Source organism: Chrysoperla carnea, chromosome 3 (assembly GCF_905475395.1).
Source record: "Chrysoperla carnea chromosome 3, inChrCarn1.1, whole genome shotgun sequence".
Taxonomy (NCBI): domain Eukaryota; kingdom Metazoa; phylum Arthropoda; class Insecta; order Neuroptera; family Chrysopidae; genus Chrysoperla; species Chrysoperla carnea.
Window position 1 is genome coordinate 4,253,423 of NC_058339.1, and position 53,347 is coordinate 4,306,769.

The 53,347-nt window shown below is 28.8% G+C and overlaps 8 protein-coding genes across 8 annotated transcripts; 2 read left to right on the top strand and 6 right to left on the bottom strand.

Moving 5' to 3' along the window:
• Nucleotides 1-15,745: 15,745 nt before the first annotated feature.
• Nucleotides 15,746-16,292, bottom strand: LOC123294962 (pickpocket protein 11-like). Its single transcript, XM_044876152.1, has 3 exons — nt 16,276-16,292; nt 16,043-16,131; nt 15,746-15,972 (listed from the first exon to the last, which is right to left on the bottom strand). The coding sequence occupies exons 1-3, from the start codon at nt 16,290-16,292 to the stop codon at nt 15,746-15,748; spliced, it is 333 nt and encodes a 110-aa protein (XP_044732087.1).
• Nucleotides 16,293-17,476: 1,184 nt separating this feature from the next.
• LOC123294963 (sodium channel protein Nach-like) lies at nt 17,477-18,382 on the bottom strand. The gene is made up of 3 exons (XM_044876153.1): nt 18,125-18,382; nt 17,886-18,050; nt 17,477-17,668 (listed from the first exon to the last, which is right to left on the bottom strand). The coding sequence occupies exons 1-3, from the start codon at nt 18,380-18,382 to the stop codon at nt 17,477-17,479; spliced, it is 615 nt and encodes a 204-aa protein (XP_044732088.1).
• An 8,025-nt stretch (nt 18,383-26,407) lies between these two features.
• Nucleotides 26,408-29,228, top strand: LOC123294965 (pickpocket protein 11-like). The gene is made up of 6 exons (XM_044876155.1): nt 26,408-26,724; nt 26,952-27,117; nt 27,811-27,958; nt 28,173-28,238; nt 28,527-28,664; nt 29,188-29,228. The coding sequence occupies exons 1-6, from the start codon at nt 26,408-26,410 to the stop codon at nt 29,226-29,228; spliced, it is 876 nt and encodes a 291-aa protein (XP_044732090.1).
• A 2,945-nt stretch (nt 29,229-32,173) lies between these two features.
• Nucleotides 32,174-33,070, bottom strand: LOC123295187 (leucine-rich repeat-containing protein 3-like; the record flags this gene model as incomplete). The annotated part of the gene is made up of 1 exon (XM_044876435.1): nt 32,174-33,070. A coding segment is annotated over one exon (507 nt), but the record flags the coding sequence as incomplete, so codon positions are not given.
• A 6-nt stretch (nt 33,071-33,076) lies between these two features.
• LOC123295186 (leucine-rich repeat-containing protein 15-like) lies at nt 33,077-35,004 on the bottom strand (the record flags this gene model as incomplete). The annotated part of the gene is made up of 2 exons (XM_044876433.1): nt 34,822-35,004; nt 33,077-34,498 (listed from the first exon to the last, which is right to left on the bottom strand). Coding segments are annotated over exons 1-2 (1,569 nt in total), but the record flags the coding sequence as incomplete, so codon positions are not given.
• A 1,070-nt stretch (nt 35,005-36,074) lies between these two features.
• LOC123295212 (facilitated trehalose transporter Tret1-like) lies at nt 36,075-39,435 on the bottom strand. The gene is made up of 4 exons (XM_044876465.1): nt 39,083-39,435; nt 38,636-38,952; nt 37,813-38,212; nt 36,075-37,120 (listed from the first exon to the last, which is right to left on the bottom strand). The coding sequence occupies exons 1-4, from the start codon at nt 39,177-39,179 to the stop codon at nt 36,483-36,485; spliced, it is 1,452 nt and encodes a 483-aa protein (XP_044732400.1). The 5' UTR covers nt 39,180-39,435; the 3' UTR covers nt 36,075-36,482.
• Nucleotides 39,436-43,445: 4,010 nt separating this feature from the next.
• Nucleotides 43,446-51,082, top strand: LOC123294967 (cytochrome P450 4C1-like). The gene is made up of 10 exons (XM_044876156.1): nt 43,446-43,637; nt 43,831-43,937; nt 46,694-46,778; nt 46,851-47,039; nt 48,923-48,992; nt 49,108-49,292; nt 49,790-49,968; nt 50,057-50,225; nt 50,614-50,793; nt 50,925-51,082. The coding sequence occupies exons 1-10, from the start codon at nt 43,475-43,477 to the stop codon at nt 51,080-51,082; spliced, it is 1,485 nt and encodes a 494-aa protein (XP_044732091.1). The 5' UTR covers nt 43,446-43,474.
• A 274-nt stretch (nt 51,083-51,356) lies between these two features.
• On the bottom strand, nt 51,357-52,273 carry LOC123294969 (chymotrypsin-1-like). The gene is made up of 2 exons (XM_044876158.1): nt 52,233-52,273; nt 51,357-51,695 (listed from the first exon to the last, which is right to left on the bottom strand). Exons 1-2 carry the CDS (start codon nt 52,263-52,265, stop codon nt 51,357-51,359), a joined length of 372 nt encoding a protein of 123 aa, XP_044732093.1. The 5' UTR covers nt 52,266-52,273.
• Between the last annotated feature and the right edge of the window lie 1,074 nt (nt 52,274-53,347).

The window sequence follows — 53,347 nt, forward strand, 5'->3', positions numbered from 1 at the left end:
ATTAGGAAACTCAGCACTAGGCAAATCCTGGGTTTCAGTACATCAGTTGGTTATAATAGCCACTGAAAAGCGTAGCGGGGATAGAGTACAAGGGTCTATTTGGCTAGGTGCTCTGAACCATTGCTTCGAGGCGCGATGCTCGAGCATGGCCCGCTAACCTCCAAACCATACCATTCCATACCATACCATTAAAATACCTGTTCATAATATTAGATAAATTTGGTGGGAGCGCAAATAAATACATATAACATAGTAATATGTGATATGATGCCTTTGTTATATGCGTTTCCACCATTTATTGCATTTAATATGTTTTTTTAATTTTCTGTTCAACTTTCTTTATTTTTTCTTTCAAACAAAGTTTCTCCAGACAATAATTAACAATACAAAAAAAGAATTAGCAAAATTGTTCTACCCACATTCATGCGTGATTGGAATACCTGAAAAAAATAGCGATTCATTTTTATATTTATATAAAGGCACAAGACAAACATTTTTTTTCCACTTTCTAGTGGTGAAAATTATAAACTGGAAAAAATTATATATAAGTGCATATCGATTGAAAATTTGAACTTTAAACCAGTTGAATAAAAATTAGGTATAAGTGACATTGCTGCACCCAAAACTTCACCTAATTTGATGGAAGTATTAATGATGTACCTAAAGGATTTTTAATGAGTAACCCTTTTACCTGCGGAAGGATATATTTAAGACTTTTTTAAATTTTATATTTATCTTTCTTACCATAACAGAGTGTATATATAAATATGTATATATATATATATATAATATTACGAGCATATTCGAAATGAAATCAATTGTAAACTTTTAATGATACGGAAATTAAAATATTTTCTATTATTGATAAAATATAGGACAATTATTGTTAATATTTGACGCTATTTTCAGATAGTGTAGGAAAGGATATTTTAATTCACGCTTTATATTAAGCTAGCGAGCCACTTCACGAATTTTCTACGGACTTTATTTGTGAAACTTCTTTTTTTAAGGCTTGATTACTATCAAAAACGTCAAAGTATCTACCTCAAAAATACAGCAAGTTGATCACTACCATGGGAAATTAAAGTCTCCCGACTTTCCATACTGAGAAACCGAGGCCACCCGGTAGGAATCCTTTCGTACCTTCGTACAATTTATTTATAAAATATTTTTCTAAATCTTTAAGGTATTAATTTTAGAAGTGAAATACTTGTTTAATTCATAGAATTTTCTACGGACTTTATTTGTGAAATTTCTTTTTTTGAGGCTTGATTACCATCAAATGTCAAAGTGGCTAGCTCAATATACAGCAAGTTGATCACTACCAAGGGAAATTAAAGTTTCTCTAGTTTTCTATACCGATAAACCGAGGCCACCCGATAGGAATCCTTTCGTAACTTCGTACATTTATTTATAAGATCTTTTTCTGAATCTTTAAGCTTTAATACATGGCATTTCATTTCATTTACGTTGATACAAATTACCTAGTTGACTACTTGATTAGTCTTGTGACGGCCGAACTACTTTAAGTGTGTTAGTCTTACTCTTTTTTGGCTACAGACTCCTAAAATCAATAAAATTATGTATTTATTGTTTATTTTTTTAAAACAAACAAACATATAAATATATAGAATCCATTCGTTCGTTAGTGAACGAACGGTTATGCTCTATAAATGTCGATAAAATATTCTCTATAATAAATTTCAAAACACAAAACGTATACAAAAAAAAACATATTTGAATAATAAAACAATTGAATTAATATATTCTAGAACTTAAATTGAATGTGTTAAAAACATTTAACATTTGTATTGTATTTATTAGAGCTAGATACAGATACCTATACTGTAAAGAGCTGTAAGGGTTGGGATGTAAAAGGGTTTTTATTTGAGGGTCGGTCGGGTCGATATCTTGAATATTTAAACAATATCATTTGTTATTATATAGCTGTTTGTTTAGAATGAAGTTTCGTATTGTTTATGCAAACAGCAAATTTCTTAAGAAACATTGTAAATAAAATTGTTATTAGCATTATTAAAAGAAAATTTAATCCAACTTGTATAAAATAAACACATTTATAGACCAGTAGCTGCTACATCGTGTTTTTGGGGGGAGGGGGGCGCACCTATTGGCAGGGAGTATTTGTTATCTTATACAGTGGAACCTAGTTAAGTGAGGCATACCTTGTGTCTCAGATATCCAGGTATACAAATATATCGGTCTAATTCACAGAGGATTCCATAAATGGAGGTTAGAATACAGGTTATGTCAGAATACAAAAATTATGAATACTGTGCCTTCGCGTGACATCTTGTTCCTTTATTTTAATCATCGATCTACTTATCGGAACGTTTTTATTACGAAATTACTTGACCCATGTTAGCAAACACTGTTCAACGTCTTTATATTCTGATAGACGTACACGATTTAGTTTTCCTTGTTCTTCAGAACATGACGATTGAATTTTATCTCTATTCTGATTTATTCTACAAAGAGTAGATATCAACTTCAGTTTTACACGTATTGATTGCGAATTGAGCCTTCGGTTCGACATTTTTCAAATAAACATCCGTATGATAGTAAAGCAAAACTTAAACTTAAGGTCATTGAGGCTCAAAAATACTCGGAATTTACGGGTAGAGTAAGTAAACAAACAAAACGATGTTAACTCAGTTCTCAGTTACAGAGGTTAATGCATATAAAATTCACTCGCTGTCTCTGTTATAGAGGTAGCTATGACGATAAAATCGAAAGAACGAATTTCAGATATAGAGGTTTGTTTTATCCCAATAACAGAGATAATTTATTGCCAAAATGTTGAGACCTCAGCATGAGTTCCAGTTATGGAGGTTTCTCACTTTTGCCGGTTCCACTTAACCAAGTTCCACTGTATTTACAATAAAACATTTACATGGAACAATTGAAAATTAATCATAATAGCGTCCTTTATTGCGAAAACTATTCACTGGAAGCGTTGACGTCGATCTGCTCGAATCAACAACACTACGTGCATTTTTTTGTGACATAGAGTGTATATTATTTATTGAGTGTTAAAAGGTACGTGGATGTATGTATAGTGGGTTGTCTATCATATTTTAGAAAGATGTTGTTGTGATTTGACCCTATTAGTGAGTGCTTTATGAATGTACTATTAAATACATTACATTATATTATATTATTAAATCAAATAGATTGTATAATGTTTTAATTGAAGTATCTATTTATCAATGGAAATATATAGAGTGTTCCAAAAAATAAAGTTTGCTATGTTTACGCTTTACTAAGCTTACAGAAGACATCTGAAGGACGTTGCAAATTTTTTGGCATATTCCGCGAATAGATCTGTACTTTGAAGAAAAACTCCAGTAGTTAGGAGATAGATCTGGCGAGTTGGTTGAGCCACTTGATGATCCCAAAACTAAAGCAGAAATCGAAAATCAAAGCGGATATTGAAAAATTTTAATTATTCTTATTTTTCATCTACCTTCATGAAGCCATAATCAAATTCATCATCAAAGATGAAAATAAGATAAAAATAATTGCAACCCTTAATCTAGCCTGTTCGTGTATCCCTTATATAGATGGAGACACTTGGTTTTTTTCATTTCTTTCATTGCTAATATGTTAACTTTTTATTTGTTTTCATTCGTTCGTAGTGAAAATTATAAAAAACTTTCAAAATATGACGATTTTTGAAATTTCTACATAAGTGCAATGTTCATATTATATCGACTTTCAACGATTTTTATCTGAAAAAAAGCTGAAATTTTAATCTTTGAGTAATAGTATATTTATAAAAATAATTTTGAGCCTTTAAATCAAACATTATTGTCATGCTCAAACATTCTTAAATATAGAAAAATATACCTAGAACTGTCATGGATCTTTTATTATATCAAACCCAAATATCGGTTACATTATTGGAAATAAAAATTGAGTAAATATATTATATTGACAATGAAGTATTTATAAAAAGAACACAATATTTCAATTAATTTATAAATACTGTTCTTAAGTACATTAGATAATACTATAATACAAAAAAAAAAAGTATAATCGCTAAAAATGTTTTATCAAACTTTTAAAATTACAAATATAAATTATTCAAATGTCATTTACAGTAGTAGAATATTCTTTTGTTAAAAAATGTTATTCACACGATGAGATGGAGATGTTATTCGCTCCGTGCATGAGTTTTATTTCACGGAGTTACCATAGTAACGACACATTAATAATAGATTTCTATAGATGGATATATAATTTTTATTGCATATTTTATAATGAAAATTTAATACTATTTTCTCACAAATTTCAGGTATTATGAGCGCCAGGGCAAGTTTAGACTTGTGTTTAAAATAATTATACCTTATTTTCAATGTAGACTAAAAATGCAAATAAAATTTTTCGATATCTGCCTTGGTTTGAAAATATATCTTTTATGATTTGAAATTTGTATCCTCACTACCATTTATTTATTTTAATAATCGGGGAACCCCCCCCCTAAAATTTTCAGAATTGATTTAGACTTGAATAAGTAATTATGTTAATTTACATTTAAAAACTATTATTTATGCAATTTCGTTTCTCATTTTCACAATTTCTCATCCAACAAGTTTAATTAGTCGTTAAATCGTTAAATTTCAAAAATTTTATTTTGTCATTCACTTTACCACATTTATAATTCATATTTTACATAAAACGCATGATTTATTCATAATTTTATAAGATAGCAGCGCTGCGACTGATTTAACTGTCTCCTTCGTGTACTCTGCGCTCTGCCAATAGGAATAGCTCAAACAATAATACTATGAACATAAAATATCGGATTAAAAAAATCACGTACAATCGAATTTAATTTTTATGAAAGCTTATTATATTTACCCGTCCGAAAATATATATCTGATATAAATTCTAGATTGAATAAAATATAAAATATAAAATGTGCATTGGAGTGAATCTGATGGTTAACTACTTGTATAAATATATTTAATATTAGGATACAAGCGTACTTGGATATCGAAATAATCAACGGGAGCCATTTTAATCTAAACACGTTTTGCAGTTAACCAATCAAAAAAAATAACTTAAACAAAGAGTTTGATGGAGGCCTTGTTCTTCGGGTTGCTTTAATAGCCAACTTTGATCCTTATCGTTAAGAGCACTTTAAATTAAAAAGTCCTGTATATGTATAAAAGGTGTCCTGTCAATGAGTACTTTTAAATATGTTTTTACCATTTACATAAAAAACTTTTATCAATATTCCTCAAATTTTAAGCTTTAAAATCATATCAAAATTAAGAACTATGCATACAAATTAAAAAACTTACTTTTGGTGACTTTGATAGTTAAACCATACAAAGAATCGATATAAATTTTTCACAAAAGACGAATAAACAGATGATTAATTGATAAATAATAATACAAATCTTTGGTATCATTTTCAATTTACAGTATCGACCCTTAAACAGTTGAGAGTGATAACAAAAATTAAAAAATTTAAAATAGGCCTTTTGTGAGAAATTCATATTGATTCTCTGAACAGTTTATGGGAAATAAGCTCTTTTTTTTGAAAATGGAAATAAAATTGTCATTAATAATTAATTTTTCCTAAACCGTTCAGAGAATCAATATGAATTTTTCACGAAGTACGTATAACAGGATGAATAATTGATAAATAAAATTAAATGTGATCTGAAGCTATGTTCATCGAGTCACGGGAAACCCATTATTTCATAAAAAAAACTTTTAACAAAAAGAAAACCGACTTCAAAAGAAAAACTTTTTCAAAATAAATTAATATGCACTAAAAAATAACGATAATATAATGTAGTTAAAATTATCGTTATTTTTGGAGTCGGTGTCAGCCAAGGAAACAACTCTGACAGAACAGTTTGCTACTTTAGCTTGGCTGACAAAGACTCCAAAAATAACGATAATTTTAACTACATTATATTATCGTTATTTTTTAATTTTTTAGTGCATATTAATTTATTTTGAAAAAGTTGTTCTTTTGAAGTTGGTTTTCTTTTTGTTAAAAGTTTTTTTTATTTTGTGATTTTTAGTGAATCTGAAGTACACTAACTAATTTTTCACTAAAAAAAGAATCGTCGAAATCGGTTGGCGTGATATTGAGTTATTCGTCCTCTTGTCGTGCATACTTGCAGCAAATTTAAGACTTTTATGGTTTTTTCATGGAGGCCTTGTCAGAACTGGACTAAAATGGAATGGGACCACACGGGAAGCACCAGCTTTCACACAGATAAAGAATTATCAAAATCGGTTCACCCAGTCAAAAGTTCTGAGGTAACAAACATAAAAAAAAAAAATAGAGTCGAATTAAGAACCTCCTCCGTTTTTGTTTGAAGTCGGTTAAAAATTGTATTGCACTATTTCAGTTGCGTGTTCTCTAGCTCAAAACAAGTATAAAAGTTCATATAAACATATGTAAAAGTATTATATACATATTTAAAATATGTAGATACTAAAGGTGCTATCATGTTTTAAAATTGCATACAATATATATTTGTGCAATAAAATAAGATTGATGCTTTCAAATAAATGCAGTTATTTATTTACTTGATTAAATATTAAAATAATGCCAATGTATGATACATACAAGTCCTTGACATACATAAATCCCTTCTATATACTTCGATTTATCTATAAATGAAACTACATATGTATACAGGGTGAAACATTATTTATCTATTATGGCTAATAGTTTGTTTTGTAGTTATCCAATCAAAAAATAACTTCATAGAAAGTTGCAGAGTTTCATGAGGGACATCAGCTTTTGAGATCAGATTGAATGTAGTTCTCCGAGTTGCTAGCCAGGTCCAGGTAATTTTCAAGATCATTTGAAGCTCAAGGTTGAAACTAGAGTTTCAGGTCAAAGTCATGGGCACAGGCAAATTTCTTCTATTACCCTTGACAACTTTTGGATAAAATATTTTTTAGCTAGAGCATGCCATAATAAATTAAAATGTTTCACCTATGGACAGGCTCATTAAAAAACAAATATGGTGCAAATTTTATAATTATTTTTAAAATGACACATGCTTATATTTTTTTTTTACGCATATTTTTTTACTTTTTGTATAGCTTGAAGCACTGGGATTCATTCTTGATACTTGTAAATTGAACGCCTCTAGCTTTTACAAATAGTCATGTATAGAAAACTCATAGAAAACATTATTTTCTATTTTTGAATATAATAAAAGCTTAATTTTGTTATAAATTTTTGTACTAGAACTAAGATAACAAACTTGCAAAAAATTATCACCTATTTATGCTTTATGTTTATGTGAAACTAGATTATTAAAGCTCTTTCTAGGGCATATTCTTACAAAAACAAGCAAATAAGTAAATGCCGCATAAGATATTACAGCAGGTAAATATTAATTTACCTTGTTTAACGCGATTGCTCAACTTAAAACTAATTAATTTCAGATGATCACATTTATTATTTCAACTACTTATCAATTGTTACAAACGGATTGTCGTTATAAACTCTGACTGTCAGTGACATTTATTCTTAAAAGTAATTTTCAAATTGGGCACATAAACATAAACGAATGATAAGGATAAAATATGTTTATGACATATTAAGTTGTGTTTTTTTTTGTGGCGTATTAAATAGTAATGTTTAGTGCAGTCAAAGTTTTAACAGGTTAAGGAAAATGGAATAAAATGCTTATTTTTTGCTAAAACCTGATGAAATATGTTTCTTATGAAAGAAAAAATTAAGGAAATTAAACAAAACATTAGAAAATTTAAGATAAAATATGAAATGCAATAAATGGTGGACACGGAAAGAAATAATGCATTATATTAGATCTTACTCTGTACAAGGTATTTATTTGCGCGTCCACCATATTTATGTAAAATTGTGAAAAGGTATTTGAGTAGAATTGAGATTAATTATTATTCAGGTATTTTCTTATTATTAATAGGTATTTATTATAGCTTTTTGCGAGCGCACCGAGCTTCAGCAATCTTGGAAGACCTGTCCAAGAGATAGCAGTAAAATCTGTCATTATCGGGCAGGCTAAGTTTTGCGTATAGCAAGCATAGTAAAGCTTTTAATGAATTGGAGCTGCAGGTTAGTTAATCTGATAATAATCGCTGGATCAATAGTTACAATTTAATAAATTGTAGGTGAAACGAAGTTCAACGGTTCAACTTGTAAACAATAAATTGATAATGAAATAAAATAGTTAATGTAAAAGTTGACTTAAAAAATTAATAAATATTCAACTTGTATTACGTATATGTTATACATGTATAGTACAAGTTATCTTTTAATTGTATTTTTAAGTCAATTTTTAAATGGATATCTTCTCATTTAATTAACAATTTATTGTTTATTAACAAATTGAAACATTTGCGCAACTAACTCGAATGATATTCGACACCTAAGAAATACATTCCATCAGATTTTAACAAAAAAGTGAGCGATTTATTTCAATTTTCCTAAGTTACTCGATTTTTGTAACATTTTTTACTGCACTATTTATGCGAATAAGATTTACCACATTACAAAATATGTGGTAACAATATATATAATTGAAAATGTGGTCAAGGTCAGATGTGGAATAATATGTTTCTGATTTTTTTTAATACCATGCATTTTATTTTATTTTTTTGCAAATTTACCTTCTAAATAAACACTTAGCACTTGAATTAATAACTACACTTCACTTTGTTTCGATATCACACGTTAAGCATTCAAAACAATTTATGTCATACAAAATTTTCTTTTTTTAAATTCGAACACAATATTTTATTTTAAGTTACTGCAACTAGGATTTCTTTCGGTGTACATTGTAATAAAATTCGATAGAATTGAAATAAAACACATATTTTAAAAAATTTTAAATAAATATTTACAACAAAATCGATTAGAAAATTAAATTAGTTTGTATTTTTTTTATATATATAAAACGCGCGAAAGCAAATAAAAACGTTATCGGGGACTCACTGCAACGATTTTTCAATAGTGCATGCTGGAATAGCACATATAAATGGTATATATTCACTATACATAGAAATATAATAATGTTACTTCGAAATGTATAGATATTTATCGTATATAGGAGAAAAATTCTACGTCACTATGATAATCCGTTCACGAACACAGTCCGTTCAAAAACTGCAGCACACTGGTCATATAGCAGCTCCATGCTGTTTCCTATACAGGAGTTATGACGTTAAAATTCCCCCTAGTGGCAGGGTTTTCTATAGTTGGCTGTAAGTAACGATATGCGCGCTATCTGCAAAATTTTTCCGTAAAAAATCCTTAACGAAATGTTAAACGATCAACGTATTCTCATCGTATTGCTATAGAGTGATTTCTATACATATTAGAAGAAGTCGACATTATTCTATAAGAATATTTAATAGAAAAGAATGAATGTATCGTTTTTGGTGTATACATATTAATAATACATGATAGGGAATACCCGAGTATTATTTGATAATAATGTTTCAATAGTCGCAGAAACGATGCAATGAAGTTCGAAAAATTACGACACATCAAGTCGGATTTCAATGCGGTTTTACAGCATTCGATTCGTTAGAGCTTCAGGAAATAATATGCATTTTAAATTAACCGCAAATATATTAAATTCACAACAAGTGAAAACAAACAATTGACTGAGTTAATTGTTGAAATACCATGCATAATCGGTGTTGATTTCTTTATCACATAACACATACAAACATGTGACACATACATAACTAATAATCAAGTATAGTACATATTATAAAATTTCCGCCTAATTGGCGCCCTCACGGGTAAACAGTGATGTTTTCGAAAAAATGTTTCAAAAAAAAGTTGTTTAATTTTTGATAAAGAACATTTTTTACATTTAAACTTTTGTTCTATCTCTAACGGTTTACAAGATGGATCCTACGGACTCAAAACCCAATTGACCTATGATGCTCATTTACGAACTTTACCTCACTTTTTAGGTCCTGAGTACGCTGTGAAAATTTCAGCTCGATATCTTTTTTCGTTTTTGAGTTATCGTGTCCACAGACGGACGGACGGACGGACCGGAAATGGACTAATTAGGTGATTTTATGACAAAATTTTATTCCTAGCATCATTATTTTTAAGCGTTACAAACTTGGGACTAAACTTAATATACTATGTATGTTTCATATATGCATGGTATAATATTCGGTTAATAGTGACGAAAATGATTCCAAACTTGTTACTCGGAGGTTTTTGAGATCACTGAACACGAATATTAAGTCAGAATTGGTCTCCGAGATACTTGGTGCCCAGAGTAAACGGTATACCGAGGTTTCGGGAATTTCGTTAAATAATCGGTCCAAACTCGTTACTAGGGATTTTTTGCGAACGTTAAAACGAATATTGCGATAAAATCGTTCACCAAGTAACTTGTGCCAAGGTTATTTTGGGCATTAGGTACCTTGGAGATCACTTACGTCGTGATATTCGTGCTGAGCGACCCCAAATCGAGTTTGGAACCCCCGAGTAATGAGTTTGGACCGATTTTATAACGAATTTCCCGAAAAACTCGGGATACCCTGGGCACAGCTACCTTGTAGACCTATTTTGACGCGATATTCGTGTCTAGCTACCCCAAAAACCTCCGTGTAACAAGTTTGGAATCATTTTCATCACTATTAATAGAATATTTTGAAATTAGTATATTTACGGTTAAATTAAAATTCAATTATAAAATGCATGAATCGAATGCCGACAACCGTATTCAAATTCGATTTACTGTTTCAAATTTTTGGCTCTTTGACCGTGTTTTTAGTGTTTCATTTCTGCGACTACAATGCTGTGTGTATGATACGTTTGAAAGATCGATATTGTGTATTGTGCGCATGAGTTAGAAAAAAATATATATCTATATGTGCTTTTGATATTATGTTTACCATTCTCTATTCCAAAATTCAAATTTTACAATTGTACCAGAGAAGGATAAAATCATTTGTAATTATATATATCGAAATATAACAGAATATATATAAGCTGCTTTATTTTCTCTTCGATGGTCCGAATTTTGAAACAAAAAAAAAATACAACACACACACTAAGAAATATGTTTTATAATAATGGTTCCAATGCATTCTGATACCATACCGCACCATTCGAAACATTTCAAATGGTTTATGTGGTTGAAACTTTTTCTATCTTCATATCTACAGTTTTCTCTCATCACGAAAGTAATTGTGTAAGCAAAAATATGTAATTCGGAAATTTTCGAACCTGTTTGTGTACTTTCGTTAGTTTAATATAAGTCGTATTCAATAAATAAAAAAAAACTTGATAGAAATTTTTCCACTCTCAACTCTAATATTTCCACTATCAATTCTCACCACACTATTTTTAAATAGCAAGTGCGTTAAGAAATAAATTTATATACGGTTATAATAAAGTTAAATAATATTTAGCTCGCGAAATATTTAACGCCATCTATGAACAATAATCAGAAATTACCAAAGATCAGAATCACTTACCTAATAGTTAATTTTATAGCTTTAATTATTATTACATAGATGTCATTTTTTCAATTAAAAAAAAGTTTTGATTCCTACGTTACGGTGTTATATCTGTAACTATATTCATAGCAAGTTAATGCCGCGAAACCACAAGATTTTACGCTTATAGAAGTTTCCACTTCAAAAATTTCGCTTGAATAGTCCATATTTCAATTAACAGAATATTGTATTTTATAAAACAAAAAGTCTTCATAAAAATATAATGTTCTTAAAATTGGAGTCAAGTGATCACATTTTTTTTATTGTTTATTTAGAATAATACCTAAATTATAAGCAATTTTTTTTTAAATTACAATCTATATACAGTCAACTTAATAGAATATGTAGCGTATCGAGCCACGAACATCTATCTGGGTTAGCTTTTAAGCACTAGTGTTATGTGAAATATTTTTATTCTACTGATAGCATTTGTACTACTGTATAGGAAATGAAGCATTTCAGGGTGAAATTCTACTGAACAATAGATATACGATCTCGAAAATGTTATAGCGCAAACATATTATAGTCTGAAAATCAAATATTTGATCCAAATATGAATTCCAATATGAAGTCTAAAATATGAACTGAATCGTTTATAAATCAAATATTTGATCACAATCATTCGATAACAGTCAATTTTGTTTTGTCAATATCCAAAAACAGTGAGGCCAGAGGAAAAAAGCCAAGACACAAAAATTGTTTAAAATAGTCCAAAATATGAGAGATACGATAAGTTTCAAATCAAATATTTGATAGGAGCCACACAGTAATCGTTCTTTTTTTTTCCATAGCTTGTATCTCAAAAAAAGTGAGATTTAAGAAAAAATTTCACAAAAAAAAAATGTTTAAAATAGCCTAAAATATAAGGTCTAATGGGTGTTTTCTCAAATTTGTCGATATTTCAGCAGAATTAACTTTCTCATCCATATGACTTCAAACTCATACGAAAATTTTGATACGGGTCCCATATTGTTCCATAGAATTGCAACCTTTTGCCCTTTATCCGGCTTTATTTCTTAGATTATACACTGCCTCAATCTCTATTGTAGCTCCATAATACCATGGTACCATCTATTAGATATAAAACGAACTAACAACAGCTTTCGTATGTTGGTATGTTTTTAATTGTATATATTCGCATACACACATTCCACATAAAATCATAACTCTCATATATACAGGGTAGGTTATTTTAATCTATACACGTAAATATCGAGTTTGATGACATCATGTTCTGACATTAGATTAGACCTAGTTCTTGGGGTTTTTTTATTAGCCAATTAAGATCCTAAACGCCAAGATATAGAATAACACTTTAAATTAAGAAGTTGATTAAAGTGTGAAAGTAAAGATGTTTGTTTGTTTGTGTGTTTGTTACGCTTTTAGGCAAAAACTACCCAATGAATTTGAATGAAACTCTACAACAATATAGCTCATACTACCGATTTATTTAAAAAAAATTGAAAACTGTAAATATATTTTACCTGTGTAAAACAATCCCTACCATTATTTCGAGTGTTATGCAAAGGAGGTGAAGGATCCTATCCTCCTCTATAACACGGTGGTGTTTACAAATCTTTACTAAAATCCCAACGATGCTTGGGGGTATCGAGTTAGTTTGAAATATTGCTAATTTAAATTTAATTTAATGCAATAAATTCTTGGAAGAATTATTCTGTATTCTAGAAGAAGAAATAGTAGAAAAATTTTGAAAACAAAGGTTATTATCTTTACGGTTTTCATTTATTTGTAAGGAAAGATATTTTTAAAAATTATTTCAATAAAAATTGTGAATAAAGTTGTTTATTTATTCGTAAAATAAAATTGTTCATTGGTGTACAACCAATTTCGTATTTTCATGATTTTCCAATCTATTGAATATATTTTATTATTTTTAAAAAATATTAATAATTTTTGGATAAAAAAAAAATTTTTTTTTATTCATAAATATTTAAACTATTTAATAATAAAAAAAATTGCTAAAATTTTTGTGAATAGTAATCTCCACCTTGCATATGTGACATGCATGTGTGCATAGTCCATTCAAAATTGTTATTAATAATAACCATGGTAATATGTAGGGTGTCTCGCAAGTACCGCACGCTTTTTTTTGCATAGGTTGAAAATAAAATTCAAGACGAAAAATAGATAAGTTAATAATTATTTAACAACTAGCTGACCCGGTGAACTTCGTATCACCTGCAACTTTTTTTTTTACAACTTTTGGTTCGTGATTATGTCAACCTTTAAACTCTAATTTATTTTTGTCAAAAATTAACACTGGTTGTATTATCTACGGTTAAAATGGTATTAGGTTATTAAATGAAACTTGTTGGTCATTTTAACATGTTTTATGTGTTTTATTAACACAACAAAATATAATCAATACATAACAAAACATAATAAATATATCTATTCAATTTAATGCTTTTTGATAATCTACGTTTTTAGTTTGGTTTTTCGGAGCATAAATATATAAAGACGATGGCTTTCCTACACGTGAACACGCGACATATAGTTGTCCATGCGAGAAGCATGGAAATTCTAAATTAATCCCGCAAACTTCCAACGACTGACCTTGCGATTTGTTTATGCCTTTATGGTCATCGTAAAGGCCAGGCGCACGGGTATGTTAATAAACATACACAATATAAACAATATGGGAATAAACACAAATAAAACAAAAGTAATGACAAACATTCTTCTTGAGTTTCTTCTTGAAATTTTTGGTTATGTTTTACAAACTGAATATAGATAAATAGTATAACTTCGCAGTATACTTGTACGTATCTTCCACACCCACACCCACACCCACACCCACACCCACACCCACACCCACACCCACACCCACACCCACACCCACACCCACACCCACACCAACACCAACACCCACACCCACACCCACACCCACACCCACACCCACACCCACCCCCACACTCAACCCAACCCAACCCAACCCAACCTAACCCAGCCTAACCCAGCCTAACCCAGCCTAACCCAGCCTAACCCAACCTAACCCAACCTAACCCAACCCAACCCAACAAAAAATTACAAAAATTGTGTTTTTTTGAATTTTTTATGATTTTTTCGATTTTTACAAATTGCAAAAAGTGTAAAAAAAATTTTTGTTTCCGATTTCGATAAAACTAAGTTTATAAGGTAATTTTGACCCGAAAATTACAAAAATCGTGTTTATTTGACCATTAAATGAGTAATTTTCGAGATATTTTATGAATCTAACTGTAGAGCCAACATTTTCATTCCGTTTAGTCTCTGAAATTATTCCGCATTGAATCTAATTATTCCGAAATTGTCCTTTACATTTCAATTACGATTCATTACTGTTTCGGACACACAGTAATAAGTTGGACAAAGACCCAAGATATTTGTTATTCATTTTATTACTTTAGTTTTTTAAGAAACTGTCCGAAACAAAAGGTAATCAATTTTTAAAATGAAAATGATTTTTTTTTCTAAACCATCCCTGAACTATAGCGAAAAAAACAAAAAAAAACATTTGAAAATCGGTCCAGCCGTTTTTGAGTTTTAGCGAGACTAACGCACAGCAATTTATTTTTATATATACAGATTTATTATTAATCTATCAAAAATCATTAATTAGTCAGTCTCAGTCCGAGTAGAGTGGTTTTAATTATCAATTACAACGCTTCTGATTGGCTATCTAATTTAATTAATAGCTAATTATCCGTGCATCGGATCAAAAAATGAAAAAAGTCTTTTCGTCTTAGAATTTTATTTTCTATCTGATGTATAAAAAGCGTGTGGTACTTGCAAAACACCCGGTATAATGTATAAGTAATAATAATAAGCACAATGACGGTAGACCATACACATTGTATTTCGCGTCTCCTGATTTTGATATCAAATATCAAAATTTTGATATTTTATTATTATTAAAGAATTTTTTCCATGATCAAAATCATTTTCATGAAAATACTTCTCAATCAAGCTGTCATATCTTAGAATTTTCAAATTTTCCTGTGCTAAGTAATTACTATTTTAAGCAAAATATCATCTTACTCACTAATTCAACTAAGTTAAAAGAAACAAAAAACTGGATCAACTTTTAAGGTTTGCTTTTATCCCATTTTAAAGTTAAGAATGAGATTGTTATTTGGCCAAGAACCCAAAAATGTATACCTTAAAAACTAGAGCCTTGGCTTAACTAACTATTTTTTGTCGAAGTGAATACTTGAAAATTATTTTATTGTATAATTATATCTGGAATGATTTTACGCTGAAATGTTAATTCTCCTGGTTTAATAAACCTTTCCGATAAAGTAAATGCTCGTACTGTTGATGCTGTAGATTTTTCCTTATTATTATAAAATATATTATAACAGTTGTATTTTACGCAAAAATAGAATAATATTTCTGCAATACTTATCAAAGAGGCACCCATACATAAACCAAAAATACCTCCAAATGCAGCTAAAATGGAAGCAAATCCTTTAATACTTATTAACTTTTGTTAATGAATTTTCCAAAATTTTTTTGTTACCTAATAAACCGTCCCATGTCATATACACATCGCGGAGATACTTAGTGCATGTGAAATCCTTGAAGTACATTTCAAGTGTACTAATATTCCTAAAAATAAAATATATTGTTAGTAACACAAATTTGGCAAATAATTCTACAAGATCCTTTATTCCCGTTTTGTTTATGATTTTTTTTTTCGAAAAATGGGAATAAAAACTATTGAATAGTACGTTGTTTTTGTACGTTACTTACATCGTTCCAGTAGGCATACTGTTATCTAAAATTAAAAAAGTAACTTTAATTAGAATTATTTTTTGGAATAGCCTGTACTTTCTTGTAAGGATAATTGTGTCTTGTAAAATTATCAGATAAGATAAACGAAAATCTAATAAATATACTGATAAGAGAGTGTTTTCTTAATCAGAGGCAAAAAATGGTTTTAAAAAATTTGTTAATTTTAAAAAAATACAATCTCTTAGTTTAAGTTTTACAGAAATTCAACTCAAAATTTACTGTTTACGTATAGAAAGACTTCAAAAATAATTTCTGTGGAATTTTTGATTTACGAGACAATTTTGAAGAAAATTTATTAGATTTTATCAACGAAACCAAGTTGGCTCTGATTCCTTCGGTTTGAGTCCTGGTACGTGATTTTTTTTTTTCTCAATTCTCTTTAAAGATTCATGATTATCAATAAAAGCATATGAATAAAATAAATAATCAACTTACAATTAGATTTTTCTGACGCAACAGAACGTACATTATACCAAAATGTATTACATCTTGCTAAACAATCGCATGTTAATCCTCTTAACTCATCATCTCTTGGTGTTTTGTTATAGTCACTTAATTTTAAACTATAGTACATTTCTAAAAATTATTTTGTTAATTAATCATCATGTTAATTTTTTATTTTACGCTGTATGGTTGCTACACCCCGTCGTCCACATGAAATTGTTTACAACATATGTCATAGATGTTATAATTCTATTAATCATTATATCATAAGGGAAAACTGTGCTTTCTATCTCGAAATATTACATAGGGTAAACTGGATAAAAATACTATAATAATCTGTATAAGAATTAATTATTTGATGAGGACTGCAGTCCGCCACTAAATTAGCAACGAGTAACATACACAATAACAGTAACTGATGATGACTACTTGGTAGTCGAAATGCGTATTTATTTAATACAAAAATTGATCTAGGAAATTGGGGCAAAAATCGAAATTTATACCATCAAAATCAGTAATTTTTTTTCCATTCATGATAAATATTTTTGTTAATATTAGTCTTATATAAAAAGGGAATTTTTACTATGGACAGTAAATAAATAATTGGTTACTAGTGGACGGAGTGACTAATAAATAGTTTATTATATACATAAGAATAAATTTTACATACTTTTATTGTCGTTTAAGCAGTCAAGATCAAACCAATTGCATGTTTTTATTCGATCTGAAACATATAAATAAATGAGTAAACAAAAATACTTAATTTGCTTATTAATTCACAACGATTAAACTTACTTAGTTTTGGATAATAATATGGATTACATTGACATAATCGATTTATTTCACGTATTCGACATTCAGTTAAACATGATTTATAACTATATTCATAAGAGATGTTTAATTTCATCTGAAAAATAATTAAGTATTGAGAGAAAATTTATTAATAGCCCAAGAAGGCGTTATCAGGTTTGAATAAGTATGCAATTGAATTAGAGAAAGAGGATGTGATAAAAATTTTCCCTATATAAATTGCAGCTTGATATCACTTTCCGTTTTTCAGTTATCGTGTTGACAAACTTGAAAGAATTTAAGAAAGAAATCGTGACTATTTAAAAAGGTCTTACCTCATCATCGAAAATACATCTTCGTTGTGATTTTTTAAATGATCTCACATCTGATGAACTTTCAACAATTTCTGGTATAATTTGAAATGTGAGATGTTGTCCAGGAAGTACAGTCGCTTCTTCAAATGTTTGACTGGGAAATGTATACCATTCATGAATTAAAGTCTAAAGATATAATATATTAATCTTACTGTAGTTTCGTCTCAAGACGGTAAATTGGGAATTTTGTTGGAACCTACCTTAACACTACTTGTTTGATTTCCATAAAACAAGCTCGATAAATTCAATGTTAATTTTAATGATATATATTCACCAGCACCATTTACATATTTCACAGTTTTTCTAATATCAGTTTCATTTTCTTCAATATTTTTCTCGTAATAATTAAATGAACAACAATAACCATAAAAAGATCGTACTACATTAAAAATTTCTGTACAATTTGCATAATTATTTAACCATTGACAATCGATTATTAATTTGTCACATGGAACCATTATCTATATACAGTCAAAGTTTGCTCATTACAAAAACCCTTTTAAAAGAGGTTCAAAAATGATGTGGATAAAAGAACTATTAATTTTAGTAAAATCAAAGAAAACTAGCTCGACCCGTGCGGAATGCCTCAGTTAGGGACCCGTGGCTAAAACAGTGATAAATATAAACCTTATCTTTATTTATAGACAATTTTATTACAGATATGATTTACAATTTACAAAATGAACAATACTAAATCGTAATATCTAATTTGTTTTTTTTTTCTAAACGGAACAAATTTAGACCGAGAGTCTACTTTATATCGGTGTTCAAGTGAATTCGACAAGGGTTAAGATTCACAATTAAGTCCACTAAAAATGTTTTTGAGGATTCCGCATCAAAAAGTTAAAAGTTATGAAATAAATGGTGGAAACGCAAATAATTAAAGCATTATATTACATCTTACTATGTACAATGTATTTATTTGCGCTCCCACCAAATTGTCTAGAATTGTGAGAACAGATATTTGAATTGATATTGATGATTTCAAAAGTTAAAGAATATTTAACGAATGAAATAATTGACGATTGTCCAGAACCGTGAGCAAATCTCTCTTCAAGCGGGTAATGATTACCGAACGATTGACGCGAATGCTGACGGATTAAATATATGAATTTATAAATTTCTTACATGTTCCATTAAAGATTCAATTGTAAATTTAAAATCATTACTCAATGTTTTCATAATTCTTATATAATCTGGAAACAAACTTTCATCAGCTGTGCTATGTGTAACGAGACTTGGTAAAGATCGAAAAAATCTTTCAATATAATAAGAATCAAATCCTTTTTCTTCCCTATAAATAAAACTTTTATTTTAATATTTTAACAGTTAATTTTTTGTAATAAATAATTCGAAGTGAGTGATAAGCTTTATAAAAATAGGTACTGCTGTTAATTCATAAAAAGCTTGTTGGAAAATTTATTGTCTGTAAGTGCATATAAAGAGGCCTGAAAATGTTTTTTACTTACAGTTTACTTTTTAAAATATTCACATTTTCATCGTAAATTGAATTCGTACAAAGACTCATCGCTGGAAATGGAATGGTGGACGTTGAATACGATAATGTTTCAATACCCATAGTTGTTGGGCTTGATTGAAATCGAATCCATTGCATAGCAACTAAATACACTGAAAATGCTAAACCAACAATACATATCAAAAGCCAAAAGAACATTTGAGTAAGACTTCGACGTTCAGTTATAAATCTATAGCCATGTAAAGAAGTTGTTTCCAAAAAATCTTTAGTCACTGTAATTATTCGTTTACAGGCCACATTTAGAACCATTTTCACAAAAGCATTAACAGTGCTTAGTTACAACAAGTTTGGTTACCGATTCCGTTTTTAATTTGAAATTATTCAAAAAGTATTTCACATGTTTTAAATTTTTATAAATGCTTAAACATTTTAATAAATCTTTAAACGATTTATTTATATTAAATAGTTGTCGTTTAAGAAATTTACTCACTAAAAGACATAAAAAATATAGAAATGAATTTTGAAAACAAACTATTATAATATCATTAAATTAAAAATGATTATTGTTCTGATATATATCTGAATATTTGATGAAGTTTAATGATAATTACAATTGAATATTTTTACTTCTATTCTAAGTACACGGGAAAATGTATAAAACCTGAATACATCCATATGATAAACTATTTCCAAATGCGAAAATCGTCTGTACATATACAAAAAAAAATTTGACAGCGATATATTTGATAGTACACTACTGAATTAATCTTAACAAGACGAATGAAAAAGCCTTTTATCAAATTTGGATCTGATGCATATATTCCGAGATAATTAATCAAATCAATTAATAGAAAATCAACAAATTTATCCAATTACAGGTCACTTAGGAGTGATTGAAACGCATATTTGCTACCCAAAACCTGTAAAATAATTTAATCGTCTTTATCGTCACATTTAATTATCTAGTTATGTCACTTTGTTTGATTATTAATGAAAATTGTTACAATTTTCAGAATTTAGAGACTAGATTTTACTATAAATAAGCCAATTCCTTTTATAAAGCAGCAGTTGCAGAAATTTGAGTTTGCAAAATGTGGAGATCACCTTTGGCAATTGATTCTTGTTCAGAAATGTTTATAGATTCATAATCCGGATACTGATAGAAACTTGATTGCTCCAGTTTTTGTACAAATTTGTATAAAGCGGGCGCAAATAATATAGTTTGTATTATATGGGAATATCAGCTTTGTGTGTGTGTTACATGACGTAACAAACCAAACGATTGCGTAGTCTATACATGATATTTAAACGGTTAAGTCAGTCAATTGTTTGTTTTCACTTGATTTTTTAAAAATTAATATGTAATTTTATTTTCTTAGCATTTCTATTTGTTTTGATTTTTGTATACATTGAAATTATTGTTATTACATTATTTGATTTTTTGCATTAAATGTAATTATATTTGATTTATTTTCTAATGTCAATAAATAGTATTAATAATGAATTATAAACATATTTAATAAATCAATCCTTTCTAGCTAAATTGACATTTTTACCTTCAACAACTTTTTATTCTTTATTTCTAAATCGAACGGGATTTGTAAAGAATGGATCTGAAAATAAGACAAATTGATATTCAATTTTTTGTTAATTTTAATTTTTTAGACTTTTAAAAATCATTTTGTTCTACAACCTCTCTATTGACTAAGAGAAGTTTACATATAGAGGTGGACTTACTCGTTATATTTTTCAAATAATATTCTTTATAGCAGAATGTTAAATATTACCATTAATCAAAATATAACTTAATTATTTTTAATGACTAAACAACAATTCATTTATCGGTTTATAGTGACAGCAGTGGGTGTAGCTACAATGTTTGTATGATGCTTTCTTTTATCGAATATTATGATTTCTTTCTTCACAACTTAAGGGCCACATCGATACCAGAAACCATTAGTTATGGTAACAAAATAAGTCCATTCTTTTAATGGTCTCCATAGGCTAATGCTGACTTTTTTTGAAGATTCTAATTCTCTTATGATTCTATTGACGTGATTTAATCCAAATTATGTTTTCGAAAATTCAATGAGTCTCCAAATTAGGAATTCCTGAACGATAAAAATACCTATTTAGATTTATATTCTAACAAAATAGAATTATTTAAAAATTTTATAAAATACTTAATTCATACTTTTTGGATTGTAACGTTATAAAATACTCCCATTAAATTAGGTCAAATTTACAGAAGTTTTGGAGGCTGCAACGCAACCTAAGCCAAAATTTTGGCCTTTTACTCGTAAATATCGAATTTTCCGAAAGTTCAAAAGGTTAGAAACAATCAAAATGAGCATATAGATATGAAATTTTATGCTTAATAACTTTTATTCAAAGTATTTTTTCAAAAAATACTAACTTTTTGGATTGTAACGTTATAAAATACTCCCATTAAATTAGGTCAAATTTACAGAAGTTTTGGAGGCTGCAACGCAACCTAAGCCAAAATTTTGACCTTTTACTCGTAAATATCGAATTTTCCGAAAGTTCAAAAGGTTAGAAACAATCAAAATGAGCATATAGATATGAAATTTTATGCTTAATAACTTTTATTCAAAGTATTTTTTCAAAAAATATGAAAAATTGCACATTTATGTAGATTTTTCACAAAATATGAAAGATAAGAAAAAGTTTATATATTCAAATCGATCAAAAATTTTACGCCCGATGACTTTGGACTGAGCTATTTTTTCTCTAAAATGGATAGTTTTCGATTAAATGGCAAAAAATTGTGGAAAAACGTCGAAAATCGTTAAATTTTTCATTAATCAACCTTTTTTTTCTCAGTATGGGTCAGGAATTTTTATTCGTTAAGTAAAAAGCTAGGAATAGGTGGTATTGTTGTCTCTAAAGCTCCAGTAAATCATATAAATTCATCTAATTTGAGAGAAATAGAAGCACTATTATATGTATATTAAATGTACATTTAAGATTACAGTTTAAATTTTATTAGTAGAAGTATATGGCACTGGAGTAAGGTTAGTTCAAACCTTATTCGTATAATTATAATTTACATTACATACCTTACTTTCTGTATATAAAATTATAAATAAATATTCGCATTTGTGCTCTTGCCAGATGGTGTTATGGGTTGAGCATACAAGAGTAGGTACTTGTACAGAAAATACAAAGAGCAACTATAAAATATATTTACAATATAAATGCTCAAGAAAATTGTTTTGTTTCTGCTGCAGATAACACCCAATAAGTACAACATAAGCATTTTATAATCTGACTAGGTATATTTTAATCCAACGCCACTCTTATTTCTTACTAGCTGTATTTAAATCTAAAGCCCTGAAGTCCGTCGCAGTAAAACTACACTTATATGGATTTCGAAAATTCGCATATGAATCAATGCTATACGATAGGTACAATATGGACTAGGTGTGCGAGACTACGACTAACGCTCTGACCATAATTTTTCTTTCAGCAATCATGTAATCCGATGGATTGAGTGTTGCCATACGAAATTTTTTTTCAGTATCTTTAGGTATTGATAAATGGTAAGTAATCAGGTGGTCTAAATTGTAACTACAGAAAAAGTGGTCCACTTCCTGTTTAATAATACAAATTTTTATCGCTTGTTGGTGGGATTTATCTAATTTGAATTTGAATATTTTTATTGGCCTTAAAAAATGGTAAGTGCATGTGTTGCCATCTGATAGTCGAAATTGTAACTACTGACTTCGGGTCTTCTACTGATTTTAGAAATCAATAACAGTTATCAATAATAGAAAATATCAGAGAGCATAGCCTGATTAGTAAAATTGTTACATGGCATTATTAAACATTTTCGCTCCAATTTAGAAACATATATGAACGAATATTATTATAATATAAACCTAACCTTTTAGTTATTGTCTATAAAAATAATACCTTGTGTTTACTCAAAAACATATAAGTGCAATTTAATGTTGATAATTTTAGCGTATAATAATTAAATACAGTTGGAATTTTTCGATAATAAAATATCATAAAATTCTAAAAAAAAAAAGTATAGTAATAGTGAAATTTTCTAATAAAATTTAATGTAATGTTTTAAAAAAAAATCATATAGTTTCTTTACTTTTTTAACTCATTTATATCCTTTAGTGTAATATATTTCACTATAAATATCGATCTATTGTTTAACATTCAGATGTTTTAGTTTCGACGTTTAATTCTTACCACGAAAAAACTGTAAAACAAGTAACGCAGGTGTATTCTTATGTGGATATTGATTAAAATATTTCAAACAAAATATCAATTAAAAATGAATACTGAAGTTTATTGTTCATCTATTTCAGAATAGATTCTGTCAATTTCTTCGTCAACGTGATACATTGATAAAATTTTCTTCGAAACATATTTGTGAATATTAGAAATGTCCTTAACTATATATAACTATATACATAGCGAATACATATGACTGTGTTGTATTTCTAGTATGTGTAATATTCGCTCCGTGCATGAGCTTTATTTCAGGGAGTTACCATTGTAACGACACATTACTTAATATAATTGTATTTTCACAATTTCTAATGCAACAAGTTTAATTAATTGTTATTTTTTCAATAATTTTAATTGGACATTTCTATACCATTTACATATAAATAATTGAAAATTAATCATATTTTAAATAAGACATATGCTTTATTACAAATTTTATAAGATAACAACGCTACTGTACCTTTCATCAACGATGCTCCGTGCTAATAGGTAACATTAAACAAGTAACATATTTGAAAACCGTCAAGTAAATGGATCACCCTAAAAAGACGTGATGGTGTCATCTCTCTATCATATATGTGTTTGCACGTATCCATGTGTAAGATTACAGTGTCATACAAATAATTAAATCCTATTCATTTGGTAGAAGATTTTTGCCAAATAATAAAGATTAACATATCCATCCACTGTTTTTGAATGTAGGATTAACGAGGAACAATCTACAGGCAGTTGAAAGTTGAATACCAGAATCATTCAAATTTGGTATTGATATCTGGAAGTTGCTACCCTACCAACTGGCGATAATAATTCGTACTAATTAAAACAGTAAGTGGGCTCGTTTTCAGTAGTTGCAATTAAGACTAACAGATGAGAATAGACTAGTACTTCTCGTAACTTTCGTAAATTTTTTTTTAATTTCGTAAACTGACGCAAATAATTCTTACTTATGAAAACAGGAAATGGATCAATAGTTTTCAATAGTCCCAATTTTACTATCAGGCTACTTACGAAGGAGATGGAAATAAAGTTGATAATTAAAGGACTAAGCGAAGATAAACGGATTAAATGATAGCATATGGATCTTTACAGTTGCCATTGTCTATTTTGCGAGTGGTATATAGACGGGGATAAGTAAGATAAAAGTCTCTAAATGAATCAATGATTCACTAAATGTATCATTTATGAAACACATTGAAATGAATCGTTATCACGAGCGAATCTGTGGACAAAAGCTAGTATGCACAGCTATCTAAATCATAGTATTTGAATATTCAAACACGTCAGTTGCAACGAAAAGACATATGATTAAAATACTATTAAAGCTATTTGAATGCTACCCTATTTTTGAAGGACTCTGTATTTAGTATTTGTGTAAAGACAATTCTGCCAAAAGCTACAATAAAGTTTTGTGAAGATACACAATATCGTTTCACACAAATTACAAACAATATTATATTGACATATAAATGACAGAATGACTACAATATATTAGATCTATACATAAACCTATTTATATAGGTTTCTTACCTACTTTTATATATATATATATTTTTTCAAATATAATATTATATAGATATATCTTGATACCAGATAACAAAAAGATCACGCGAAAATAATTATAAATCAAATTCAAGATATATTAGAGATATCTTTCCCTTTAAGTCCAACATTTTTGTGTGAAAATTATTTTGTAAATTAATTGTCCTACAAACCTACCTTTATATTTTCTATAAATCTAAACAAAAAATAGCTATTTAATCATTAAAAATAAGTGCGTTCGTTATACTTTGATTAATGGAATCAATTACATAACTTTTATTGCTTGAATAATATGATATCGGCTGTTACTCAAACTATATTGACTTCGTGCATGAGTTTTATTTCAGGGAGTTACGGTAGTAACGACACAATACCTTATTTATATAATTGTATAGATGAGTATATAAGTCTCTGGATTGAAAGTTTAATATTATTTTCTAACAAATTAAAATAAGTAATTATGTTAATTTACTGTCCGGTTGGAGTTTTGTAATTGATTTTCAACTAACTTGCCGATGAGCACGAGACTTGATATTTGGACCATAGCTCAGAAATGGATGACAAAATGTGAAAATAGAAGAAGAAAAACGAAAAAGAGGAAAGAAAATTGAAGAAAACGAAAAAGACGTAATTAATAATAAAATAAAAGAATTTTTAAATGTACCATGTTTTTATAACGGACTGAAAAGTATAAAATAATTTCTCAAATCCTTATGAAGAATAAAACCACATACAGATTTATAAGTTTTTTCAACATATTCTGAAAATTCATGCTTGGCAACTTTTGATAAGCTATTAAGGCGTTTCATCATTAAAAAACCTGTACCAACTCGTTCAGCATAATTTCAGCAAAGATTTTCACCAATTACATACGTCCCATGTGTTTCGTTTCCCATCTTCCAAGTATGTTAATAGCTATCAAGTATGAATTTTCGGGTAAATATACCGCTGCGTGCGACACTATGTAAATATTATATCATTAAAACTCATGAAATAATTAGATCGGTATCACAAATTTTATTTAAACTATTACCTAATAACATTTCACGAATAATTTCTTTCTTTTTTTTTTTAAATTTATTTCTATTTCGTTTTACGTGGCATTTAATACTTTACAAGATTTACTAAAACATGTGACGTGTTTTTCGACGGGTTTTAAATTAAAAGTGTAACATTCTAGCACTTGTAAATTTTGCAAATGGTTCTTAGTAAAGCTTCGCAACGAATACTCGTTGTAACAAAAGATTTTATGAAATCAACTTCGTTACATGGTTATAGATTTATAATTGAACGTCGAAGTTTAACCCAAATGTTGTTTTGGCTTTTGATATGTATTATTGGCATAGTATTTTCAGTTTATTTAGTTGCTATGCAATGGATTCGATTCCAATCAAGCCCAACAACCATGGAAATTGAAACATTATCATATCCAACATCAACGATTCCGTTTCCAGCGATGACTCTTTGTACAAATTCAATTTACGATGAGAATGTAAATGTATTGAGAAGTCAACTGTAAGTTTAAACAATATTTTAAGAATGTATGTTTAAAAATTTCAGGTAAACAAATTTAAAAAATACATTTTACAACTTTGATAGTGAATTATTTTATAACTTGAGGATTTAAAACGAAAATTAAGCAAAAGATTTTTCGATATCTGGCGTAATTTTATTTCGAGTTATGTTAAAAAATAAATTTAATTAATTACATTTCATTTCTACAACATTGCTCTTGTTTGTAGGGAAGAAAAAGGTTTTAATTCGAGTATCGTTGACAAGTTTTTCGGATCGTTATCAAATCTAGTTACTCACACAATTGGTGGTGAAAGTCTGTTTCCAGATTACATAAGAATTATGCAAATATTGAATCGAAATTTTAAATTCGAAATTGAATCTTTAATGAAATATGTAAGAAGTTATATCAATCATAAACTTTATTTAAAGCTGCGTTTTTGAGGGATAGTTCTTATCTAAATTTTTTGAATTCACATAGATAATGGTACCTTGTGACAAATTAATAATCGATTGTCAATGGTTAAATAACGATGTTAATTGTTCAGAAATTTTTAATGTCGTATATTCTATTCATGGCTTTTGTTGTTCATTTAATTATTATGAAAAAATCAAGGCAAAAAATTGGACAGATGTTAAAAATATTGTGAAATATGTAAGTGGTGCTGGAGAATATATGTCTTTAAAATTGACATTAAATTTATCAAAATATTATACAACTCAAACACATAGCGTCAAGGTAAATGAACATAAAGAGAAAATTTTATGACATACTTCATTAATTTTGTATAAAAATTACACATTACCGACTAAGATTTCTAATAACTTGTTTAATTCAATCTCAGGTGGCGAGACTGTTTGAAATATACCATAATATTATCATAGATTGTTATCATAGAATGTTATCATAGAATGTTATCATAGAATGTTATCATAGAATTTTATCATAGAATGTTATCATAGAAAGTTATCATAGAATGTTATCATAGAATGTTATCATAGAATTTTATCATAGAATTTTATCATAGAATGTTATCATAGAAAGTTATCATAGAATGTTATCATAGAATCATAGAATGTTATTTCTAGGTTTTGATTCATCAATGGTATACATTTCCAAGTCTGACATTTACTGCAGCGACTGTACTACCTGGACAACATCAGACGTTTCAAGTTACACCAGAAATTGTTGAAAGTTCTTCAGATGTTAGATCATTTACAAAAACACAACGAGGATGTATTTTTAATGATGAAGTAAGAATATTTATCGTTAGTAATGTTCTCTAAATGATTTAAAAAATTTTGTTGAAATGAAAAATTATACAATTTCTAAAAAGTAGTTTTTAGTCTAGACATGAAAAGACATGTCCGACCAAACCTATATTTTACGAAAATTATTTTTTAGATAAAATCAAATATATCCTATGAATATAATACAAAATCATGTTTAGTAGAATGTCGAATTCAAGCAATTAATCGATTATGTCAATGTCATCCATATTATTATCCAAAATTAAGTAAGTCCTAATCGCGATTTAATTGCTTAATTTTTGCAAACAGTATTTCGTCTTTTATGTTTTTAGATTCTTTGAAAACGTGTACTTGGTTGGATCTTGAATGTTTAAACGCCAATAAAAGTATGTATATTTAACGTTCAAAATTTATTTTGATCTTTTATAAACTATAATTAACATTTTCCGACTACCAAAACTATCTCAAATATATTTTTAGATTATTTCTCACATAAATAAATTAAAATGGTATACCCAGTAAATTAAAATACCCTATTATAACATTATTTTCAGAAATGTTCTTTAGTTTGAAATCAAAGGATTTCGCTAAACATCAAGCAGATGATGTATCAGGAATATCATGTGAATGTCTAGCAAGGTGTAATATATATTGGTATAATATACGTAGTATTGCTTCAGACAAAACTGACTGTAAGTTGATTATACATTTTTCGACACTGAGCAAAATTATTTTCAAAACAAAATATGTCCAAATAAACTTAAGTTGACATACTCCTAAGAAAAGAAGTCTAAAGTATTGGCAGGAAGGACATCATGAGCATCGCCAAAGGGGGGCAGATAGGGGCAGCTACCTCCTCTAGTGATTCACAAATTGGTTCATAGCACCCACCAATTTTTAAACAAAAAATTATCGAATGGGTTTAGTAGGAAATTAAAATCAATGAAACTACCTAAAAATTTTCCAAAACCCAATTGGAGGGAACTTAAACTTACTGAACACGATTTAAACAAATTTCAGCTCGATATCTCTTTTCGTTTTTGAGTTATTTTGTTGATGGCTGGCGACACCCTTGGAGGATAGTAAGTGCAGTAAACGAAAGCCCGAATGTAACTTTTCAAAGGGCTACATTCATGCTCATAATATTTCTAAAAATTTCAAAATTGAACATCCACTTGCGTTATAAATAAAATTAATTATTTTAAAACATTTTAGATAAAAATATTACACTCAAATCACATAACGGACCAATGTAAGTGAATTTAAAAAATTGTATTTCTTTATAGTTCAGTCCCCTTATTTGAAAAAAAAGTACACGCTTCGTGACCATGGAGGAAGATTTCGAAATGTTATCGACAACAAAATTCCAAAAAACTTTCACAAAAATTGGCCCCGAAACAATCTTTTTTGGCGGAACTATTGATTTTCATTGATAACACTAAATAACCCGGTCAATTTAAACATTCGAAGTTACATAAAGTCCCAACAAGCTGAATTTCTGTGAAGTTGTTCAAAACATAATTACAAACAATGTCTAGAAGTTCCCCATCATTCCCCTGTAAGGAAAAAATTTAATTCAAGGTCAAAGGTCAAAAAAATGAGTTTTTCGCGATTTTCAGCAAAACGGTACGTTTTATCATAAAAGTACCTCAGACAAAAATTGTAGATCACAAAATTATCTATAAAAAATGTATCAATACTTTTTTTCTTACGAGCCACCGTTTCTGAGATATAACGATTCTAAAAGTTATAAAAGTTGTTATCGTCATAATATGCATGAGTACGCCACGTTTATACATCTAGAGTTGTAAAATTTTATATAATATATATATATATATATATATATATATATATATATATATATATATATATATATATATATATATATATAGTTTATCGTTTCTCAAAAAAGTTGATATAGTATGGTTTTATGGAAAATGGAAAAATGAGTCTTTACCCGGTTGGAATGGTTTTATTGAACGTTTAACAAATAATCATACGAATTATTCTAAATCTCAAATTTCATTCTTGCCATTTATTTACCAACCAGCCAGTAACTATAATACTATCTATACGACTTTACTTTGTGCATTAGAGAATGCAAAACGGTATGGCCACACTGTATGCATCGTGACTTTCGACCAGCCCCTGTATGCTAAAGCTCGAGAAATTGTATCAGCCGCACCTCAGGGCTCTGAATTATCAAAAATCATCATCAGACTTGGAGGATTTCATTTACTGATGTCTTTTATGGGAGCAATTGGTCATATTATGCAAGGAAGCGGCATAAAAGAAGTACTAGCAGAGATCTATGCGTCAAAATCATTAGAAAAAATGCTGAATGGTCATGCTTACGCAAGAGCTGTTCGAGCTCATACACTACTTCAGCTTAGTTTGGCAATTATATTGGCGGTCGTGCTCTAATATTGAATCACAAACAATGGAGGATTCGTTTGACTCCGACGAAGTATCATGCGATACATCGCTATTGACGCAATTTACTTGCATCCAAAATGAAGATGAAGAAGAAGCAGGAGAAGAAGAACAAGAAGAAGATCAAGAAGAAGAACAAGAATTTGAAACTTACGAATAAGACGAATAAACTTCAACACTTTTTTTTCATTTACATCGCTTTTATCTTTCCCAATCTTTGAAAATTTCCGTTATTTTGCAATAGTTTTACATTAAACAGGATCACAACTGACCCGTGGAGTAGGCCTACTGGGGAAACCACGTTAACAAAAACGCGCTAAGTACACTACCTCATAGGTGGCGTGGAAACGTGTGCATATTATGACGATAACAACTTTTATAACTTTTAGAATCGTTATATCTCAGAAACGGTGGCTCGTAAGAAAAAAAGTATTGATACATTTTTTATAGATAATTTTGTGATCTACAATTTTTGTCTGAGGTACTTTTATGATAAAACGTACCGTTTTGCTGAAAATCGCGAAAAACTCATTTTTTTGACCTTTGACCTTGAATTAAATTTTTTCCTTACAGGGGAATGATGGGGAACTTCTAGACATTGTTTATAATTATGTTTTGAACAACTTCACAAAAATTCAGCTTGTTGGGACTTTATGTAACTTCACTCTCATTTTTTGTTTAAATTGACCGGGTTAAAATGGAAAAGTTGAAGATAATTTAAAAATACATATTTTGAGCCAAGATTAAACTATTATTAATAATAAATTTGATTTATAGGAATATAAGTACAGTTGAAATGTACTTTAAGGATTTCACATGTACTAAATATCTACGTAACGTTCATATGACATGGGATGGTCTTTTAGGTAACGGAAAATAGGAAAATGAACAATTTTACATGCAAATAATATTTATTCTTATTTTAGCCGCATTTGGAGGTATTTTCGGATTATGTATGGGTGCATCTTTAATTAGTATTGCAGAAATTTTATTTTATTTTTGTGTAAAATATAATTTATATAATTTATTTTATAATACGAATAATCAAAAAGCTACTACATCGAAAAAAGTATGCGTAATAACTTTATCAGATAATTTTGTTCCAAAAAAAGATTTGAAATTTAAGCGTATTCCGTACAACTCCCACTTAAATAGAATGTGTCAATAGTTAAAATTTGTAGCTAAAACAAAAAAATACGTAAATTAACACAAGGCACCCGGTAGATCCGAAGTACCTTTATTATATTATGTATTAAATAACAAGCACAATGAAATAAATAAACGTTTTAAAACAAAGATTGTTGTTTTTTATCTTTGAGCACTGTTTTTAGGTATTTTTATATCCTTAATTCCTACTGTAGTTTTTTTTTTATCGGAGGACTTGCGCAGAGTAAACTATTTATTAACCGTAATAAAGGAATCAAAATTTTGAAGTCACCAAACTTTTTGCTTCAAATATCATATCAACAAGGACGCCATGGCTCTTCAAATTATTTGTGTACAAAAATATTTGACAGTTAATAATTAAAAACAAAATATATTGTATTTTTATTAACAAATTAATTAATTTTTAATGACAATTTGGAATATTTTATTTTATTTCAATACTTAATTATTTCAGATTACTGTTACAGATACATGTATAACATATACGTAGTACAAGTTGCCTATTTATTACTTTATTAAGTCAACTTTTCAATTAACAATTTATCATTTATTAAACAATAGAAACATTTGCACAAATAACTCATGGTTTGCTAATGATTTTTCACACCCAAAAGTATACATTCCACCAGGATTTAGCAAAAAGTGAGCGGTTTATTTCATTTTCCTTAATCTTTTACAACTTTTCTTGAAAACTTGTGTCTACCTATTTTCTTTCGATTAAATGCAATAATGACATATTTTTTTTCCTCCGAAAGCTAACGTTTTTCGAAAAAATGTTTAAATTAAAATATATTAGTTTTTTTATGAGGATCAACTTTCTACTTTAAAGTGTTTTTTTATTTCTTATCTTAATTAAATATGTCCAAAAAAACATGATTCCCCATCAAACTCTCTACAACTTTTGTTTAAGTTATTTTTTGATTTGTTAAACAGAAAACGAGCAATCAGCCATAATCGATTAAAATGGTCCAACCTTTATACGATACAAAAGTTACGTACCATAACCATAGCGGAAATTATAAATTTCTAAACTAAGCAATTCAAGCCTATTCCTATCCTTAGGCCATTTTTTGAATAAATCACTACTTAAAAACGTTTCACGAACACAAGTATTATTATCCGTTACAACACAACATGGATAAGTACCATCAAAATCCCTTCTCTTTGGAAATTCCATATTCAATCGATACATTTCATCGATAATTTCATTTAAACATTCACACTGCCATGGATTATTTCGTAAATCTAAATATTTTAATTTAGATCGTTTTAGAAAATCATTTTCCAAGTATGTTAATTTATTCGATCCAATATTAAGTCTTTCTACAACACAATCTTCCCCTTCGAATATATTCGATGATAAATAAATCAGTTCATTACGACTTAAATCGATTAAATTTAATTGAGGTATATTAAATAAATCCGTTGGGATCGATACGAATTCATTATTAGCTAAATTCAAAAATCTTAACGAAATCATATTTTTAAATATTTTTGGATCCAAGTTTGTTAAATGATTTCCTTCTAAATCTAAATTAAGAACATTTTCTAAATTATCAAATACATCTTCTGGTAAATTATCCAACCAGTTATAGCTCATTTTTATAACAGATAAATTTCTCATTGATTTAAATAAATTTCTATCAATTGAATCAATGTTATTGAAACTCACATCGAATGTTATTAAATGAGACAGCGGAGAGAATGAATTCGCTGATAAATGTCTTAAACGATTTTCACTTAAATCTAGTTCAAGTAATTCAGAAGTTTCATTTTTATTTCCTTCATGAAAACTATTAAATGTCCCATTTGGTATATCCGTTAAACCAATTTTTGTCAAGCTTAAAAAATTTAATTCGATATTTTTAAAGAATAAATTTGGTTCCAATCTAGTTAAATTATTATAGCCTAATCTTAACTTTTTTAAATTTATTAACTTATCAAATAGATCCGGTTCAATTTGTGATATATCGTTGTAATCCAATGATAAAAAATTCAACTTAACTAAATGATCAAATGAATCGTTTAGAATTACGGTTAAATGGTTCCTAGATAAATCTAATAATTCTAAATTAGTTAGAAATCGAAATACTTGTGAATCTAATTGTGTGATTTTATTTCCATCTAATCGTAATTCTTCTAACTTTAAATTATATTTAAATATATCCAAAGATATTTCACTCAATTGATTTGCACGTATCGATAATTTTTTTAAATTAGGTAATCGATTGAACAAACCCGGTGGTATTACTTTTAAACGATTATCACTTAAATCTAATTCCATTAAAAGTGTATTTTCTTGAAATGTGTCCGGTTCTAATTCAGTAATTTGATTAAATCCAACGCGTAAAATTTTTAAGTTTCGTAAATTAATAAAATCAGATTGTTTTAGTTCTGATAATTTACAAAAATTCAGATTTAACTCGGTAATGGCTGACCCTGATTGAAAATTTATGTGAATTATGGGATTCCAATCGAGAGTAACTGTTTTTAAGTTTACATTTTCTTGAAATAATTCTGCTTGAATGTTTTTTATTTGATTCCAACTTAAATTTAATTCTTGTAATTGTGTTAATGATTTAAAAATATTTGGTAGATTTGATAATTGATTATGGCTTAAATCTAATTCTATTAAACTAGTCAAACTTATGAACGTATCTTCATTTATATTCGAGATTTTATTCTCATTTAGTTTTAAATTCTGTAATTGTTTGTTATTTTGAAATAAATTTAATGGTAACGATTGCAGTTTATTGTCACTAAGATCTAAGTAAATTAATAATGGTTGGTTGCTAAATGTTTCGTTGTCTACTGTTTGAATATCACATCTTCGCAATGTTAGTCTGGTTAATTTTGGATAATTGAATGCATATTTTGGTAAATATTCTAATTGTCCAGCTTCTACATCCAATTCGGCGAATGTTTCCTGCAAAAATGAAATAAAAATTATATTATTTTTATTTGCGGGCTATAACTATTGGCTAAAGCATTTTTCTGCAGCTAGCGGTCGCATTTTCTCAGGAAATGCTACTTTTTCTTTTAGGATCATCTTTCTAATGTAAAGTATAATTCTATCTGTTACCTACTAGGATCTAAATTGACTATTAAAGCAACTTTGAAAACTGGATCCTATCTGATATTAAAACATAATATCCCCCATCAAACTCAGCTTCTTTTTTTTATTACTACAAAACCCAATCTCTTCGAGGTCAATTTATAAATAACAAATATTCAATTATTTTTACTTACCGAATTTTCTACATCATTAATTTCTGTTAAGGCCGAATAATAACATTGAACTTTTACATTGTTTTCATCGAAAATTTGTTCGCAAAATGATTGAATTACATCAATATTGAATAATAGCAATAATACACAAAATAATAATAAATTCATTATTACCTCAATAAATTTATTTATTTGTTAATATAACTAAACAGATAACCATCTTTATTGAATTCCGTTTTAAAAATATTCTTGTATTTTATTTATTTATTTCATTATGTTATTATACTCTGTATATGTGTGATTATATATCAAGGTATATTAATTTTAGTCCCAAGTTTGTAACGCTTAGAAATATTGATGCTTTAAACAATATTAGTAGTCAATTTCCAGTTGTCCGTCTGTTCGTCTGTCCTTCTGTCGTGAGTTTGAGTTTCAAAATGAACAACATAAGTCAATGAGGTCTTGGGTCCATAGAACCCATCTTGTGTACCATTATAGATAGAACAAAAGTTAAAAAATGTTCCTTTTAAAATAATAATTCAAATTTCGTAAATATCATTATTTTTTCCCGTGAGGAATCAAATTAGGGAAAAATTCTGGCATCCATTTTCTGGTATCCAGCGTTAAATTTGTACGTAGAGTTTTGTAAAATATTTTCGAAAAACAAAAAAGGGATTTTTAGAAATTGTATCGAAAAATTTTCGAAATAAATATATAATATAAATAAATGTTCAAACACTATGATTCAACATTGTCTATACAGGATATTTTAACAGTTAACTCAGTTAATTGTTCATTGTCACTTATAGATAGAAGTTGACCATGAAATAAAATGTTTCATTCACAGAATTTTAATATTTTGTAATAATTTATTTATTTTTAGTTGTTATATAACTTAAAAATTGAAATAAAATTTAGAATAATACAATATTTTTAACTTCACAGTTTAGAGAAATTCTTCTCTTAATTTTCTTTTCGAATTATGAAGGTGGAAACTTTAAAAAAATCACCTGTATAATAATTATTTGTGTTTGTTATCGATTCGAATCGAAATAAATTGTATGTTTTTAAAAGGATTATGAAGTCTGTATTGGGAAAAATAAATTTATCAATATGATTGTATTAAAATAATTTTTTATTAAAAATAAATAACAATAAAAAATAATAATATAATCTTAAGTATTTAAAAAAAAAATAGACAAATAATTAATGATAACAGCCAAATAGTCTCATGATAAAAAATATAGAAATCAATCAAAAATATTTTGATCAAGGACTGCAATTATTATTAATTATTAATGGCATTGCTAACTTAATATTCATTAGACATGAAATATTTCATTGAATTAATTAAAGTGGTTCGGCTGTTTGAGCAAGTACGCTGAATGTCCATTTTTTTGCAGTAAAAGATAGTTCAAAGTCTCTTGATCACAACATTAACTTACGACGCTTTCCAAACAGGGAACATAAAAAAATTTTGATTTTTGACGCTATTACGATATTTTTAAAGCATTATTCTTACAGTTACGTCATACAAATTGCCTAGTTTACGATATTTTTTGAGTATTTTCTTACATTCACGTCATACAAATTGCCTAGTTGACACAAGACAGCCGAAACACTTTAATAATGTACTATTTCAGGATTCATATTAGACAAGCATTATTGTTCTGTTTGGAAATTTATACAACCACTTGCACCATAGATGCTTTTCCTTTTCCATGATGAAGAAAATCATTTTGAATCTGTGAAAGAGTTTTACCTTTTGTTTCCCGAACACAAAAAATGGTAAAGATTATACCTCCAATCATTATTATAAAACATATCCAAAATGTTACAAACAAATCAAGATTTTCCGAAATAACCGAAAATAATTTTGTTACAGTAAATGAAGAAAACGAACCGTACATCGTAGCTATTATTGCCGCATTACCTTTTAAATTCGTGGGAAATAATTCACTTAAGAAAATGTACGATAATGATCCAACACCAATGGGTTGGGCTGTCATGAAAAACATTATTGATACTAATGGTAACCAATTAATGGACGTTACATTACATTCAATAAAATTTTTCAAGAAGAAAAATAGTCCTACAAAGAACAGGGCTACGGCACAGCCAAAAGTTGAAGTGAGTAGCAATGGTTTACGACCGAAGCGATCCACAAAGAAAGCGGAAAACATTCCTGATAATAATTGAACGACACCACATATAATCGCTGCAAGTGCTGCTGGGATATTTGATCCAGTTTCTTCAAAAATTTGTTGCATAAATGATTGTATTGCTGCGATACCACTGAAATGTTGAATTGTTTTGACACCTGTAACAAAAGTTAGAATTCATTTTCAACGATTCAATTCCAACATTTTATATACCATGACAACAAATTGTATTTCATTTTTTATTGGAACTATGTGTTCCTTATCGCACGTTATGATTTGTTTGCTGGTTGGGAGGTTAAACCAAAAAGAAACTAAAACTTTTTTAATCGATTCAGCTTGCCATGAATTTTGAGAATATTTTGAAAATAATTTACAATCTGTCAATTTATATTTTTTGTCCAAAATTTATGTTTTTCATTCAAAAAAATGAGTTGAGAGTTATCAGAAGAAGTTAAATATTGGTCAGCTAAATTGCGATATTTGAAGTATAAATAAGTTAGCCCAATTGGTCACAATTTGCCCATAATTGGTCAGCAACTTTGATCAATTGGTCAGCAATTCTGCCATTTCAACTAGCAGCTTAAAATTTCAAGGTCAACTTAAATTTTTTAGTACCCAAGTTGCGATATTTGAGGAATAAAAAAATCAGCCCAATTGGTTTTACACGGTTTTACTCCGTTTTTAATATAATTTTACTCTCTTTTCATTGTGGAAAATAGTTCATGGAGTGGCCTCTTCATACTGGCTGAGGGCGGTTCCTATGGTCTAAGTATGCCCACCCCAGGAAAGCCACTGTAACCTACCCTAACCACAGTGGCAAATGCCCTAATATAATATAATAAAAACTTACCTAAAACAATAATCAAAGCTTTTCGAGTCATCGGTTGTTTAAATAATTCAAGAACTGATGTTTTATTCTCCATTTCAGCCACAACACTACGTTGCATCGCGTCCAATTCATTTTCTAGATTCTTATCATCTGTTAAACCACGAAACTTTAATAAACATTTCATAGCTTCGTCTCGTCTACCTTGCCGTAATCTGTAATATGGTGTTTCGGGCATCCAATAAAATGTTGCAAAAAATATAATCGGAATGGTCGATAAAATTATTACAAATGCACCGTTCGATACATATGGACCAACGCACAAGGAAAATAGCACGCCACAATTATTCATGAACATTACCAAAGTTCCAACTCGACCACGAATATCTGGTTCACATATTTCACCAATGTATAAAGCACAAACCTGAAATTCAAATTCACATTGAGAATTGCAAAAATTATTAGCAATTAATATAAAAAAAAGGGAAGGTTTGGTTTTTTGATATCGGAAATTGGGGAAAAAAGGTCCAAGTAAAACATCACACTCCCGGATATATACCACTAATATTTGAACTATGTTCCTTATCGCACATCATAATTTGTTTGCTGGTTAGGACGTAAAACCAAAAAATGTGCAACAATTTGTGTGTTTTTTAAAAAGCACAAAATGATCTTACAAAATTGAACATGAGCATAATCAATCATTCAAACCAGCAGAAAAAATCAAAGCAAATCTGAGTAAAAAAAGTAAGTACTACATTTATAATGCACGAAGATACGACAGGAACATAGTTCCTACCGGGAGTCCCACGACACCTCTTGTTTTTTTTTAAAATTAGGCACTTACTGCTCCACCAACAGCAACACCACCACCCGATATCAATCTGGCAGCAAATAAAGCATAACAACTGTATGAAAAATATGTTATGATCCATCCAACCAAATATATCGGTCCAGCTAATAGTAATGTAAAACGTCGTCCTAATATATCCGCAAATTTTCCAGCAAATATAGCCCACGGTACACCTGCTAATGTTAAAAATGAAACAGCCCAGGCCCAATCACTTTCTGAGCATTCGAATGGTGTATCTCCATCGTTTAATTTAATTTGTGTTGGTGAAGCCCATCCAATACATGTTCCAGCCATAAACATTACAATTGTGGCTGAAATAAACAAAATGATACCAAATTAGGTCTTTATAGAAAAAGAAACAACATTTATTGGAAAAGTTTTTCAAAGAGTGTCTAGATTTCGCAGAAACAACGATAAGAAATAACAATTTTGAAGACTTACCTAAAAAACCAGCCATATACTGATTTCGTTGATGTGGTGTTTCTAATACAAATGTTAGTCTTGATATTACAGACACTTTTTTCTGTTTTCCTTCCATTTTTGTACGAAAACTATTCCAGAAAGTTTTAACAAAATTATGTATAAATTTCCAAACAGTCCAATAATGAATATAAAATACGAATTATAATGAATTCAAAGTTAAACTTTTTCTCATTTAACGCGATTTAGTTATTATTTACGTTTTACTTTGATGACAAAAACTTTTTCGCGTAATATTTCCATTTTTAGAATATTAAATCAACAAAAATTTTAACCGAAATTTACGAGATTTTTTATACCGAAGGTCTTATGTAATAAGACAAGTATTCAATCAGGTATAAAATTATTTAATTCAACTAATACGTATACACTGATTTTATATTATATATAATTTTTTTTTAAAACAATCTAATGATTTGCTAATGTCCACTTATAAATATAATCTGATTACATTCTTCGCTTATCGGTAATGATGTAAACTTCTATTATGGATTGTATATAAGGTGAAAGAAAAAAAGTTTATATTTCACCAAAATTTTTCATTTTTAGACCAGCCGTTAGAAAAAGTCTCAAGAAGGCATTTCGTGTATTGAAAATAGATTCAGTCCCAGGTCCATTGCTATCAGTGCATACTAACAGGTAAAATGGTAACTCTATAAAGTTATATTCTAGAAAATCGCACGTAAAAAATCCATAAACCCATATATATGGCAGAACGGCCATTTTTTGAAATAGATAAATTAATAAAAATTGAGAAACATTTCTGGCCTTTATCAAATAATCTCCATAATGATCGCACAAACGTTACACACTCCTGCCGCACATTTATCCTCTACTCTCTGCTCCCAAATGCCCGAAAAACAGTAACATGGTTTGATTGTTAATAGTCAGGAAGTGATATGTCTGCTAGCATTTTGTATCATTTTATGGTCTGTAGCTCGGAAACTACTCGTTAAAAATTTTTGTGGCTGTGACAGCTTTTGATCAGAATGATCCAAAGAATATTTTAGGGTGGGTTAAAAAAATTTGCATATCTAATATTGCGGGATCCTTTTAATTATTCACGCTATTGAAAATGTTAGAAGTTTATTTTCTTATCAAACACGAAGCTGCTTGCCTATTATGAAAAAAAGCAACTTTTACGCCATGGCTACTGTACACAGAACCATATCATAATTGCTTATCAAGAAGTACCTACTTCATTACCCAATTTAATTTGAAATATATAGATTAATTTTTAAATGAACACGTCACACACAGGATACTCAAAATATCTTAAAGATATGATGTTAATTATTATTTTTAATGCCAGTATGATAAGATTCATAGGTACTAAAAAAAATAAAATCAGATATTAACTGGTAAGAAAGTTATCAGATGATGTTAATAAATTTATCAGGAATCTGTAATCTGCATGCAGTTTATTAGCTATCAATACGTTGTTATTGACTGGAAAATAAAACAATATTAGAAAATTACTTGGCTGCTAATAGTTAGCTTTTCTATGTGGAGATTTTGCGACACAAATCTTAATTTGAAGGTATTTAGTTTAAGGAAGAATGTCAATTATGTGTGTGTGACTCCACAGTTGTGTTATATATACACAACTGATATCGATTACGTAATCGATCTTTACTTAAACGATTACGTAATCATCACTGTCTACACAATGTAGTATTTCAACAATTCACTCAGTCAATTGTTTGTTTTCACTAGTTTTTAATTTAACTTAATTTTAAATAAAAATGCTCCTTGTACTTAAGGTAAGGTTTCCTAAATATGCAGCGGTAAGATTTTATTACATTATAATGTAGTCAGATTTGTAACTAATTTCCAATTGGTGTTTTTCAAAAAACGTCATTCGCTATTACATCATCTGTTACATAAACACTGAAAATAGGAATTCTTTCTAATTTGTTGCATACAACGTTGAACGTATTATACAGAATGTGCGATTTAAATGTAGGCATATAAATATCACGAGTATGACAGAATACATGCGTTAGGCAATGCATCTAAGTAAGAGGTGTTATATAACATGTGTTGAAGCTTCGATATGCGTTGAGATAGTTGTAAGACGCTTGGAGAGTGGGAGTTTCTTAATTGAATAGATGAACTACAACAGATAAGCCACGATAAAAGTCACTTTTGCAATTTCATATAACATCTTTAATACCTCTTACTTAGATGCATTGCTTAACGCATGTACTCTGTCATACTGGTGATATTTATATGCCTAGATGTAAATCGAACATTCTGTATATGAAAGAGCACATCTGAGAGTATTCATGAACTTCTAAGAATTATTTCTCTTAAGTCAAGGATACGATACATTCCACAACAATAAATTAAATATTTTTATAATATAATTTTACATTTTTCTATTATTGACGTTTGTTTATAAAAATTATTATTATAAATCATGGTATTTCATCCACGTGACCCTTACCCTTTTCTACCAATGTTCTTGTATAAAGAGTTCCTAGAACTTAACTTAAGGAGACTCTCATTTTCAAACAACGAACAAGAAATTATCCCTAAGAATTTTTCGAAATTTTCAAAAACAAAATTTTTTTATGATTTTGAGATAGTCTATACAGTGTGTGTCTTTTTTAAGTTGGCATATACTTGAAACTCGATAAATCAATTTAGTCGCGGAAAATACTTGAAAGGGAAAATTATAGTTTCAAAGGCACACATCTTATACCGGCATCGAATTCGATCCAAATTTTTAGGTTCAATTAAAACCTCACTCTGATTCATAACTGACAAACATTTAATGACCGCCTTAAATCAGAAAGTTGTTCTTTATACATAAGCTAACATTTTTTGTTTGAAAAGTTTTTTTAAAAATAGTTTAGACAGTAATTGATGGAAAAATTTTGGAACAAAAAATGGTTTTAATAGAAAAACAAACCACTTTTAATGGATTTCTTGGAAATTTTTTTTCGAAGAGTTTCGAGAGAGAATTTTGCAATAACAATTATACGATACAATAATAATTTTGGATAAAACTTTTCAGTCCGTTTTTGCCTAAACTGTACGGTTTGCGGAAAGTTGTTTCGAACAAAATTGTTGTTTTAATCAATAACAACTTTCTAATTTAAAGTGTTCATCTATCGATTACCATTTATGGAGTAGATTGAACTTTTCATTGAGCTTAAAAACCTAGGTCAAGTTTTTTCACACTCAATTTTAAAAAAGCCCTGTATAAAACTTATTTGGAATATGTTATTGTGGAATTATTGTAGCTCTATTTTTTTCGCGACCTTTTTTTCCTTCAACTGCAATAGCAATAAGGAAGTTTTAATTCAAATGGATTAAAATTTATTACCCATACCAGATCATGAATATTCATTAATAAATAATTTACTTTAGTAGGTTTTACTTATTGTGTAATTATTATCAATAATGTTTTTTCTAAACATAATTTACATAATATTGTTGTATGAAATCCTTCGATTTCAACTTACAGATTACATGTTCATGCTAAAAAGTCCTTTGTGAGAAAAATTCATATCGATTCTCTGAACGGTTTAAGAGAAATTACCTATCAAAGTCAGTGTTAGTTAACTTCTCTTAAACTTCACTAAACAATTTCAAAAATTTACGAAAATTTCGAACTTATCGCAAGTTTTCTCTGGATTTTTTTTTTTCTAGAATGTTTCATAAAACCACTAGTTGAAATTAACTTGAAAAGAATCAACACGCTTTTTTTTTATAGTTATGGAGAAAATGATCACCAAATTTAAGTTGCGCCCTCACGGGTAAACACAGTGATTACGAAAGAATGCTTCAAATAAAAGTTGTTTATTTTTTTATAAGGAATAACTTTTATATTTAAACTTTTGTTCTATCTCTAACGGTTTACAAGATAGATACTTTTTCATTTTTGATTGAATGAACAAAAAAATTCCCATTCTAAAATTGGCATATCTCGGTCAATTTTGAAGCTAGAAAGTCGAAAAATAAACGAAAATATGCACAAATACTTCATCTAGAATTAAAACCCCCAACTACCCCTCAAAAAAGAGACTTAAGAACGCTCCTGAAAGGTTGACTTTTTTTTACAAAGTATTTACAACCTAATAAATATAATTTTATCTTTATTACCATGATATTCGATTTAATAGACTATATAGAAATTTTCGCATAGCAATTGAAATAACTTTTTTTTTTTAAATAAATATTCTGCCGGTACATTAAGATTCTATCAGAAAATCTGCTATTTATTATAATTTAACAGTAAAGGCAAGAAGCAACTAAATAGTTGATTAAGAAAAAGTAGTTTTTTAACTTTTATTAAATTGATTTGCATATAAAATAAATTTGATATTTTTTTACAAAAGCAATATGTTTCTAATATTATTTTCAATTATATTCATTTTATTTATTGTTTTTGATACAATATTTCGTTTCCAAAATCGAAAACTTAGTCTGTTAGCAAAACAAGTACCGGGTCCATGGGGTTTACCGTTTTTAGGAATGTGGTATACAGTTATCGACGGACCTAAAGGTAAATATTCATTATTCCTTATTATATTTTTTCCATTATTACTTATACCTTTCGGTTAAAATTGATGTTTATTTATGATACTAAGACAAATAACTTGTCGAGTAATCTCGAATTTTTTTTTTTTTGTCAACATTAACTATAACTTTTTATTATTAATAATAATAATAATTATTTTAATTCTTTAATATTTTAGGATTTTTAAGATTAACATCAAATCTAGTGAAAAAATATGGTAATATATGTCGGGCATGGATGGGATACAGTTTGTATCTGGTTGTATCGAAACCTGAAGATATTGAGGTACAATTTTACATTTTTTTTTTTTTTAATTTTGTTAACAGGCTTTAGTACTATGTAACCCTATCGACTTTGTCAAAAAAAAGTTGTCAACCTTGGAATCTAACGGAATTTTTGCTGAATTTTTTTACAAAACCTTTATTTTGATAGTATAAATGTTGCCTCAAAAGTTACATATGATCACGTGTGTGCGTCCTTAGATGTTCAAGATCAGGGGCGTAGGAGCCGTATCGGCAGGGTGGGCAGCTGCCCACCCAGGAATTTCCCTGGGTGGGCCATGCCCCTTTGTTGAAGAGATTAAAAATTTTATTGCTCTATTAAAATTTCGTGTAGGATAATTTTAAGGGCAAAACAATAGTTTTTCACTAACAATTGACCTTTCTAGTCTAAGAGAGGATTAGATGACTCATCGATAATCCTCTGGATAGTACTTTTGATGGTTTGTAACTGATGCATATTTTTACCTTCGGATTAACAACTTATTTTTAGAATTTATTGTTTTTCATAGCCAATAGGACAACCAAAATGGACACCTTTATTGTCACTATTGTAAGTATCTCCTGTTTAAACAATCGTCCAACTACTTTAAAAGCATGCATCGTGCGAGTTTACTTCAGTTTATCTTGTTCAAGTGCACTGTTAGTTACAAATTAAAAGTTAAAATTGTGTCTTGTGTCTTAAGGGTGTTCTATACATATTTTTTATCAATGTATTAAATTTTAGATCGTTTTTCCTACCAATCTGTTGAACCAAATATTATTTCAATTTGAAATTTGGATATGTTGTACTACTTTCAAATCTACCTGTTATGTCTAGCTTCATTTTTCAAAATTTTCATTAATTTCCCCAATTTTCATTTTCAAAACGAATATATAATTAAATTCGAAAAAATTCAAGATAGCCTTAACATAGCAAATAGCATTTGCAAAGTATACATTTGCAAAAATTTCAAAATTTTCCTTTACTTTTCATTATTGGTAGGAAAAATACTTTCAATTTTATATATTTTTACAATTCTCCTTCCTATCTACAATATAAGCAATAAAACGTTGTGTGTGTATGTGTATTCAATTTCTCCTCGTTTAGTTAGGTCTGTTTAAACTTGTATTGTTCAACAGTACTCGAAGCTGTACTGTTGAACGCGACTAAAGGTTTAGTTGGCGACGAAACCAAGCTCGCGTAAGAACTCGGTGTCTTTGCTGAAGATTTTAATATTAGCAGATTGCATGCTCAACTTTTTCTGCTCCAAAGCGTGCCCGATATTGCAAGTTCCAACTGTTCCGAATTGAGCGAAAAACTCGCGAATCTACCGTCGACAACCAGGGATATGTTAGATGAAGTAATTTTACTGATAATTTTGATCCTAACCGTGCCTGCGTCTGCCGCGACTTCTGAACGATCTTTTAGCGCTTTGAGAAGATTGAAAACTTATTTAAGAAATTCGATGTCCCAAAAGCGCCTCACACACCTTTTGCTATTACATGTACATAAAGAACTTACAGCTGCTTTAGATTTAAATATTATAATGAAAGAATTTGTGGCACGGTCAGAAAAACGCAAATCTGTGTTTAGCAAAATCTAGGTTTAAGGTTGAAAAAATGTGAAGTATTATTTAAGACTTTTGTATTGACTTTTTAATTTTAGCAAGCACTTGTATAGTGTAAAAGTTTGTAAAAACTAAAAATGTAATTAGATACATTGTATAAATAAAAGTGAAGAAAATGAAAAGAAAAATTTTGCAAAAATTATTTACAACTAACAAAAACTGTCTGGTATAATATCAATTAACAATCACAAACATATTTTATACAAAATTATTATCATCGAATATTTAGGGGGGGGAGGTAAAAATTTCGAACCTGCCACCCAGCAAAAATTTCGTTCCTACGCCCCTGTTCAAGATCAAAGGTCGCGAAAAAAAGATTTTTTTAAAAATATCTCGTTTCCTTTTGCTACAATCGTATTAACATTTATTATAAAAAAAGTAGAGGATAAATAAAATTTTCTACCACTTTTGTTTGAAATTTTTTTATACGTTCAACCGTTTTTGAAATAGAATTTTTGTATACGTTTAACCGTTTTTTGAAATGGGTCAATATTTATAAATATAAGGTATTAAAAAAATCGTTAATCAAGAAAACATTTGAGAATCTTTAGCTTTCGGAGAAAATGCGACTTAACAAGTGAAAACAAACAATTGACTGAGTTAATTGTTGAAATACCATGCATAGTCAGTGTTGATTTCTTTATCACATTACACATACAAACATGTGACACATACATAACTGATAATCAAGTATAGTACATATTATAAAATTTCCGCCTAATTGGCGCCGGTAAACAGTGATGTTTACGAAAAAATGTTTCAAACAAAAGTTGTTTAATTTTTGATAAGGAACATTTTTTACATTTAAACTTTTGTTCTATCTCTAACGGTTTACAAGATGTGTCCTACGGACCCAAGACCCAATTGACCTATGATGCTCATTTACGAACTTGACCTCACTTTTTACGTCCTGAGTACGCTGTATATTTCATATATACATGGTATAAAAAATTCATGAGCCAAAAGTTTTCAACGTCAATGACATATTTGCCTGTGTTCATGCCTACAATTATCGATAAATATTTTCAGTTAATAATTCGCTCAGGTTAATAAGAGCAGACGCTATTTGGCACGGTATTTTAGCCTGTTATAGTATATAGAAGTCGTACCAGACCTATTCTCAATAGAATTAATAAAAATTATTATATTTTAGGCAATATTAACCAATAGTGTTGAAAAAGATTATTATTTGAAATTTACATCAATATTTGCTGGCGATGGACTTTTTATAGCTCCTGGTAAATTGACTCAATAACTTCACTATATATATTTTACGAACTTTCTTAACGAAAGAAAATCAATTTTTTTAGCACAGATATGGAAACACCGTCGTAAATTAATTAATCCAACATTTAATACAAAAATTGTTAATAGTTTTCATAAAAAAATGGTTGCGAAAAGTAATGTGTTGTGTAAAAAATTAGAAACACGAACTAGCGAAGATAAATATTTTGATTGTTACGATTCTTTATTCGCTTGTACTTTAGATATTCTGTTTGGTAAGTAAAATATTTCAAAAAATTAATTTTTATTAAAAACTCTTTGAAAATACAAGTTTTACCACGTTAAAGTTTAAACTTGTGTTTTGAGTTACTTGTACCTTATTTTCAATTTTGATGATGAATTTTGTTATAACTTCATGAATGTATATGAAAAACAAGTGAAAACAAACAATTGACTGAGTTAATTGTTGAAATACCATGTATAGATAGTGTTAATTATGCTGTCACATTACACATACATACATGTCACTCACATATAACTGATATACCCATATAATACTACAATTTGCGCTCTCATGGGTAAACAGTGATGTTTACGAAAAAATGTTTCCAACAAAAGTTTATTTTTTTATAAGGAACATTTTTTACATTTAAACTTTTGTTCTATCTCTTACGGTTTACAAAATGGGTCCTAGGGACCCAAGACCCAATTCACCTAGGTTGCTCATTTACGAACTCGACCTCACTTTTTACGTCCTCAGCACGCTATAAAAATTTCAGCTTGATATCTCTTTTCGTTTTTTAGTAATCGTGATGACAGACGGACAAACGACAAACAGACAATCGGAAATGGACTAATTAGGTGATTTTATGAACACCTATACCAAAATTTTGTTCATAGCATCAATATTTTTAATCGTTACAAACTTGGGACTAAACTTAGTATACCTTGGTATTTTTCATATACATATGGTATAATAAGCATACAATTTTTCGATATCTACCTTGATTTTCGAAATATTGAAAGTTAAAGTTGTATAAAAAACAAAAAATCAATCTTTTTATCCAAAATTGCCCTGGCGCTTATACATCTTTCAGATAATAAAATATAAAAATAATCAAGAAATTTTCCCACCCATTCAGTCGAGCAAAGCGGTAAGTTTAAAGTGAAAACTTTCTAATAAGCTATATTAAGTTAATTGACATGATGCAATTGAAACCATGTTTACAAATCTGAATCCTGTCTATAATGGGATTTTCTAAAACGTATATTTTAGCTAATAATTAATAAAATTGACTTTTTTTAATTAATTAAGACTCAAATGAAATTATTTTATTATTCGCACACGCTATGGGAATTTAAAAAACAGGAAATAACTTGTTAATATTAAAATTTTTATTGATGTAGGCAGGTAATGCAACTATTTATTTATGTATAATTACATATTTAAATTAGCTGATCAAGTAATTAATCAGAAATTGATTATAAAATACCTGTTGATCATTGTTTAATGAGTCCGAATATGGCGGAATTGAGCATTCAGTTCTTTAGTGGATAATCTCTATAAGTACACAGTAGCTTATGTATCTTGAAGAGAACAAGGAAAAACTAACAATTGAATGAGTTAATTGTTTTCGAACATTTACGCAAGTATTTTCTATATTTTTTTTTCGTTTTTTGAGAAACTTTCAAACGACCACTGATTGAAGTTTAACTGATTGAAGGTTTAAGAGATGGGTCGTATAGTCCAAAGACCCAATTGACCTATGTTGATCATTTACGAACTCGACCTAACTTTTAAGGCCCTAAGCATTCCTAAGCAGATCCTAAACAAATTTTAGCTTGATATCTCTTATAGAGGAAGATGTACTATTAAAAAACTATTAGCGAGAAAATTGAGTCCGAAGATAGAACGCAGCCAAGTCGCAAAAAAAAAGCGGAAAAAAGTTATTTAAAAGTTAATGGCGTTGAAAGGGTTAATTTCGCGAATGGGCCAAATCAGATTTAAGGTCTCCAAACAACCCCCTATTGAACGAATGAATAAAAATATCTAATGTCACAAACTTTTATAAAATTTCAAAATTCTGATCTAATTATGTGTATCAAATAGAGTTTGTTTTTCAAGAAAATGTTACCTAAGAAGTTTTCTTTGTTCAAGAAACCAATTTGGATTTCTCAGTTGACTTTCAAAATGGACAACTTCCATATTATTTAAAATATATGAAAAGGTAAATTTATTTTCAAAATAAAATTGATACAGTAGAGTTTCAGAAAAAAACTGAGACTCTACTGTATCTGCTTCCAAAAACATTTTTCTAATTATGTATTTCAAATTGTTTTTAGAATAACACGTTTGGTAGTTTTGTGGATGGGAAAATTTTGGTTGCACACAAATATTACTTTTAACCATTCAAATTTTGGCAAAAAACTCATGCAAGAAACTCAATACATGAAAAGAATTTCATCGAATATTATTCAAGAGAAAACTTTAGAAATTAGAAAGAAATTGTCTGATGCAAATTATACAGGTATTACATAATTATTCGATAGTTTTTATATAGTAGTTAAACCACCCGCTTCGCTGAGCAACTGAAATTTTAAATATCATCTGTTAAAAAAATTTAAGTTTCTATGGTTTTTACACTCGATTTTCTGCTGGTTCGAACTTTATATATATAGCTTCATAACCATTATTTCAAATTTTTCGTACAACAATTTAAATATCGTTTCAGATTTTCGATTTATAAAAAAGCATTCCTAACATACTTCTTGTGAGAGGAATAATTCTTTTCTGTAAAGATTATAAGCCACATGAAGTTAAGAAAACCTTAGTAATATGACATTATAGCAAACATTAATCTATATTTGTGAATAAAATTCAGTTTCCAGTTGTCACTTGCTACTTATTGTCGTTGCTTATAGCATGAAGTGAGGACGCAGGGTGTTGATTTGCTTGAAAATATCCCATAATGCCACCAAATATGCCAAAATCTAAATATAACTATTAATTTCAATTTTTTTATAGGAAATAAAATTCAAAAACCTTTTTTAGAGCATATAATATATGCTAAAGAATCTGGTTTTCCAATATCGGAAACGAGCGTTGTCAATGAAGTGGATACAATGATTATCGCTGGTAGTGACACAACCGCATACGTAATGAGTTTTGCATTAATGGCTTTAGGAGTTTTACAAGATATACAAGTTAGTATTATACCTATTTCCTGAGTGAAATTGATCTGAAATCTGCCCTTTTTAGAAATTTATTAAAATTTCTTCTCCTTATCTTTAGGATAAAGTTCATGAGGAAATCATTAGTGTTTTTGGAAATAGCGATAGAGAATGTACACTGGATGATATCAAATCAATGCAATATTTAGAAATGGTTATAAAAGAGACAATGAGATTATTTGCTCCTACTCCATTACTGGCACGAAAAGTAACTACCGACGTTCAATTGCGTAAGTTAAGCCAATTTAAAACAAGTGAAAACAAACAATTGACTGAGTTAATTGTTGAAATACCCTGTATAGAAAGTGTTGAGTGTCAGTGCTTGCATTATTTTTTTATAAATTAGAAAAGTTTAAATGGTGCCAAAGTTATCAGATACTTTTTGAATATCTGTCCCTATCAAAAAGCTTATGCAAATAGAGAACTCCAGGACCTAAAACTTTACGAGAGGGGGCGATATTTACGAGAGGGAAGACTGCCAAAATCTCTATGCATCATATGATTATGACATATGATTATGACAAGCACACAAGGGAACTCACTGCCAAAAACTCTTTGGTCCCAATATTTTATTCTCATTAATATTATTAAAAAAAAACAACTTTTAAATAATTTTAGCAAATGTAATAGTACCTGCCAACACGAACTGTATCATTTGTGTACTAGAATTACATCGATCTTCGGACATTTATCCAGATCCATTGAAGTTTGAGCCTAATCGATTTTTACCTGAAGAAACAGCAAAGAGACATCCATACGCATATATACCTTTTGGTGGTGGAGCAAGAGGTTGTATAGGTAAGTTTACAACTTTTGATGGTAGCAGAGTTATCAAGAAAAATATAAATAATTGGAACTATATTAGTTTAATACAGCGATATAAACCTTGACGCATAGACCAATAAAATAATTAAATTATCTATTTTTAGGTCCAAAATTCGCATATTTATCAATGAAAATAATTTTAACATCAATTTTACGAAAATATAAAATATACTCTGATGTAAACTTAGAAAATATAGAATTAAAAATGGAATTATTTTTAAAACCTGTAAATGGTTTTCGTATCAGATTAGAGACACGATAAAAATAACATAAATTAATTGTATTTTTTTAGTTTAATTTATTTTGTATGATTTTTTTTATTTAAATAAAAAAATATTATACATGTAATTAACAAAATCGTGCAGTAAATATATGCATTATTCCAGGATATCACTCGCTGCAGGTCACGGTGTAAAAAAAAAAACCCTATCCTAGTAAAATACTGCTAGCATAAGAACATATCAACAGCGTTATCCCCATCAAACTCTGCAACTCTTGTTTAAGCTATTTTTTATTGGTTAACAACAATTGAGCTATTAGTCATTTAGTTTCTTGCTAGTCTTCTTAATCCAATCTGCAATATCTTTATTTGTTAGTCGAGCAAATAATCCAGCCACTGGCTCTGTTCTATTTGATGAACAATAAGCTGGGCCCTTGGAAAGAATACCAAATACCTTACGACGATCTGATGAACCAACTACAAAAGGTCCACCAGAATCACCAACACACGCTCCGTAATTTTCAGTTCGTGTATATATTGTGCAAAAATTTTGTTCACCAAATAATTTTGGAAATTCTTCTTTGCATAATACATCTTGTGATATTTCAAGCTCAATACGTCTTAAAAAAGAACTGGGCTGATTCCCTGGCTGAAACTAAGAAAAGTAAAGAATAAATTAATGAATTTCAAATATTTTATTTTTAGAGTCAAAATTTTCCAAACGCTTATTCCTACATTTTCTGATATTAATGGATATAGGGTACTATCGAGGGAAAAAGTAATTATGAAATTTGATAAAAATTAAAATTTATGTAGAAAGAAATATACTTAAATATTCTGATTTTGAGTCATAAAAGCACATTATTGTTTTATTACATTAAAATTAAAAGTTGCCATGATGTGACATCATACAGGTAAAAATAATGTGCATTAATTACTAATTAGTTGATGGCTTTCATAGTAATTGTAGGTTATGTTATTATCAATTTTATTTATACATATAATAGATGGCTGAAGAGATTATGGCAAGAAAGTGTGTTTATTTTGCCGAATAAATTTTTTGTGTCTTTTTGTTAGGAAAATCTATATTTTCAATCATTGGAGATATCCTGATATATAATTAATTTTTCCCTGGTTAGACTTTATTGCAAAACTCCAAATACTTTCTTAATTCAAAATTAATTTGACTTACAGCACCCCATCCAAGTAATGTTCCCGTTTTCATATAACCAGGCTTTGTAAAATCAACAGTAGTTATACTTATTGGTCCAGTTTTTTCTGAATATGTTAACTTCTGGTTGAGCTGAAAATTTATTTTAAGAGCACATATTTTTAAGAGCATTATCTCTATTTTTCATCATTTTCAACTTGCCAGCTAGACTATACCTTAAGCAATGCAACATCATATTTTGTAAATTTTGGATGTAATTTGATATTTTTTGCGGGTACTATTAGATTTGGGGGTTTCTCTTCCAAAAATGTTGAGCCGTGGTATAACATCAAAGAATTATTGTAATAATAAGTCTCGAGAACACAATGTGCAGCAGTTAGAATTATTCTTGTTTTCAATATTACTCCACTACAAGAATACCCATACGAACCATCATGTCCAAGCGTGTAAAGTTGAACCTGAATATATAAAAAATACAAAATCGCAGAAAGTTGCAGCTAGCGATATACACACCTCTCGGTATCGTTGCATCCCTCAGTACATCCTAGATTTGATATCTAGAATATACGAGTTCGATACCCGGCTTCTGTTTAATTTTTTCTGTTTGTTCAAATGAAAGCACGTAATATCCGTTTTCCATAGAAGTGTAAAGTCTCACTCTCATATGTAAAGAGGTATAATGTATCGAGATAACAAAAGCTATTAAAATATCATTTATGAAGGTCTTTGACTTATACAAAAATTTGAAATTAATAAAAAAAATATGTAGCTTGTTTCAATGTTATTCTGGAATTTTCAAATCAAAAGTCTTCGGTCTTATCGAGGAAGACATACGTAAAATCAACTAGGAATACAACGTATGCTTTACCATGTATGGATGATATTCTATTGCTGTTCGATCACCGCCGAGAATAAAATAATCGGATGAAGTTGATTTACGTGTAGAATTTGAACTATGACCTTAAAAAATGAAAAACATCATTAATTAACAATGCAGGAGTACACACTGAATTGCAGGAGTATTTAATATAGGCTCAGTATCAGGAAGGCCTGAAATGCGTGTATTCTACCGATTTTAACGTACGGTACCCAAACCTCAGCGCTAACCATCTCAAATTATAAAAAACTCAGGACAT

Coding starts and splice junctions, on each gene's coding strand:
- LOC123294962 (XM_044876152.1), bottom strand. Junction 15,973..16,042: donor GACATGGGACGGTTTATTAG/GTAACAAAAAAA, acceptor CTTCCATTTTAG/CTGCATTTGGAGGTATTTTT.
- LOC123294963 (XM_044876153.1), bottom strand. CDS start 18,382: ATGGTTCCATGTGACAAATTAATAATCGATTGTCAATGGTTAAATAAT. Junction 18,051..18,124: donor ATCAAACAAGTAGTGTTAAG/GTAGGTTCCAAC, acceptor TTATATCTTTAG/ACTTTAATTCATGAATGGTA. Junction 17,669..17,885: donor GATGTATTTTCGATGATGAG/GTAAGACCTTTT, acceptor ATTATTTTTCAG/ATGAAATTAAACATCTCTTA.
- LOC123294965 (XM_044876155.1), top strand. CDS start 26,408: ATGGTTCTTAGTAAAGCTTCGCAACGAATACTCGTTGTAACAAAAGAT. Junction 27,118..27,810: donor TTGAATCTTTAATGAAATAT/GTAAGAAGTTAT, acceptor TGTTATTTCTAG/GTTTTGATTCATCAATGGTA. Junction 27,959..28,172: donor TACAAAAACACAACGAGGAT/GTATTTTTAATG, acceptor AATCATGTTTAG/TAGAATGTCGAATTCAAGCA.
- LOC123295212 (XM_044876465.1), bottom strand. CDS start 39,179: ATGGAAGGAAAACAGAAAAAAGTGTCTGTAATATCAAGACTAACATTT. Junction 38,953..39,082: donor GTATATGGCTGGTTTTTTAG/GTAAGTCTTCAA, acceptor TGTTTATTTCAG/CCACAATTGTAATGTTTATG. Junction 38,213..38,635: donor GTGTTGCTGTTGGTGGAGCA/GTAAGTGCCTAA, acceptor TTTGAATTTCAG/GTTTGTGCTTTATACATTGG.
- LOC123294967 (XM_044876156.1), top strand. CDS start 43,475: ATGTTTCTAATATTATTTTCAATTATATTCATTTTATTTATTGTTTTT. Junction 49,969..50,056: donor GAGTTTTACAAGATATACAA/GTTAGTATTATA, acceptor CCTTATCTTTAG/GATAAAGTTCATGAGGAAAT. Junction 50,226..50,613: donor AACTACCGACGTTCAATTGC/GTAAGTTAAGCC, acceptor AAATAATTTTAG/CAAATGTAATAGTACCTGCC.
- LOC123294969 (XM_044876158.1), bottom strand. CDS start 52,265: ATGAAAACGGGAACATTACTTGGATGGGGTGCT. Junction 51,696..52,232: donor CATTACTTGGATGGGGTGCT/GTAAGTCAAATT, acceptor TACTTTTCTTAG/TTTCAGCCAGGGAATCAGCC.